At 41.7% G+C, this 71,846-nt stretch overlaps 3 protein-coding genes across 6 annotated transcripts in view; 2 read left to right on the plus strand and 1 right to left on the minus strand.

The window, feature by feature from the left end:
• The window catches only part of ncor1 (nuclear receptor corepressor 1), a 117,644-nt gene extending 107,500 nt beyond the window's left edge, over positions 1-10,144 (plus strand). Inside the window, exons 40-47 of the mRNA XM_029691136.1 lie at positions 2,615-2,763; positions 3,224-3,468; positions 3,683-3,838; positions 4,379-4,521; positions 4,807-4,860; positions 5,075-5,263; positions 7,295-7,480; positions 7,626-10,144. Coding sequence (XP_029546996.1) covers positions 2,615-2,763; positions 3,224-3,468; positions 3,683-3,838; positions 4,379-4,521; positions 4,807-4,860; positions 5,075-5,263; positions 7,295-7,480; positions 7,626-7,822 — 1,319 coding nt within the window. The 3' untranslated portion in view covers positions 7,823-10,144. The remainder of the gene's footprint in view (positions 1-2,614; positions 2,764-3,223; positions 3,469-3,682; positions 3,839-4,378; positions 4,522-4,806; positions 4,861-5,074; positions 5,264-7,294; positions 7,481-7,625) is intronic.
• A 9,628-nt stretch (positions 10,145-19,772) lies between these two features.
• LOC115148854 (zinc finger, SWIM-type containing 7) lies at positions 19,773-44,530 on the plus strand. Of its 3 annotated transcripts, XM_029691137.1 has the most exons (6): positions 21,306-21,532; positions 30,260-30,342; positions 30,522-30,543; positions 31,042-31,144; positions 41,625-41,729; positions 43,186-44,530. In XM_029691137.1, exons 1-6 carry the CDS (start codon positions 21,459-21,461, stop codon positions 43,303-43,305), a joined length of 507 nt encoding a protein of 168 aa, XP_029546997.1. In that variant the 5' UTR covers positions 21,306-21,458; the 3' UTR covers positions 43,306-44,530. The 3 variants fall into 3 exon arrangements, with proteins under 3 accessions (XP_029546998.1, XP_029546997.1, XP_029546999.1); XM_029691138.1 differs by lacking the exons at positions 21,306-21,532; positions 30,260-30,342 and adding an exon at positions 19,773-20,183; XM_029691139.1 differs by lacking the exons at positions 21,306-21,532; positions 30,260-30,342 and adding an exon at positions 22,178-22,369.
• Positions 44,531-49,676: 5,146 nt separating this feature from the next.
• Positions 49,677-64,415, minus strand: LOC115148855 (adenosine receptor A2b-like). Of its 2 annotated transcripts, XM_029691140.1 has the most exons (3): positions 63,766-64,415; positions 63,070-63,533; positions 49,677-51,025 (listed from the first exon to the last, which is right to left on the minus strand). In XM_029691140.1, the coding sequence occupies exons 2-3, from the start codon at positions 63,387-63,389 to the stop codon at positions 50,278-50,280; spliced, it is 1,068 nt and encodes a 355-aa protein (XP_029547000.1). In that variant the 5' UTR covers positions 63,390-63,533; positions 63,766-64,415; the 3' UTR covers positions 49,677-50,277. The 2 variants fall into 2 exon arrangements, with proteins under 2 accessions (XP_029547000.1, XP_029547001.1); XM_029691141.1 differs by lacking the exon at positions 63,766-64,415 and having other exon boundaries at positions 63,070-63,570.
• Between the last annotated feature and the right edge of the window lie 7,431 nt (positions 64,416-71,846).

Here is a 71,846-nt window from a genome sequence, read left to right on the forward strand (position 1 = left end):
TACGAAAGAGGTTGAACAGACTGGTAATGGGGGTTGCAACAATGGCAGCGGATAATTTTAGAAAGAGAGGGTCCAGATTGTCTAGCCCAGCTGATTTGTACGGGTCCAGGTTTTGCAGCTCTTTCAGAACATCTGCTATCTGGATTTGGGTGAATGAGAAGCTGGGGAGGTTTGGGCAAGTAGCTGCGGGGGGTGCGGAGCTGTTGGCCGGGGTTTGGGTAGCCAGGAGGAAAGCATGGCCATCTGTAGAGAAATACTTATTGAAATTCTCGATTATCGTGGATTTATCAGTGGTGACAGTGTTTCCTAGCCTCAGTGCAGTGGGCAGCTGGGAGGAGATGCTCTTATTCTCCATGGACTTTAGTGTCCCAAAACTTTTTGGAGTTAGAGCTACAGGATGCAAATTTCTGTTTTGAAAAAGCTAGCCTTTGCTTTCCTGACTGACTGCGTGTATTGGTTCCTGACTTCCCTGAAAAGTTGCATATCGCCGGGACTATTCGATGCTAGTGCAGTCCGCCACAGGATGGTTTTGTGCTGGTCGAGGGCAGTCAGGTCTGGAGTGAACCAAGGTTTATCTGTTCTTAGTTCTACATTTTTTGAAAGGGGCATGCTTATTTAAGATGATGAGGAAATTACTAAAAGGCTTAGTCAATGGCGCATCTCCATGGAAAGTGCATTTTAGTCAGACTTAATGTGTCTGGGAAACTAGCCCTTACTGACTGATAAAGCTCTATAGATTAGAGGTCGACCGATTAATCGGAATGGCCGATTAATTATGGCCGATTTAAGTTTTCATAACAATCGGCATTTTTGGACACCGATTATGGCCGATTACATTGCGCTCCACGAGGAGACTGCGTGGCAGGCTGACTACCTGTTATGCGAGTGCAGCAAGGAGCCAAGGTAAGGTGCTAGCTAGCATTAAACTTATCTTATAAAAAACAATCAATCTTAACATAATCACTAGTTAACTACACATGGTTGATGATATTACTAGTTTATCTAGCTTGTCCTGCGTTGCATATAATCGATGCGGTGCCTGTTAATTTGTCATTGAATCTCAGCCTACTTCGCCAAACGGGTGATTTAACAAGAGCATTCGTGAAAAAAGCACTGTCGTTGCACCAATGTGTACCTAACCATAAACATCAATGCCTTTCTTAAAATCAATACACAAGTATATATTTTTAAACCTGCATATTTAGTTAATATTGCCTGCTAATTTCTTTTAACTAGGGAAATTCTGTCACTTTTATTGCGTTCTGTGCAAGCAGAGTCAGGGTATATGCAGCAATTTGGGCCGCCTGGCTTGTTGCGAACTGTGTGAAGAACATTTCTTCCTAACAAAGACCGTAATTAATTTTCCTGAATTTTACATAATTATGACATAACGTTGAAGGTTGTGCAATGTAACAGCAATATTTATACTTATGGATGCCACCCGTTCGATAAAATATGGAACGGTTCTGTATTTCACTGAAAGAATAAACATTTTGTTTTCTAAATTATAGTTTCCGGATTTGACCATATTAATGACCTAAGGCTCGTATTTCTGTGTTATTATAATTAAGTCTATGATTTAATAGAGCAGTCTGACTGAGCGGTGGTAGGCAGCAGCAGGCTCGTAAGCATTCATTCAAACAGCACTTTCGTGCATTTGCCAGCAGCTCTTCACTGTGCTTCAAGCATTGCGCTGTTTATGACTTCAAGCCTATCAACTCCCGAGATTAGGCTGGCAATACTAAAGTACCTATTAGAACATACAATAGTCAAAGGTATATGAAATACAAATGGTATAGAGAGAAATAGTCCTATAATAACTACAACCTAAAACTTCTTACCTGGGAATATTGAAGACTCGTGTTAAAAGGAACCACCAGCTTTCATATGTTCTCATGTTCTGAGCAAGGACTTAAACGTTAGCTTTTTTACATGGCACATATTGCACTTTTACTTTCTTCTCCAACACTTTGTTTTTGCATTATTTAAACCGAATTAAACATGTTTCATTATTTATTTGAGACTAAATAGATTTTATTAATGTATTAAGTTAAAATAAGTGTTCATTCAATATTGTTGTAATTTTCATTGTTACAAATATGTATATAAAAACCGTCCGATTAATCGGTATCGGCTTTTTTGGTCCTCCAATAATTGGTATCGGCGTTGAAAAAATCATAATCGGCTGACCTCTACTATAGATGTCATATGGGGACTTGAAGGTCTCAAGCTCTCTTTCTCAAGTATTGGTTTCCTTATGCAATGTTTAAGTTACCCAACATTTACATTTACGATCATTTAGCAGACGCTCTTATCCAGAGCGACATGTCCCGAATGACTCCTCAGCCCAATAACCTTGTCAGCTAAGTACGACAGATAGAGCAGACGACACCATTCCATTCCCCACAAGCTCCCATCTGGTCACCATACCGCTCCACAAGCTATTTCCGCTGGAGGCAAATGTGTATCAGCTGCCTGTTGACATACAGGGAGGGTGGAAGGCTTCCACCCTCCCCGATATATCACCCTCTCCTCCATTCCCATATATCACTTCTCTCCCCCATTTCTCTACCCTCCCCAATCAGTCTGGTAACTGTGTGTTATCCTCACTCAGCAGCTGGCATGCGTTCCTTTGACATGATCCGCTACCGCCAGTCAGCGGAGTCCCAGCAGCCCCCCTCCTCCCAGGCTGACGGAGGGTACTCCCAGTCCCAGCAGGTCCCCAAGACCCACCGGGTCATGACCCTGGCTGACCACATCTCGGTAAGACACACTGGTAGCTTTCCACGGTTGCATGCCATGTCATTGCCTGCGCAGTCGGGCATCAGATTGCTATATCATATTTTGTGGTTAGTTGATATTAAACACCTATCCAGGCATGAGTTCTGTCAGGCAACTGCTATGTAGTCAGCCTGAAGCCTGTAGTCAGCCCTTTTTAACTGGGTTCCTAAGGCCAACAATCCATGTACTGTGTAACCAATACAAATGACTTTACCAACAATTAATGTACAGTATGCCTCCTATACCACTTTTTGTTGAGTGATGATATCTTGAGTGATCCATCGACTGAACTGCAAATGATGATCTCAACAACTCTGACAACAGCCTCTACTAGACAACTTTGGATACAAACATTTAAGGGTAGAAACTGAAAATGGAGGTGTGCCTCCAAGTAATAACATCTCCCTGATCAGTCTGTCCTCTCCTTTTTCTCCTTTTATAGCATATTATCACCCAGGACTTTGCCAGGAACCAGGATCCTCCTCAGTCCTCCACCACCATCTCCTCCTCTGCCACCACCACATTCCAGAGCGCCCAGCTGCCAGTATCTAGCTCGGGCCCCGGGGGCCGTGCCAAGGGCCACAGCCGCTACAGCCCAGAGAACCAGACCCAGGCCCCATCACACCACCAGAGACCCACGCCCAGCAGAGTGTCTCCTGAGAACGCCCCTGACAAGCCCAGAGCCAGGTACAGTAACAACATCCACCAGTAGCCCAACACAACCTCTTGACCAAGCCAGCCTGTTTAGTAGGGTAAACCGTAGCTAAACGGTTTGCAATAAGTTCAGGTTGTACCTCCCATGCAAAACATTTTCTCCCTAATGAACATAACCCTGGTGGTGCACCTCTGTCCATTCCATCAAATTCTCACTTTTCCCTCTCTTCCTCTGTCCCTTCCCCAGACCTGGTAAATCCCCTGATCGGGGTGGCAGGGGGGCCGTGGAGACTTATGAGCCCATCTCCCCTCCCCAGAGCTACCAGGATAAACAACAGGAGGCCAGAGAGCAGCAGCAGCAGCAACAACCCCAGAGACGAGAGGCTGACCAGCCTGAGATGAGGTGTGTAGGACTGGCATATCTTCTTAAGTAGTGGGCGCTCTCGCATTTCTTTATGTTCACCTAACGCACACTTGTCAAACTCATTCTACAGAGGGCCGAGTGTCTGTGGGTTTTCACTCCTTTCTTGTACTTGATTGATGAATTAAGGCCACTAATTAGTAAGGAACTCCCCTCACCTGGTTGTCTAGGGCTTAATTGAAAAGAAAAAAGAAAAACCGGCAGACACTAGGCCCTCCATGGAATGACACCCCAGACATAATGGAACTTCCAATGATCTCACTAGACATATGTATGTTTCGGCCATTAAGCTGACAAACCAAAAAGCATGACAGCGATTTATTTTGTATGTCTACGTGCATTTGTGCGTGTGGATACTGGATACCTTCAGTGCCCATGGACAGAATGTGCCTTGTGGGCAGCTGTGACCTGTTTGGCATGCTAACAGAGTGGAAACTGGGGGGAGGTGCCAGTGGCACGCTAGCCTAATCATCCCTCTGCTGCCTGACTCTTAACCCCATGGTGGCCTTTCTCTGGTTACAGGGGCGACTCTCGCTCCCCTGGCAGTGTCAGCTACCTGCCCTCCTTCTTCACCAAGCTGGAGAACACCTCCCCTATGGTGAAATCCAAGAAGCAGGAGATATTTCGTAAGTTAAACTCCTCTGGTGTCGGGGATTCTGATGTAGGTAAGTTGCCTCTCTTCTTATCTTCCTTGTACTAACATCATTTAAGAAAGCATTCCAAGATAGAAAAAATATAACATTTGATGGAACAGAATTCGCACAGTATTTTATCAATTTAAAGGTTATTTTCTGTGCATTGCACTCATTTCTCATTTAACAACGGGTAACATTGTAATAGGAAGACATACTGTAAAACGACTAACGATTAACTCTGTCTTTTAGCGTCATTTTAGTTTGCAGTCAGACATTTTGTTTGCTAACTGAACTTTGCATTGTTTCTCCTTTCAGGAAATGCACAACCAGGCACAGAGATCTTCAACTTGCCCGCTGTGACCAGCTCAAGTGAGTATAAACATTTCTAACAGCATAGGATCATATTCTATCACCATATACTCATATTCAAACATACTAGAATCATTTAAACCAACCAAAAATGTTATGAAATAAATTGAAACACATTTTTTTAAATGTTTCTGTTTGAATACCCTAATGAACACAACCGTGGTGGCTGTTCCATGTCTTCCCCCTCGTCCTGTGTGTGTGTTTGGCCCGCCAGGCAGCGTGAACCCCAGGAACCACTCCTTCAGCGATCCGGCCAGTAACCTTGGCCTGGAGGACATCATCCGGAAGGCCCTGATGGGCAACCTGGAAGAAAGGCCAGAGGAGCACCAGGGAGGGCCTCAGCCCAGCTGTAACACCCCCAGCAACGAGGCCCGCCAGGAGGCCAACCCCTCACCGAGCATGGGTCAGTGGCAAACAACCACACGCAGCAGACTGAAACCACTATACAGGAGTAAACATTTACGTATTTACATACACACACACACACACACACACACTCCTTTTTAACCCTGTCTGTCTCTAAAGATCCATTGGAATAGAGTACTTTGTAGGGTGTCCAATCAAAAATATTTTGACCAATGGGTAAAATTATGTTAATTGTGTAGATACTCAGAAAACCATTGGTCTCTATCATAATCTGTTCAAAGGTTGAGTTTTTCTTACCCTTTGTAGGATGGCCAATATTAGGGTGACTAAAGCACTATTCGCACGTGACTAGTATTACTATAGAACGGCAGTTATGTAATTATTACCCCAACGTGTCCGTTTTAACAGTGGACGATTCAGACGGGATTCGTTTTTACCAAACTGCCCCTGTAATTATAATTTTTTCCTCATTCACAATTGACCATTATGACGGAAGCCTGGAGGCTCTCCTAGGCTTGAAGATATTTCAAATGTCTTGGAATAGCCTAATATTAGCCTAATGGCTTTCAGTTCAGAGAAAGTCTGAATAATAATGCATATCAATAAGAACCATGAACTGTAACCTATGCAGATATTTAATTACCTGACGTATTTTTCAATTTATTAATTCATTGGTACAATTGTGTCCACTTCATCTTTTAAAAGACAAGTAAGACACTAGGAAAGTTGATATATGACAAAACAGATAATTCATCTGTATGCTACGTGCATAGCACTTTGTTTTAAGCATCAATTTGTTCCCATGTTCTAACCCGAACTGGGTGCAGCACCTGTTAAACTCAGTAATATCCCTGAAAACACAGGGATGACGATTAGCACGGGATATGCATTATCAGAGGACCTTGGAGTTTGCCGAAAAAAAATAGTTTTTTAGGGCTGGGATAATAACCTTCCTGCCAAGTGAAAATGACTGACATGGCAGATTTGGACGGGACTAAAATTACAGATGTGGTGATTTGTGCTCGTGCACATAATACCATTCATTACCTGGGGGATGTATCCTGTCCCAATAGGGCTTAAATCAATGGAGGCCAGAGGAAAAAAGTTGTAAAAAATCTGGAAAATAGTATTTGCGTCAGCTAGCCTGGATGCTGTGTGAGAATTAAGGCAAACTGACAGGCTCACTGTCTTTCTTCTCAAATCCAGAGGACATAAAACAATAGTTAAGATCGATTGAGACATGACATATATATATACATATACAATTTAAATATTTTAGTATACGCTTTTCATTAATACAAAAATCGTATTTCTTAAAGATCTCTCAGAAAAACAAGCGTATCTCTGAAATGTCAACAGAGCACAGAGCATACCGTAAGCTTTTTATTTTCAAATCATTTGACATATAATTTAGCTCGTTATGTTCATTTAGCTTTTTGTGACCTGGGGTAACAACTTTTGCAGAAGACCATCGCAACGTAAAATCCTCAAAAGTCGCTACAAGAAGCGGCACTGCTTTATCAACAGAGCTCGGTGCCTATAGTCGGATGTGTTAGGTTACTGTTCATAATATGTTCGAGAAAGACACCACTGAACAATTCAGAACATGAATAATCATATCTGTCTTGGTAAAAATGTATTTTATAGCATAAGGAGGTGAATTTATCACGAAAGCACGTTTTCACCCACTCTGGGCAGTGGGTGGACACCCTATACTTTGACATTTTGAGATTTGGAACAAGCTCTCCAGAATAGTCCCAACTCACACTAACACCCACAAACTTACACACACCCACCATCTATGCTGGTGCCATACTGTTATTGTACTATTATTATTATTTATCCTGCTACCAGTCACTTTCTTCTAATCTCTGCCTACATGTACATATCTACCTCAAATACGCCAGTATCCCTACACATTGTAAATGTGGTACTGGCACTGAGCCTGTAAATAGCTTCCTCTTTTAGTTATACTATTTTGATATTGAATACTGCACTGTTGAGTAGGACTTGCAAGTTAAGCATTTCACTGTACCTGTGCAAATAAAACTTATTGCTAACACAACAGGCAAGCAGAAACTGCAGAGCAAAGCCAACAGCCGGAAGTCCAAGTCGCCCAACCCAGGTCAGGCATACGCAGCAGCCCAGGCAGCAGGAGGGGAGCGGCCCTCATCAGTCTCCTCCGTCCACTCAGAGGGAGACTACCACCAGCAGGCCCCGGGCTGGGCCTGGGAGGACCGGCCCTCGTCCACAGGTAAGACCCAAGACCCATTTAAACTGTCTATTTGTCTGTGTACACAATATCACATTATTAACAGCCACTCAGGAATTCAGAAATCAGGATTTTCTAAATAAGAAAAATCCCTCTAAAGACTATCCTGTCTCACATCTCTCTCCAGGCTCTATGCAGTTCCCCTATAACCCCCTGACCATGCGCATGCTGAGCAGCACGCCCCCCACCTCCATGGCCTCCCCCTCCATGCAGGCCCAGCAGCCCCCACCAGGAGGCCCTCTGGGGTCCCAGCAGCAGCGTGTGTGGGAGCGGGAGCCCCTACTGTCGGAGCAGTATGAGACCTTGTCAGACAGTGATGACTGAGCCCTGCCACTAGAGCCCTACCTGCCCCTCATCCCACCCCAGAGGAAGGGCAGGCCTCTCAGTACAGGCCTGCCTGCCCACCCCCTCCCCCCAAAACAAGCCTCACTCACTGGTGCTGAATGAGTGTGGGGAGAACAGAGGGTGTGGGGGTGTCCTTTTTGGTGCAACAGCGCCCTCTGACTGCCAGCAGTAAGAAAGGCAGCGAGTGACTTCTGACAGGCTTTAATCTTCAGGATAGACTGACTCCCTTTATGTTCAGAAGCTTTGGCAGACAGCCTGTCAGGACAGAGGAAGCCTGGGTGGAGGATATGATGAAAGATAAAGAACTTGTAATGTATAAATATGAAAAAACAACACAAAATACACATTTCTTTGGGGGGAAATTGTTTGATTTTTGGTAAGATGATTTTGTCTATAAGAAATCATTGTATGTAAATAGTGTAACTTTCTGCCGTTTTTTTTCTTCACTTGATTATTCTTATTTTAATGTTGCTTTTAAATGGATCCACTTTGTTTTTGAATGAATGGGGGAGGAGCGGGGTTTAATCTTGAATATCAGTCTGTCCCTCCCTGTCCATCTCTTACCCCCCATCACAGTGAAGCTGAGAGACAGAGGCCCCCTATCCACCTGACCACCAAGCACCACCAAAGCCTGAACATTGTTGACATAAGTGAATGAAACAAACACACACGTTAACATTTTAATTGTGTGTTTGTAATTTGATGCCTGTCTTTGCAACACTGTGGAGAAAGATGATGCATGGATGTAACAATATTTCTGCTGATCTAGAACTTAAAGAAAGCTTTTGTCAGTCACCGCACCATTGAGAAAAACAAAACCAATATCTTTGGAAGAAGTTGAGAACACTGAGCAAGCAGAAAGGTGAAAGAAGACTAATAAGCTTGATGTTGTTCTTTCTCCTCGTGACTACTTTACTTCTGGGCCCCCATGTTGATCTGAACTCTGTCAATGAGCCAATTGTGTTTGGATTAAGCTGACCACCACCAAGGTGGGTGTACTGTATGGCACACAGTCTGACCCGTAGCTGTCTCTTTAGGGTTTCCAACCAGTGCAGAATGTTCTACTTATAGTACTCTGCAACCCACGTTGTCATGGTAACTAAAGTACGTCAGGAACCTTCGCCCAAGATTCACCCATGCCTTGTGGCTGGAGAAAAAGAAGGCAGCTTTAAAATTTTCTCAGAGAAATATGTTGGTGTTTTTTGTTTATTTGTTTTGTTTCCGTAGTCCCTATCTTTTTTTTTATACTGTCCTGACAGTAAACTGATCTGTGTGATTTGTCTTTTATGTTTTTAGACAAAAAAAATACAAAACTAACCAAACATAAAGAATGGTCTGCACCATTGTTGCACTTTTTGCTTTGTAACCTTTGACAACAAAAGCATACTACCTGTTGTATAACTTATTCAAGCTCCTGCAGAGGATTGTACTGAGATGTGCTTTGACTTTGCCCATAATTAATGGAAACCTGGATGTTTATGACCGAGTTCCTGTCTTTTGTAGCTGGTACATGGCTTTGTAGTGTGACACATGCAATTGTTTTACTTTTGTGTATGGTACAGTCAAGTTGTTAAGGAAGAGTTGCTTTTTTGCAGTCATGGTGACTATTCAAGTCCATTGCCTCTTAATCTATTCTCTATTAATATCCAAGATAAATATCAACTGTTTTGTCAAAAGACTAGGTCAACATTGATAATGACAGTAATGTTCCATTGCAAGACCCTTTTTCAGATATGTGAAAGCATACCATGTTTTTTGGTTCTCTCAGCTTTTGCTTCGCTTAAATAATCCCAATCTGCTCTAAACCTGATATTTCCTTGTTTTTTTCCGTTTCATTTTGCTTTTGAATTGTCCTAAAGCTGATGTTCAGATTTTTATTTTCTATCTTTTCAACATCAATTTTATTCATCCTATTTTTGATGGGATGTCAAGTGTTTACAACGGCAATGAGAAAAAGGTTACGAAACTTGAATCTTAAAAAATACATCGAAATGAAGCCGGAAAAGACTAAGTGCAACTTTTCAGCTGTGTCTTTGTCCAAAATTGCACCTTATTCCCTATATAGTGCACTTCTTTTGACCAGATCCAGTGCACTATATATGGAATAGGTTGCCATTTCGGAGGCACCAAATCTGTCAAACATCGTGGTAACTTTTTTTATCTGTTTAAAAATTTGAGACTTGAAAACCCGTGTATCCCATGATGTTGAAATGCAATGTTTGTATCGCACAATGTCTCTTAGTAGTATATTACAAGAGTTCAGACCAATCAATAAAGTGGATCAGTTCTCCACCTCTGAAACGGGGATCTTTTTGTTTCTTTCTCAGATTGCTCATTGGCTTACAGGTTCTGAGACCTCTATCATGAAGTCTAGGTCAAGAGGCTAATAGCTTCATCAATACAATGCAATGCTCATCTATAATGACTCATAGTATAGTGAAATGACCACAACCAAAAACAATCAACTTTCAGTGCTAAAATGTTTTATTTGGTATGCCGAAAGAACGCTCAACGGAACAGCCTTTTCACATTCCGGCTGAAGACCGACAGACTGTAAATCAGGCCAAATGTGTAGCATTCTTTTGGCTGGAACGTGGGATCTCTGGAATGAGGTACACCTGAAAGGCAAGACAACCTTTTTTTAGAGGGTCTGACACATGGGTGTGTCTTGGTGGTGGAAAGGACACACCCATATCAAACCACACTCCAAGACCACTTGTGTTTGTTTCAATCATGGCTTCTAGCAGATCTTTGAGGAGCCGGACAAACAAGGCTAAATCAGTAAGTTAAGCCCCCATTTCAACCAGATGTCTGGCCCCTCTTTTGTCCTCAACATTCTACATCAGGCAAAATGTAGAATGGTAGGACTTCCGTACTGAATTGGTGAGAATTAAGGTATTCTTCTGTTGTCATGACTTCAAGGCTAACAGTTAAAGATGACATGTAGCAAGCCCTTTCATAGTTGTATAGGCCTGCTCATCCCAAGAACAGAGATGTCATCAATTTAAGAAATTGTTGTGTCTTTGGTGGTGGTGAGGTAGCGCTGGTCACTGTACACCATCGTTGAGAAATTGGGGTATGTTTATGCAGAGATGGATATTAGTCTGTCCCGTATTTGTAGTTTGGTTTGGCCAGTTGAGACTGCAATGTATAGGCTGTTTACTTCACTGTGTCTACAGTCGTGGCCAAAAGTTTTGAGAAAGACACAAATATTAATTTCCACAAAGTTTGCTGCTTCAGTGTCTTTAGATATTTTTGTCAGATGTTACTATGGAATACTGAAGTATAATTACAAGCATTTCATAAGTCTCAAAGGCTTTTGACAATTACATGAAGTTGATGCATAGAGTCAATATTTGCAGTGCTGACCCTTCTTTTTCAAGACCTCTGCAATTCGCCCTGGCATGCTGTCAACTAACTTCTGGGCCACATCCTGACTCATGGCAGCCAATTCTTGCATAATCAATGCTTGGAGTTTGTCAGAATTTGTTCATTTTTGTTTGTCCACCTGCCTCTTGAGGATTGACCACAAGTTCTCAATGGGATTAAGGTCTGGGGAGTTTCCTGGCCATGGACCCAAAATATCAATGTTTTGTTCACTGAGCCACTTAGTTATCACTTTTGCCTTATGGCAAGGTGCTCCATCATGCTGGAAAAGGCATTGTTCGTCACCAAACTGTTCCTGGATGGTTGGGAGAAGTTGCTCTCGAAGGATGTGTTGGTACCATTCTTTATTCATGGCTGTGTTCTTAGGCAATATTGTGAGTGAGCACACTCCCTTGGCTGAGAAGCAACCCCGCACATGAATGGTCTCAGGATGCTTTACTATTGGCATGACACAGGACTGATGGTAGCGCTTATCTTGTCTTCTCCGGACAAGCTTTTTTCCGGATGCCCCAAACAATCGGAAAGGGGATTCATCAGAGAAAATGACATTACCCCAGTCCTCAGCAGTCCAATCCCTGTACCTTTTGCAGAATATCAGTCTGTCCCTGATGTTTTTCCTGGAGAGAAGTGGCTTCTTTGCTGCCCTTCTTGACACCAGGCCATCCTCCAAAAGTCTTCCCCTCACTGTGCGTGCAGATGCACTCACACCTGCCTGCTGCCATTCCTGAGCAAGCTCTGTACTGTTGATGCCCCGATCTCGCAGCTGAATCAACTTTAGGATACGGTCCTGGTGCTTGCTGGACTTTCTTGGGCGCCCTGAAGCCTTCTTCACAACAATTGAACCGCTCTCCTTGAAGTTCTTGATGACCTGACAAATGGTTGATTTAGGTGCAATCTTACTGGCAGCAATATCCTTGCCTGTGAAGCCCTTTTTGTGCAAAGCAATGATGGCACGTGTTTCCTTTCAGGTAACCATGGTTGACAGAGGAAGAACAATGATTCCAAGCACCACCCTCCTTTTTAAGCTTCCAGTCTGTTATTCAAACTCAATCAGCATGACAGAGTGATCTACAGCCTTGTCCTCGTCAACACTCACACCTGTGTTAACGAGAGAATCACTGACATGATGTCAGCTGGTCCTTTTGTGGCAGGGCTGAAATGCAGTGGAAATGTTTTTGGGGATTAGGTTAACTTGCATGGCAAAGAAGGACTTTGGAATTAATCTGATCACTCGTCATAACATTCTGGAGTATATGCAAATTGCCATCATACAAACTGAGGCAGCAGACTTTGTGAAAATTAATATTTGTGTCATCTCAACTTTTGGCCACGACTGTACATATGACTTGACATGGAACAAGAGCACACACATCTTGGCCTGCACCTCTCCAACTTCGAAAAGAGGAAATATATCACTTAAAGCAGTCCTGTGAATGTTCTCTGCAGATAACACCAGGTTTACAGTAATTATTTTCAATAACATGCCCTGCATTTTCTCCACACGGTCTAGCTTTTTGGGTTGAAAGGGGGCCTGTAGGGTTTGAAATCAGATCCAGGACCATGCAGATCTTTGTAACCTATGAGAAGAGAATAAATTTGACTTTTGTCAATTAGTATTTTCCATGACTTTTATCTATCCACAAACAGTTGTGGACAAATATATTGCCATTTTTCTTAGTAATTAAATAATTCCCTATTTCTTCTAAAATAAGTTGAAATTGAAAACGGTGGTCTCCAAACCTTGTTATTGGATTTTTCAACATTGCAGAACCAATTTTATCATTTTAATTTAGAAAATAAAGACATGGCACTGACAAAATTAACACCCTGGAGCTAAACTCAGCAAAAAAAGAAACGTCCCTTTTTCAGGACGCTATCTTTCAAAGATAATTTGTAATTTTTTTTATAACTTCACAGATCTTCATTGTAAAGGGTTTAAACACTGTTTTCCATGCTTGTTTAATGAACCATAAACAATTAATGAACATGCACCTGTGGAACGGTCGTTAAGATACTAACAGCTTACAGACGGTAGGCAATTAAGGTCACAGTTCTGAAAACTTAGGACACTAAAGAGGCCTTTCTACTGACTGAAAAACACCAAAAGAAAGATGCCCAGGGTCCCTGCTCATCTAGGTGAACGTGCCTTAGGCAAGCTGCAAGGAGGCATGAGAACTGCAGATGTGGCCAGGGCAATAAATTGCAACGTCTGTACTGTGAGACGCCTAAGACAGCGCTACAGGGAGACAGGATGGATAGCTGATCGTCCTCGCAGTGGCAGACCATGTGTAACAACACCTGCACAGGATCGGTACGTCCGAACATCACACCTGCGGAACAGGTACAGGATGGCAACAACAACTGCCCGAGTTACACCAGGAACGCACAATTCCTCCATTAGTGCTCAGACTGTCCGCAATAAGCTGAGAGAGGCTGGACTGAGGGCTTGTAGGCCTGTTGTAAGGCAGGTTCTCACCAGACATCACTGGCAACAAACCCATCGTCGCTGGACCAGACAGGACTGGCAAAAAGTGCTCTTCACTGACGAGTCGCGTGAATGCTGTGCGTTACAGGGAAGACATCCTCCTCCCTCATGTGGTACCCTTCCTGCAGGCTCATCCTGACATGACCCTCCAGCATGACAATGCCACCAGCCATACTGCTCGTCCTGTGCTCGATTTCCTGCAAGACAGGAATGTCAGTGTTCTGCCATGGCCAGCGAAGAGCCCGGATCTCAATCCCATTGAGCACGTCTGGGACCTGTTGGATCGGAGGGTGAGGGCTAGGGCCATTCCCCCCAGAAATGTCCGGGAACTTGCAGGTGCCTTGGTGGAAGAGTGGGGTAACATCTCACAGCAAGAACTGGCAAATCTGGTGCAGTCCATGAGGAGGAGATGCACTGCAGTACTTAATGCAGCTGGTGGCCACACCAGATACTGACTGTTACTTTTGATTTAACCCCCCCTTTGTTCAGGGACACATTATTTCATTTCTGTTAGTCACATGTCTGTGGAACTTGTTCATTTTATGTCTGTTGTTGAATCTTATGTTCATACAAATATTTACACACGTTAAGTTTGCTGAAAATAAACGCAGTTGACAGTGAGAGGACTTTTCTTTTTTGCTGAGTTTAGTACTTGTTTGTACAGCAAGAACATTTCCAATAACCTTTTTGAGGAATAGCAACTTTGCTTACATTTCTTCTTAAATCTATAGTTAAAGAAAAAATGGCAGTTAAGAAGAAATGTAATCTTAAGAAGGTTTTGTGAATCTGGGCCCTGGACTCTTCTCTGGCCACTCCAGAACAGTGTTTCTTCTTGAACCATTCTAGGGTGCTTAGATCTGTTTGGGGTTGAATGTCCTGATTGAACACTCACAACCTTCAACAGAGAGACAGTTTTTGGACACTGGGTTGAACATTGCACGCCATAACAGTTTGATAATCGGCTGATTGGTCTCTGCTGGGCCTTCCAGCAGGACAATGATGCCAAAAAGCACCCAGGAATGGTTCAATAAGAGATGCTGGACTGTTCTGGAGTGGCCAGCTAAGAGTCCAGATCTGAATCAAAACCTATAGCGAAATCTGAAAACAGTAATCGGTGGAGGGCACAGATGGAAGAATTAGAACATTTTGCTGCTGAAAAGTGTGCCAAATTGCCAGTAGAAAGGTGTAGCAAGCTCATTGATGGCTACAAGAAGCATTTGTCTGCAGTTATCTTGGCCAAAGGGTTTGCAACCAAGTACTAGCTCTGGGATGCCAATAATTGTATCTTTATTTTCTCAATTTAAAGTGTTAACTTAAGTTTACAAAACTAAAATTGGTTTTGCAATGTTGTAGTGCTCCAGTTCTCCCTGTCAAAATAAGCAACAGAAGACTTAGAAAGCATATCAACTCCTGTAGAAATGGCACTATGATTATTGTGAGTAACATAATTTATGTTCCTTTAGCTCTGCCTTCAAGGGAGTTTATACAAACTGTCATATCCTACCATTCTGATAGATTGGAAAATGTTAGAAAACATGGTTGTAACATTAATAATTTGGTTGTTATTCCATTGGTTTCCTTGAGGCAGATGCTCCAGGGGCAGAGTGGCCCACACTCATTGAATATGGCACTTTTAAATGTTAGAGCAATCTCAAGTAAAACCTTTCTTGTGAATGATCTCATTACTGAGCGCAAAGTTGATTGCATGTTTCTCACTAAAACATGGCTGTCATCAGACTGTAGTGCCGCTCTTTTTGAAGCCTCCCCTGGCCTACAGCTTTTCCTACTCTATTCAGAAAAGGGAAAAAGTGTGAAAAGCGTGGGGGGACAGTCTCTCTTTTTACTAATGCTCTCAGCTGTAAGGACATTTCATATGGCAACTTTGGGTCTTTTGAGCAACATGCTATACTGTTTAAATGTCATCCACCAGTGCTGGCCATAACCCTGTAAAAGCCACCAAAGCACTGACCCAGTTTCTTTACTGATTTATCTGAACTATTGTCTATTGTCCTTGATAACTATGATAAAATCATTGTGTTGGGCGATTTTAATATTCATGTTGACAAAGAGACTGACTCCAAGGCCATTGAATTTATGAATATTTTGAGCTCTATGGACTTTTTCCAACATGTTACTATGCCCACCCATAACCACATCCATAGTCTGGACCTAGTTATTAAAGGGTCTTTCTATAGACATATTGTCTATTGTTGATGTTGCTTTCTCTGATCACCACTGTGTATTCTTTACTACCTTGTTGCCCATAGCACAGGGTAATACTGAATGCATTATTAAGAAATGCTATCTCACCTCTTAAGTTGATACAGGTTTTATTGAGTGTATGAACAATATTCCGCCACATATTCTACCTTCCTGTGATGATTTAGTTGATAACTTTAATAGCAAATTAAGGGCAACCATTGTTGCCATAGCTCCAGTAAAGTTGAAAAAGACCACATCCAAATGGAGAGCCTGTTGTATGAGTGAGGAAACTAATCATTTAAAGAGAAATAGCAGAAAGGCAGACCTGATGATAAGTTTGATGATATGTGCCCTAGCCTAACACGTGAAGGCACTATGGATTTATGTTCCCTGGTTGACACAGACATGCTCAGGAAAGTGATATCACAACGTATGCCTTCTACCTGCCTTCTCGATCCTATCCCCACCACCTTCTTCAAAACAGTTTTAATTGCATATCTGAAGAAGTGCCAGCTATTGTTAATCACTCCCTGTTCACAGGCACTTTTCCCACTGCACTAAAAACTGCTATGGTGAAACCCCTTCTGAAGTAATCTAGATTCTTCAGCACTTAGCAATTTTCACGGCAATCTCCAACCTTCCATTCTTAAGCAAAATTATGGAGAAATTGGTTTTCAAACAGCTAAATAATTTTTTTAAGTGCCAACAGCACAGAGACAGCCTTAGTTAAAGTGTAAATGATCTTAAAGCCAACACAGATGCCAAACAGCTCTCTGTCCTTGTACTCTTAGATTTAAATGCTGCATTCGACACTGTTGACCATGATGTCCTCCTGGACAGACTGGAGAGGCGGGTTTAGGATGTATTTAACCGGTCAAGAGTTTTTTTTGTCATCATTGGTGAACATACATACCACATGTGGCATTCCACAAGGCTCGATTTTGGGTCCGGGACTGTTCAGTTTATATATGTTACCCTTTGGCAGCGTTATCATAAACCACAGCATTGATTTTCACTGCTACGCAGACAATACACAACTTTGCATTTCTGTGTCACCAGAGGATTTTAGCTCCACGGATCAATTATTAGACTGTATTAGTGATTTAAATACTTGGATGGCTCACAACTTCTTTCAGTTAAATCAAGACAAGACAGAGGTACTTATTATTGGAGCCAAAGCACAGAGAGAATCTAGTCACACATTTGAATTCATGGGCAATAAAGACATAACACCAGGTTAAAAACCTAGGTGTTATTTTAGATTCTAAACTAAACTTTGAATCACACATTAGGAATGTGACCAAAATAGCTTTAGACCACCTGAGTAACATTGGCATGGTGCGGCCGTTTCTCACTCAGGCTGATACAGAGAGACTCATCCATGCTTTTATTACCAGCAGGCTTGACTACAGTAATGCCCTCCTGTCTGGTCTACCCAAGAAAGCCATTGGTCAACTGCAAAACTTACAGAATGCTGCAGCACGGCTACTGACCAAGACCAGACGGAGAGCACACATTACACCAGTTTTAATGTCTCTGCACTGGCTGCCTTTAAGTTTTTAAGAATACATTATAAGATTATTTTATTGGTTTTTAAATCAATCCACGATTGTGCACCCCAATACATATCAGACATGCGTTAAAGTTATGTACCCAGTAGGTCTCTCAGGTCCTCTGGCACTGGCCTTTTAACTATCCCAAAGCCTAGGACCACGAGGCAGGGAAAGGCAGTCTTTAGTTATTATGCCCCCAGCCTCTGGAATAGCCTGCCAGAGAACCTGAGGGGGGCTTGAATCAGTGGACATATTTAAAAGAGATCTTAAAACACATTTTGAGCTTTGCATTTCCTCAGGGTGCATTTTAGTTGTTCAGTTTGTGTCATTCTTTTGTTTTTTTACATTATGTTTGTTGTGTTGTAAATCTTTTATTTTGATTGTTTATACATTTTTTTCCTGTACAGCACATTGCGTTGCATTCCATGTCTGAAATGTGCTGTATAAATAACGCTTAATTTGATAAATCCAATAACATGGTGTGGTGACCATGTTTTTATGTATTTATTTAAGAAGAAATGAGAAATTATTTAAGAAAAGTGCAAGGGTGCAAATATATTTGGCCCAACTGTGGATGATTAGACTACCTTGTAATACTCACTGATTGACTTTGACACCTTCAGTAACTTCACTGGTGTGGAGTTATCAGCATCAGCAGTATGACGTCTATGAAGGTCCTTGACAATTACTATGCCATTGTATCAGTCTGCTTGTTTGCATAATGAAATATCTGGTGTTCAATGGCGAGGGTACATACTTACCACAAATTACTTGTTTGCTAAGTTCACCATATTGTACATTGCTCTCCTTTACTGTTTTTTTTGTATCGGCATCAGCACAGTATACATGATCCAAATTCTAGCTCCAAGACGGCGGCAATTTGAAAAAACAAAAAAGTAGATTGTGATGATTTTCTAGCGCATTGAACCATTCTTCTTCTTCTTCTGTGGATTTTATATGGTGGTTGGCAACCAACTTTAAAGTGCATTACCGCCACGGCCTATATCCTACCCAATAATCTCATCTCCCTAAGGAAACTAAATACATAATTAAATACTACATCCCCTGAAGATTTCCCCAGTAGTTCACTTAATCCTGGCTATGAAGGATTATTCACTTCATTCAACCCCATTACTCCTCAAATCGAATAACAATCGCTCCCTTTCCCTCACATATTTCTGGCACTGTAATAGAACATGTTCCACTGTCTCCATCTCCTCCTGACAATGATCACACCTCCCAGTCGGATGTTTCCTCACCAATTTCAATGTACTATTGAGCCTTGTGTGTCCCAGTCTCTTCGCTATTCATAAAATGTAATTGGAGGAACTGAATGCAGGTACCCAGCTAGGATTGCTAAACTGAAATCGACACACATATTTCATCTCACATTAAACATCATACCATTTTTGCATAGGACTCAAATTCAACCCAGTAATTTTATGGGATAAATACAACCTAAACATGCAACAAGAAATATGAATAAAGCAGCTAGAGAAAAACCTTTGCCTGATAAACCATCAGGTGATAGATTTCGCCATTAGCCATCTGAAATATAGCAGTTCAGATATTTAATCATATGAACTTGGTCTTTTACCAAATAGGGCTATCTTCTGTATACCCCCCTACCTTGTCACAACTCAACTGACTGGCTCAAATGCAGTAAGAATGATAGAATTCAACAAATTAACCTTTAACAAGGAACACCTGTTAATTGAAATGCATTCCAGGTGAGTACCTCATGAAGCTGGTTGAGAGAATGCCAAGAGGGTGCAAAGCTGTCATCAAGGCAAATGGTGGCTACTTTGAAGAATCACAAATATATTTTGATTTGCTTAACACTTTTTGTGTTATTTCATAGTTTTAATGTCTTCACTTTTATTCTACAATGCAGAAAATAGTACAAATAAAGAAAACCCTTGAATGAGAAGGCATGTCCAAACCTTTGACTGGTACTGTACATGGCACTGTACATTTGAACTGACTGTAATGGTTGTCTGGTGGTTGGTCCCATTTATGCTGGGAATTTCTGAATATCCACAGGAAAGTATTATTAAACAGACTTCAAAACGCTGGTAGTGCATTCAGATTTTATATCACCCATTTCTTAAACGGAACGAACCTGGGAGGGACCTACAGTGTAGCTGAATTTGTCGAATACAAACTCTCGTTTTAGTTGCAGAACGTTTTGTACCTGTTGTATTCGGCGCATGTGACAAATACAATTTGATTTGAGTAGGACATTCCAGTCACTTTTTTTACGAATATCAAATGTTTTCTATTGAAATTTGGCGCCATCTACAAGGTTAAAAATAGACGTTGCAGTCAAACACTTGAATACAGTAGTTGCAAGTTAAAATAACTTACCCTCCCATCCTGATGGTGGCGCCAATACATAGCTTACTTCCCCCCCGAAGAACAACACAGCAAAACCAGTTGGAAAAATACCCGGGAGTTTTAGCTAACTAGCTATGTTATTATTTTATATTTTCCCTCTAGTAGATCAATTACTAATGAGGTAAACAACTCAGTACTTTGACCAACCTATATCGACTGGTTGACCTCTGATCAGTCTTTTATCTCGTGCGCTTTTCCCATAAACTTTTTCTGGTATATTTGCTGTAGCTAATTTTTGAGATGCCTTCATTTTTACCTACGGTGGCCAAACAACTCTTCAAAGACATACAGAAGACATACCAAGAGAAAACTAAAAGTGAGTTACATTTTTCCTTGTACAGAATCACATATGTTAAGTCTCTAGTCGGGCATGCCAGGCAGAAGATGGCACTGTTGTTATGGCTTTGTTTTATGGTCATTGTCAGATAGACCATTGAGATTCCTATGATTTAAAGTCAAATAAAATTGTATTGGTCGCTCACACATATTTTGCAGATGTTGTCGCAGGTGCAGCGAAATGCGTATGTTTCTAGCTCCAACAGTACAGTAATACTAAACAATACACACACGTCCCCCCCAAACAAACAAAAAATATCAGAAACGTTCTGAGCAAATAATGTAAGAAATAACACACACAAATACTGCAAAGTTGTCTTGGAGCTCGAAACATTGCGACCATAGCTGTATTCGAATACTCATGCTAACCATAATATTTGTGACGTACATTGAGTATGTAGTATGCTTATTAGTCATAGTATGGATTTGAATCAACTTTTATTGGTCACGTACTGTACACATGGTTAGCAGATGTTATTGCGAGTGTAGCGAAATGCTTGTGCTTCTAGTTCCGAAAGTGCAGCAATATCTAACAAGTAATCTAACAATTCCACAACAACCTCCCAATATACAGAAATCTAAGTAAAGGGATGGAATAAGAATATGTACATATGAATATATGGATGAGCAATGACCCGAGCAGCATAGGCAAGATGCAATAGATGGTATTAAATATAGTATATACATATGGGATGAGTAATGCAATGTATGTAAACATAATTTATTAAAGTGACAAGAGATCCATTTGTTAGAGTGGCCAATGATTTCAAGTCTGTATGTAGGCAGCAGCCTCTCTGTGTTAGTGATGGCTGTTTAACAGTCTGATGGCCTTGAGATAGAAGCTGTTTTCCAGTCTCTAGGTCCCAGCTTTGATGCACCTGTACTGACCCCGCCTTCTGGATGGTAGCGGGGTGAACAGGCAGTGGCTCAAGTGGTTCTTGTCCTTGATAATCTTTTTGGCCTTCCTGTGAAATCGGGTGCTGTAGGTGAGCGCGCCTCCAAAGTCTGACCAGAAGGCCGCTCCGTACTACATTCGCCAAAATACGAAGTATACAAGCAATGGACACTATTTCTGTGCTTCTATGGCCCATAATGCAATTCTTCAGAAAATGAGCGTGGCTTCACAACATTTTCAGATTTGAAAAAAATTGCAGCAAAAGTTCGACAAGAACGGATTCAAATTTGTTGCTTTAACTAATTATGACAATAATGAGCACTGTAATGAAGTAATGACTTTTCTAATAAGTTACATGTTATGTTGCCTGACAATTTGTTAGCTACGCTATCCTTACGAACCGCATACCATATCATTACAGCAGTATGTACCAGGTATGTTAGCTAACTACTGTAGCGTTAGTTGGCTACTAATACATCGACCTTGCCAGTATTTACTTGATGCTATCTAACTAACTACCCAACGTTTATTGACTTGATTATTCACTTCATTCATAGCTTAGCAAAGTGGTATAGTCGTTCAGGTGCATTTGTAAATTCGCTCTGGCTATCTACTCTGATTTCAGAGCCCTCTCGTCTGACTGCCAGGCAGAGCACACCAATGCATTTACGAACGCTCAACACCCGTTGAATGTGGCCTTTGTCATCAAAAAAGCATAATAAAATTGTTGCCAGCAGCACAGGTAGTCACCAACGATCTGGATAACATGAAAACTGCCTAACCAGCTCTGCTAGGGCGAGTAAAATAGTCAAAGTAAGGTGTTCTCTCATTTGTGTCTAGAAGTAGCTAGCAAGTTAGCTTGGTGATTTGAATGCCGTTGTGAGGTCAGAACGCTCGGATTATCACTACTCCTCGACCAGAGCGTCTAGTGTGCGCTCTGAAAGCCCCGAATTTACAAACGGACAATCTGACAACGCCCTGAATTTACGAACGCCCAGAGCACACACTAGCACTCCAGATTGAATTTACAAACACACCCGAAGTCTAGCTAGTAATTTGTTATGCTAACAAGCTAGCAAAGAGGTTGCATACAACAGCATCAACTTCCGGTAGAAAGGCGCAAGTACGCTCAACTGAAAGGATACCATTTGTTTAGCTAGTGACTGCAGCTAGTTAGTTTAGCCTACTGAAACACCAAGCTCAAACAGAGAGGAATGCTATGTTAGCTAGCTGGCTATGGCTATCCAACCCTGGAACACATTCAAGTCAAGGTACGTTTTTATTTTATTTATTTATTGCCACCGGAGCCCGCCGGTGTAACTGCTAAACTGCTTGCTGCTGACTGTACACTGTACTGCATGATTGTAGTGGGTTTAGTAACACATTAGTTGTATTAGCTATGTTGACTATGTTGTTAATAGAGTGACAATGATGTAGGCTGTGTGTTACAGTTAGCGGTTATGATATTAAGGTTTGGCTTGCAATGTTTTTTTCACATGGTCACAGACAGCAGATGTGTTGTGCACTTAAGTCCACAAGCAAAGGGAAAAGGTGAGAGGAGGAGAGTGCATAGATGTGAGAAGGAATTATGCAACGATCAAAGGGATCATGCTGTTTGTATGTGGCTGCTATGAAAGTAAATTGTGTTTGCGTGTGATCAGGCATGTATTCTGTTGGAAAACATTTCTTAAACGGAAGCAAATGGAACGAAATGGGGATAAACATACCTGAATTTTGTCCAATAGACAATTTGTCCAACTGTTGGACTAATGATTACACCCTGGATCAGCTAGATACAGACAAGAGTGTGCAAGAGTTTGTCTTGATGGGTGATCTGAGGCAGGATTGGTTATCATCTAGCTCTGATAAACTCAAAATTCTATGCAATACCTATAATCTCACTCAGATTGTCAACAGTGTAACTAAATTGAAAATATAGTATCCTCTGAAATCCTCTTTGATTGATTTGGTCTTAACCAATACTCCTCATCGATTTAATGCTTCTGGTATTTTTGCAAATTACATAAGTGATCACTTTGCTATTGCCTGTGTGAGAGATGGTAAAATATCTAAGCGATCTCCACGTGTCATTACGAAAATATGTATTTAGCATTGAATGGAATAGAATATAATTAATCCCAGATGTTGAATTAGCATTTTCTTACTTCCACTACGCATTCCAGGATGTATGCAATAGGCATGCCCCTTTCAAGAAATTCAGGATTAAGGGCAGAGAGAACCCTTGGTTTACTGAGGAACTTACTAAAATCATAAGGGAACAGAATACTATGTGGGCTAAAGCAAGATGGTCTTGTTTGGCGGATGATTGGATGGCTTTTAAACGTCTTCGAAATATGGGTTCGGCTATGACCCGAAAACTGAAAGCAGACCACTACCTTAAATCTACTTCAGATAATTTAAATAATCCTTCCGAATTTTGGCAAGTAGTGAATGGTTTGGAGTGCAAAAAAAGATACACAGCTTCCCAAAAATGATTGGTAGACACACAGATTGTAACTGAGAGAACCTCTATTCTGAAAGCTTTGCATCAGCCTTTTCTTGGTGCAGGCAGTTTATTTGAAAAGGTTAAAGGTATAAATGTGAATTTACCTGACACCCCTGTGCACTCCTTCGTCAGGTTCTCCTTCGTATCCTTCTCTGTTTCAGAAGTGCTTAAAGCCCTGAACGATATTGACAGAAAGAAATCCCCTGGCCCTGATGATCTAGACCCCCACCTACCAACAATTAGAACAGGTCATGGTAGAAATTTGTTTTAGTTACTCAGCTCTGTGGTCCTGGAATTCTCTCCTGAACATTAAAAGATGTGATGATCTAGTCACATTGGTGGAGTTTAAACACTCGGTCAATGTAAATATCATAGATGTGTAATTGTCTTTAGGACAGCTGTTTTTCAGTTATGCCATTTGTTTCTTTACGTAATATGTAATTGTTGTACTGTATGTGTGTTTATAGTTTTGTTCAATGTTGTGTTAGTGTTTGTAAGTTGTGTTGTCTGAAACTTTGTTCCCCCTGCTGCTGTTGGACCAGGTCTCTCTTGAAAAATAGATTTTATCTCAATGAGGAAAAACCTGTATAAATACAGGTAAAAACATTTTTAATGTGTCAATGTCTGTCACCTTGATTATTCAAAATTCTCTAGACCTGTGCACCTACATTGTAAACTTTTATTCATAGGCTAGGTTGTAGCAACCACATGATGGATATAGGGAAAATTTGAGTATCCAAAATCTGTTGATGTTACATTGAGCTGGGTGAATGGAATATGAATGACAGGCATCCAATACGCTGTAATAGAAAAGGCCATGCTCATAAAATTTTTTTTAAACAGCACCGACCGCCACTGCTTCTTATCCATAGGGTTTTCAGTGGTTAGCTACGCCCACGATTGGCTGCTTGTGAACTACAATTCCGACGCTGTGTTTTTTGTAACAGTATTTTTATTGGAGTTTCACAAATTTTCACCCATATTAAGAGATACAAAGACAAGGCAAAAAAAAAAACAGAACTCGCTTACACATATCCGTATGTATACACGCACGTACACACACACCCACCATTTCCCTCTCCCCGCTCAGCGCTTCTCTCACCCCATCCCCCTCATTGCGTCTCTCAATACATACATTTTAAACAAACATAAACAGAAAAAAATAACAATAAAGACATAATAAATAAATAAAATAAAATAAAATAAAAAGCTCAGTTTAAACCAAGAAGTTGAGTTCCCCACACGGACCGTACAGTGTAATTCTGGAATACATAGATCACCATTCTAAGCGAATCCTTGCAGCATAATAGCTGATACTTCAGGTTCTAGGTAATTTAGGTAAGGTTCCCATACTTTGTAGAACTGATCTGTCTTAGAGTGCAATGTACATGTCAGATATTCCAGCGGCACCCAATCAAATAGTATCTTATGCCAATCTTTAATAGAGGGAACCTTATCACTAATCCACTGTAAAAGTATGTTTTTCCTCGCTGCGAAGGTGAGGATGTTGTAAAGCCTCCTCTTACCCACAGAAGTTACATGCCTACTAGGGAGACCTAGCAGTTGAGAAACTGGGTCCAATTCTAGATCGACCCCTAGGATCTTTTCAATCTCTTGCAGAACACCAGACCAATATCTTTGTATTTTGGGACATGACCATAAACAATGTGTTAGGGTGCCTGTATCAGTTTTACATTTGAGACACTGAGGAGAGGAGGAAGAGGGGCTAAATGCATGTCTGCGATTTGGGGATATATGCGATTTGGGGATATATGCAATCTGTGTATTATTCTTAATTGAATTGCTCTAGTACGATTACATATAGATATTGTTTTTGCATATTTCCAAATGTCTTCCCACATCTCTTCGTCAATGGTAACAGACAGTTCTTTCTCCCACACTTGTTTCACCCTCTGTGTGTTGACAGCGGAAAAGGACCTTAAAGCATCATAAAACAGACTTAGACATTTTCCTTTGTGGGGAAAAAAGCATTCTTTCAATGACAGACATATCAGGGTTACCAATTAAGGTGGTGCTCTTCAGAATATAGTGTCTTACTTGTAGGAAATCGTTTGTGATCCAGTCTGAAATATAACATAGGTGGGCACACCACTGATAGAGCCTGATATTGTGTAGATCCAAGCCACCCATAGAATTTGGCAGCTGCAATATTGCCATCTTAAGTCTTGGCTTGCGTTTACTCCATATAAAGGAACTTAGCCATCCATTTACATCCTTTATTACCTTATTGGGGAGTAATACTGGGATCATTTGGATTGGGTAAAGTAGCTAGGTAAAATGTTCATTTTCAAGAGGGATATTCTACCCAACCATGAAATCGGAAGAGAGTTCCAGCGCTCCAGATCCTGTCTTATTGTGTCAAACAAGGGAACAAAATTGGCTTTGTACATTTGTTGGAATTTAGGAGTTACAAATATACCCATATACGTAAAACCTGAGGGAGACCATTTAAAAGGGAAGGGGGGAGAAGTGTTAGGTACAGAGTGAAGGTTACCAAGTGGCATAGCCTCTGATTTAGTTAGGTTAATCTTGTAGCCTGAGAATTCGCTGAATAACTCAATAGTGTTAATCAGAGATGTGATTGAAGTCTCGGGATTAGAAATAAATATCAGGACATCATCAGCATACAAGCTTATTTTAAGGTGAACATCACCAATGAGCAGCCCCTGTATAGCAGGCGTTACCCTGATGGCCTCGGCCAGTGGTTCCATAACAAGTGCAAATAGGAGGGGGGACAGAGGACAGCCCTGTTTGGTACCTCTGTGTATAGAGAAGCCGTAGTCCATTAGTAAGGACAGCAGCCTGAGGATCATCATATAAAACTTTCACCCATTTTATAAAGTTGTCCCCCAGACCAAATGTATTTAGAGCAAAGAATAGGTAAGACCACTCCACACGATCAAATGCTTTCTCAGCATCTAGGGAGAGCACAAGACCATCCATAGCACTTTGTTGGTAGACTTCAATTACATTAAGGAGCCGTCTGACATTGTTACATGACCTACGTCCCTTAATGAAGCCAGTTTGGTCTCCTTTCACAATTAGTGGCAGTGAGTCCTCTCATCTTGTGGCTAGAATTTTAGAAAGCAATTTTCTATCCACATTCAGAAGGGAAATTGGTCTGTACGAGGAACAAGACTCCGGACATTTTCCCTTTTTGAGAATAAGTGATATGTTGGCTTCTCGCAGCGTTTGGGGGAGCTGGTCATTTGAAAATGAGTGGTTAAACATATCATGCAATGGCTCAAGGATCAGGCCATGGAACTCTTTATAGAACTCACTACAAAACCCGTCCGGTCCTGAGGCCTTACCATTTTGCAGATTCTTAATTGCGGACATTATCTCTTCCTCAGTAAAAGGGGCATTAAGGAGAGACTTCTGTTCTTCGGAGATAGTAGGGAGCTCAATCTTAGAAAATAAGTTCTCCATTAACTTGGGTGCGTCATTTGGCAGTTCTGAGGCGTAAAGATTTGCATAAAATGTCTTAAATGAGTCATTTATCAATTTATTTTCATATAGATGCTTGCCATCAGAATCAGTAATAGCCGCAATTGACTGTGAGTCAGCTCTTTTTAGCTAGGTACGCCAAGTACTTTCCTGGCTTATCGCCATGTTCATATAGCTTTTGCTTGACAAATCTCATTTTCTTTTCAGCGTCCTGTGTTAGGAGGGAGTCCAGCGTTGATCTAATGACTGATATTTCCTTTAATAGGGCAGGAGTGGGAGTTTTAATGTAGTCCTTCTCTTTAGTTCCCAATTCACCCTCTAGTGTTTTTTGCTTTTCATGCTTTTTCCGCCTCTTAGTGGCTGCGTAAGACAATCAGACCCCTGGCGTACGCCTTACAGGTTTCCCAAAGGAGTGAGGGGTTATCTGTTGATTGAGAGTTAATAGAGAAAAATGCTTTAAACTCTGTAATAAAATATGATGTGAATGTATGGTCTTTAAGAATGGTTGTATTCAACCTCCAATGTCTTGACTGATTGAATGCCCCGTTGAGTTTTATGTCCAGGATCACCTCCGCATGATCAGATATGACTATGCTTCCTATCCTAGCGGATAAAACAGACTGCAGCGACGTCCTGGGCATAAAAAAGTAATCTATTCTAGTCTGACATCCATGAGGTGCAGAGAAAAAAGTGAACTCTCTGTTGGAGGGATGAAAAGCTCTCCAAACATCAGCATACCCCAGATCATCACAAATGGCTGTAAGTGACTTAGCTTGAGGAGAGAGTGAGGCTATACCACTGGGAAGCTTATCAATAAGGGGGTTCAACAAACAATTAAAATCCCCTCCGACCACTGCAGTGTCTGAGTTTAATTCTGAAAAGTCTAGAAATACCTTAGTGAGGAAGTCAGGGGGGTGGGCAGGGGGGAAGTAAATATTCATTATGGAAATGCTCTGCCCTTGTAAAGTACCATTAATTATAACAAAGCGACCCAATTTATCTTTCACACACTTCAAGACCTTAAGTGGTAGGTTCTTTTTCACAAGAATTGCTACACCTCTACTTCTGGATGTAAATGATGAGAAAAACACTTGACCAAACCCCCCTTGTTGTAATTTCAGATGCTCCTTATCATTCAAATGGGTTTCTTGTAACAGGGCAATATCAATATTTTCTTTTTTCAAAAAGGATAGTATCTTCTTCCTTTTAATGGGGTTATGGCTCCCTCTAATGTTCCATGTACATACACGTAGTCTGTTACCTGCCATTGCGCTTTGACCATTCAATATCCAGACTGAATCCTACTGTAAAAATGGGGTGGTACCTTTTTCCATGTGTTGAACTCTCCTCTATCTCACTGAGCGTAAACAAACGATATGAACCCTGAACTCGAACTATACAAAACCCAAAAAATAAACATGTAAAAATCCAAAAGGGGGTTTTCCCACTAGCTAACATGCAGGGGATTTCAACTTTCCAATGTAGACTCTTAAGTCCGCATTGCCACTCAATAGCCTCATCCTTTATATATGTGGAAATGTAAATCAATAGAAGAAGATTGAGGCTCTTCCACCTAAAACCAAGCCTGGGCACCAATATAGGTTCACACATATCTCAGTCTGAGCTACGGCGGCAGTTACTTTAGCAAGAAAAATAATACCGATACGAATATTACTGAACAGGAGCACATGAGAACTTACATAACTGTTTCATGATCAGATTCAAAATAAAATAAGACGTTATCCAATGTTGCGGAGGTGCAGCTTAAGGTTATTTACCCGAGAGAGTCAATAAACGCAGCAGCCTCTTCAGATGTGTAGAGTTTTTTTAGGCGATCCGTTGACCATAATCTTCAATGTGGCCGGGTACAGCAGTGCGTAGTCGATCTTCATTCTCTTGAGTCGAGCCTTCACCTCATCAAACGCTTTGTGCCTTCGTACAACCGCTGTGGAATAATCATTGAAGAATGAGACCTTTGGACCTTTACGTTGACTACCGTCAGAACCGATGTTTCTAGCCGCATCCATGACGCGCTGCTTGTCGGTAAAGTTGTGGAACTTTAACCACTGGTCGTGGGCGCTGATTGGGACCGGGTATCGGTGCTTGAGAGCGATGTGCTCTGTCTAGCTTCACACGACCAGCCTTAGTGTCCATTTGTAGGTAGCCAGGGATCCATTCCTCAAAAAATTTTACTGAACATGTCCCTTCAGAATTTTCTGGGAGTCCCACAACACGGATATTGCATCTGCGTCCTCGATTATCCAAGTCGTCAATGTGCTCCGCCATTTCGCGCACCTGCTTCTCAAGTGCTTTTATCTTAGTGTCCATGGATGTAGTTGAAGTTTCCACAGTAGCAATTCTTCCTTCCGCCTCATCAACACGTTTGACAACCCTCTGTAGTTCAGCTGAATGGCCTGCTATTGCTTCCAGGACCGTTCTTATCTTAACATCGATCACTTTAGTAATGTTATCTGTCATCCTTTGAATCACCAGGTCCATTGTGCCTGGATCCGCAATGTTGTTAGATTCGCTAACGTTAGTTAGCTCCTCCTGCACCTCTACAGGGATGGCGGTTTTGGTCGACTTCTTAGTAGCTCTGTTGGGCATGTTGTCGGAGATTTTTGAGAAATAGTCGCCAAGACTCATTGTAGGGTAACTTATTTAGCCAATTCTACCACTTTTTCAAGCTAGGAGATTAATGTAAGAATATAAATTTACGAATACCGCGTGAGCTCGCTGAAACACCGTGTTCTCTCTACGGCGCCATTTTGTTCCCCCGACGCTGTGTTTTAACGTTTAGAAACTTAAATAATCATCGCTTGCGAAACGGTTTTCGAAACGTATGCTGATATGCCCCTTATCGTTCATATCAGCGAGAAAGAATATTTCAAATAAAAAAGAGAAACTGTAGTAGTTTTGCACAGAGCCATACTCTGTGAGCCTCCAGTTGACGAACTACACTTCTTCCCCAGTTACACAAACACACAGGTTCGGGGCACGCTACATAGCTATTTAGCACAGGTGGCCACCTGTCTTCTGTAAAAAAAATGCTGTAACATGGAGATATGGCCGTGTGGAAACACTAACCCTGACCCTATAAAGGTGTGTAGTAATGTAACCTTTTAGTTTTCTGAAAATTATTTCTTATTATTTCTTATTCCTTATGTTTCCAAAACCGTACTGCAAGCTGCAGTAGCTACACGCTTCTTCAACGAGGTCAAGCCCTTATTTCCTCCAGAAGCCCAGCCAGCCAACTCCTCCCTTACTACAGTACTCATCCATTACTGTTTTCATGAGAACTAAGGAAAGGAAATTGCAAATTCATTTTTCATTAAGCTATGTCTCTGAGGAATTATTTACCAATAAATCCTAGATTAAAGCCTATTTAAAACCAAATGAGGAAATGATTCTAACCCCATCACTGTTTTTTTAATGTGTTTTCTTTGCAGTTCCTGATGACCTGCTTATTGCGTGAGTATTACCTTTTACCTTTATTTTTACCTGGGGATTATTTGCTTTATTGGGGAAACCAGTGAGGTGGGATAGGGGGTGGCCTTTTATGGCATGTGCTTTCCACAGTGGGATGGAGATGCCGTCACTCAGACAGCAGGGCCCTCCCCTCTTGGTTGGTTGGTGAGAATTTCCAGATGTAGTGGGTGCTGTGGCTGTGTCACAACCACATCCTGTCCTGTATGATGTTATTCTTGAAGGGTGATTTTCCTGGTATAGCACCTCTTCATTCCTTCGTTACCTGCTTTTCACTGGCTAATTGGCTGAGTGTGTTAGGACTGATGCTATCAGGCTTAATGTCTCAGTCGCTCTGTCTCTCATGTGTTTGTTTATATGCATTGCTGCATTGTTGTTTATATGCATTATATCTCCATTAAAATTACTTTTACATTAAGATGAGGGTTATCCTTAAAATTGGTTTCTCTCCATGCCCGTCCCCTATCCCTGTCTCTCTCCCAGGCTGAGGTTTGTGTTTGGCTCCTGTGCCCTCCAGGCCTTGGACCTGGTGGACCAGCGCTCTGTCACCTGTGTCTCATCCCCCAGTGGACGGAGAGCATATCAGGTGAACATCTGCTACCCACTTTGCACTAGAGTACTCACTTTCTCAATAAACCACCTAGTGAAACATTTGATAATCAATTGACCATGATTCACACAAAAGAGCGATGAAAGGAAAATGTACAGCTAAGTCTTAAGCATTTTGACCCTCTTTGTATACAATAGAGACCCTAATGAGAAGCTATTATCTTCCCAACACTTGACATCAATGCCAGAACCTCAAATAAGGACTGAATAATTACTGCTGTACTCATGGAAAACCACCTAATCCATAGCCATTCCCTACCAGTCCCAGAGTCCCTGTAGGCCATGTTCTCTTGCGTCATAGCAGGGCCTTCTCCTCAAGTTTTTGGTGACTTCTGTGGTGAATTAGGTGGTGTTTATTGGAAATGTTTAGGCTATAATATGATGTGGTTCCGGGCACAAATTCTGTTCTATATTTCCATAGAAGGTTATTACGGTTTCTCCTAAAACATCTGTGAGTGAAAAAACAGTGTTGGAAAGTCTATGCAGAAACAAGTAGATAAGTCTTCCAATATCGCACTCTTCCCATATTCATGTAGTGTGGTTGCGCCATTTGCAATACTATTTACTCTTTAAATATATAAGTGTCGAATGGGGCCCTTTGACACTGTGACAGTTTTATTTGCTGTGGGTGGGTGTTCTGAGGAGATGTCTGAGTAGATTTAGTGGGCAGCTGCCTTCAGTGAGCTGTGCTATCTTCACATATTTTTGGAGTAACTCATTTCCGTGGCTTTATTGTTATGTAAAAACATAAACCTCCAAAATCAAGATGCTAGCTAGCTATGTCGTTTCTCTAAGATTACTTTCTCTCCTCTTGTCTTTTACTTTTTGACCACTAATCTTTAAGGACGTCGGGATTTGAGTGCAATTGTCACCTAGCTATTGTTTTCTATCCATCCCTGGAACTGTCTGTCTGCAGAGAAAAATAGTTAATTCAGAAGTATTGGGACATATCCGTACAGTAAGTGTGATTGGGATAACTTGAACCAGACCAGGTTAAGTTGCCTTGTTTTGGGTTAGGGAGGGAGGGTAGACCATATTTGGGGAGTTGAGAGTAAAGATTTACTTTGATTCAGTAGTCGAAGACCTTTTGTTTCTCTCCTCCCCTGAGTTCTTAGCCAGGAGGAAATATTGTGTTCTTCTTTGAATTGAATTTAACTTTATTGATCTCCAGGGGATTTCAGTCAGCATGTCAATTATAATGGGCAATCCAACAATGGAACCTGAGGCAACTGCCCAAGTGTCACAATGCTGGTGTTGGAGGATTGCCATGGCACCTGCATCCTATTTTTCTTCCATTTGACAACACTCCAAATTAAACCAGGGCTAAGTGTATATTGTTTTATAAAGAAAGTGTGTGTTTTTGGGCTTCTTGCGGTCAATTTGCTAATTATTTGTAATTATGTTCCAGCCCCCCGACCGTCCGCTCAAGAAAAGTTGATGATCCTTGATTTGGGGTAACTCACTCTGCAATATCGTGTAGGCGTCTGGCCACTGATCCCACCAACCCATGCCTCTATTTTTATCCAGCAGCTCAAAGCTTTTATGATGTCAGAGGAGAAACTTCAAACGTCAGGTTTTTACTGACCAGAATCATAACACAGCCAGTTTGACGTCACTTCTGAGAAGAGGCTTGACTTGCAATAACACCTAGATAAATAAACTCAGTCTGAAGAGCTTAGTTTATACCCCCTTTTTCTGGAAGTAGGTCTACTTTGTAGCTCTGGGCTGGGGAAAGGAGCCGGTCTGGGACCTGTTGCATGTCATTGTTTTGTTATTGTGTCTGGTGTGAAACTAATGAATAGACTGGCCTTTCCCTGCACTCTTATCTATAATCTAAAAAGGGTTATTTGGCTGTCGCCATTCTGAGTTCTATGTAGAACCCTTTACACAGAGGGTTTTACATGGAAACCAAAAGGGTTCTACCTGGAACCGAAAAGGGTTCTACCTAGAACCAAAAAGAGTTCTCCTGTGGGGACAGCCAAAGAACCGTTTTGGAACCCTTTTTTCTAAGAGTGTGCTCATAGGTTGATACTGTCTGTTTGCCACATTGACTCAATCATAAATTCAGGTGACCTTTTCCATGAGAATATGGGGTTCGCTCAGTCTGTTGTGACAGGGCACAGAGAATCAGACCAGGCTCAAGTTTAAGGCAGAATAGCAATATACAGTGCATTCGGAAAGTATTCAGCCCCTTTACTTTTTCCACATTTTGTTACGCTTTAGCGTTATTCAAAAATTTATGAAATACTTTTTTACCCTTCTCAATCTACAGACAATACCCCATTAGTGACAAAGCAAAAACAGGTTTTTAGAAAATGTTGCAAATTTATCAAAAATAAAAACAGAAATAACTTATTTACATTAGTATTCAGACCCTTTGCTATGAGACTCGAAATTCAAATCAAACCAAATGTATTTATATAGCCCTTCTTACATCAGCTGATATCTCAAAGCGCTGTACAGAAACCCAGCCTAAAACCCCAAACAGCAAACAATGCAGGTGTAGAAGCACAGTGGCTAGGAAAAACTCCCTAGAAAGGAAGAAACCTAGAGAGGAACCAGGCTATGAGGCGTGGGCAATCCTCTTCTGGCTGTGCCGGGTGGAGATTATAACAGAACATGGCCAAGATGTTCAAATGTTCATAAATGACCAGCATGGTCAAATAATAATAATCACAGTAGTTGTCGAGGGTGCAACAAGTCAGCACCTCAAGAGTAAATTGAGCTTAAGTGCATCCTGTTTCCATTGATCATCCTTGAGATGTTTCTACAACTTGATTGAAGTCCACCTGTGGTAAATTCAATTGATTGGACATGATTTGGAAAGGCACACACCTGACTATATAAGGTCCCACAGTTGACAGTGCATGTCAGAGCAAAAACATTACATTACATTTAAGTCATTTAGCAGACGCTCTTATCCAGAGCGACTTACAAACGGGTGCATTCACCTTATGATATCCAGTGGAACAACCACTTTACAATAGTGCATCTAAATCTTTTAGGAGGGGGGGGGGGTTAGAAGGAATACTTTATCCTATCCCAGGTATTCCTTAAAGAGGTGGGGTTTCAGGTGTCTCCGGAAGGTGGTGATTGACTCCGCTGTCCTGGCGTCGTGAGGGAGCTTGTTCCACCATAGGGGTGCCAGAGCAGCGAACAGTTTTGACTGGGCTGAGCGGGAACTGTGCTTCCTCAGAGGTAGGGGGGCCAGCAGGCCAGAGGTGGATGAGCGCAGTGCCCTCGTTTGGGTGTAGGGACTGATCAGAGCCTGAAGGTACGGAGGTGCCGTTCCCCTCACGGCTCCGTAGGCAAGCACCATGGTCTTGTAGCGGATGCGAGCTTCAACTGGAAGCCAGTGGAGAGAGCGGAGGAGCGGGGTGACGTGAGAGAACTTGGGAAGGTTGAACACCAGACGGGCTGCGGCGTTCTGGATGAGTTGTAGGGGTTTAATGGCACAGGCAGGGAGCCCAGCCAACTGCGAGTTGCAGTAATCCAGACGGGAGATGACAAGTGCCTGGATTAGGACCTGCGCCGCTTCCTGTGTGAGGCAGGGTAGTACTCTGCGAATGTTGTAGAGCATGAACCTACAGGATCGGGTCACCGCCTTGATGTTAGTGGAGAACGACAGGGTGTTGTCCAGGGTCACGCCAAGGTTCTTAGCACTCTGGGAGGAGGACACAATGGAGTTGTCAACCGTGATGGCGAGATCATGGAACGGGCAGTCCTTCCCCGGGAGGAAAAGCAGCTCCGTCTTGCCGAGGTTCAGCTTGAGGTGGTGATCCGTCATCCACACTGATATGTCTGCCAGACATGCAGAGATGCGATTCGCCACCTGGTTATCAGAAGGAGAAAAGGGGAAGATTAATTGAGTGTCGTCTGCATAGCAATGATAGGAGAGACCATGTGAGGATATGACAGAGCCAAGTGACTTGGTGTATAGCGAGAATAGGAGAGGGCCTAGAACAGAGCCCTGGGGGACACCAGTGGTGAGAGCACGTGGTGCGGAGACAGATTCTCGCCACACCACCTGGTAGGAGCGACCTGTCAGGTAGGACGCAATCCAAGCATGGGCCGCGCCGGAGATGCCCAACTCGGAGAGGGTGGAGAGGAGGATCTGGTGGTTCACAGTATCAAAGGCAGCAGATAGGTCTAGAAGGATGAGAGCAGAGGAGAGAGAGTTAGCTTTAGCAGTGCGGAGAGCCTCCGTGACACAGAGAAGAGCAGTCTCAGTTGAATGACCAGTCTTGAAACCTGACTGATTTGGATCAAGAAGGTCATTCTGAGAGAGATAGCAAGAGAGCTGGCCAAGGACGGCACGTTCAAGAGTTTTGGAGAGAAAAGAAAGAAGGGATACTGGTCTGTAGTGGTTGACATCGGAGGGATCGAGTGTAGGTTTTTTCAGAAGGGGTGCAACTCTCGCTCTCTTGAAGACGGAAGGGACGTAGCCAGCGGTCAAGCCATGAGGTCGAAGGAATTGTCCGTAGAGCTCTGAGACACGATTGTGTCGAGGAACAGATCTGGGAAAGGGTACCAAAACATTTCTGCAGCATTGAAAGTCCCCAAGAACACAGTGGCCACCATCATTCTTAAATGGAAGAAGTTTGGAACCACCAAGACTCTTCCTAGAGCTGGCCACCCGTCCAAACTGAGCAATCGTGGGTGAAGGGTGTTGGTCAGGGAGGTGACCAAGAACCGAATGGTTACTCAGACAGAGCTCTAGAGTTCCTCTGTGGAGATGGGAGAACCATCTCTGCAGCACTCCACCAATCAGGCCTTTATGGTTAGAGTGGCCAGATGGAAGCCACTCCTCAGTAAAAGGCACATGACAGCCCACTTGGAGTTTGCCAAAAGGCACCTAAAGGACTCTCAGACCATGAGAAACAAGATTCTCTGGTCCGATGAAACCAAAATTGAACTCTTTGGCCTGAATGCCAAGCGTCACGTCTGGAGGAAACCTGGCACCATCCCTACGGTGAAGCATGGTGGTGGCAGCATCATGCTGTGGAGATGTTTTTTTAGCGGCAGGGTCTGGGAGACTAGTCAGGATCGAGGGAAAGATGAACAGAGCAAGTACAGAGAGATCTTTGATGAAAACCTGCTCCAGAGCGCTCAGGACCTCAGACTAGGGCGATGGTTCACCTTCCAACAGGACAACGACCCTAAGCACACAGCTAAGTCAACGCAGGAGTGGCTTCAGGACAAGTCTCTGAATGTCTTTGAGTTGTCCAGCCAGAGCACGGACTTGAGTCCGATTGAACATCTCTGGAGAGACCTGAAAATAGTTGTGCAGCGTCAATCCCCATCCAACCTGACAGAGCTTGAGAGGATCTTCAGAGAAGAATGGGAGAAAGTGCCAAGCTTGTAGAGTCATACCCAAAAAGACTCAAGGCTGTGATAACTGCCAAATGTGCTTAACAAAGTACTGAGTAAAGGGTCTGAATACTCATGTAAATGTGATGTTTTATTTGTAATACATTTTCAGACATGAGGAAAGTGTGTGAAGCATTTATCTGTGCTCTGTGAAGCATTAATTTGGGCTGCAATTTCTGAGGCTGTTAACTCTAATGAACGTATCCTCTGCAGCAGAGGTAACTCTGGGTCTTCCTTTCCTGTGGCGGTCCTCATGAGAGCCAGTTTCATCATTACGCTTGATGGTTTTTGCGACTGCACTTGAAGAAACTTTCAAAGTTCTTAATTTTCCGCATTGAACGACCTTCATGTCTTAAAGTAAGGATGGACTGTGGTTTCTCTTTGCTTATTTGAGCTGTTCTTACCATAATATGGACTTGGGCTTTTACCAAATAGGGCTATCTTCTGTATACCACCCCTACCTTGTCACAAATAACTGATTGGCTCAAACACATTAAGAAGGAAAGAAATTCCACAAATTAACTTTTAACAAGGCACACCTGTTAATTGAAATGCATTCCAGGGGACTACCTCATGAAGCTGGTTGAGAGAATGCCAAGAGTGTGCAAAGCTGCAGTCTTGGCAAAGGGTGGCTACTTTGAAGAATCTCAAATATATTTAGATAATTTTTTAACACTTTTTTTGGTTACTACATGATTCCATGTGTTATTTCATAGTTTTGATGTCTTCACTAATATTCTACAATGTAGAAAATAGTAAAAATAAAGAAAAACCCTTGAATGAGTAGGTGTGTCCAAATTTTTTGATTGGTACTGTATTTTATACATACTTTGTATCTGGTTTGAGTCTTTTAAGTTTACACTGAAAATGTTTTACCATCCAGAAAATGTTTTATTTTTTTATATACAATATATATTTTTTTGAGTGGCGGTCCACCACTACTAAATAAATATAAGGGAAATACTGTTTCACCCCTTTATGACAAATCTAGACAAATAATCCAGAGTTATGATTAGTGTTGCAAAGGTGTCGGAAACTTTCCTCAACTAACCGGTGCCCTTGCACATTGACGTTGTACCGGTACCCCCCTGTATATAGTCTCGCTATTGTTATTTTACCGCTGCTCTTTAATTACTTGTTACTTTTATTTCTTATTCTTATCCGTATTTTTTTAAACTACATTGTTGGTTAGGGGCTCGTAAGTAAGCATTTCACTGTAAGGTCTGTTGTATTCGGCGCAGGTGACTAATAACATTTTATATGATTTCCTGTAAATTTCCAGAAATGTTAATTGGGAAGTTAAGCCTGGGAATTTGGGGAATTTTGCTTAAATTCATCAAAAAAGTTAGCTTCTAACAGTGAACCTTTTTTGTGGGATACACAAGGCAATTCTAGGTCTTGTGGCATATTTTGGTTAAACTATCCCCAATTCAATACAATTGCAACCCTCTGCATGCACAGTGCATTCTTCCATCACATGTGCAGTGCACTCCATCACATGTACAGCTGATTCTCAAGATCTTGCACACTAATGAGATGCTATTGAGCCCACACTACTACACTGTCTGAGCCAAGGACTACATGCTTTCTGGTAAGTTTTGAATACAATACTGGGTAGGGTGAATATATTTTATATGCCACATTTTTTTTCTTAACTAGTAAATATTAGCCTACAGCCAAGTGTTTAAATAATTTCTAACTTGTTAACAATTTCTGCTTGTTAGTTTTTGCTACCATGTGGGTTTTAGCTTGCTTGAGCCTGCTAAATGAGGAGTGTTAATTCACCTGTTTCCATACATGTTTCATTTTAAAACATTTATCTTACAAAGGAGTTGTTTAATCTAACTCCTTAACTATTTATCTGTACATGGAATTGTATTTCTTTTTTAAATTATTTTCTAATCTTTACAGGAAAATGCCACAGGCACTATCTGATGTGTGGAGACATTTCACTGCAACTAATGTAGAAGGAAAAGCTGTGCACATTTGCAAATACTGTGCCAAATCATATGTTGGACCACAGAAGGTATTTGCACTGGTGACAGACAATGCTGCAAACATGAAGGCTGCTTGGTCTAAAGTGGAGGAGTCCTACCCTTACATCACACCCATTGGCTGTGCTGCTCATGCATTGAATCTGCTCCTCAAGGACATCATGGCACTGAAAACAATGGATACACTCTAGAAGAGAGTCAAGGAAATGGTTAGGTATGTGAAGGGTCATCAAGTTATAGCAGCAATCTACCTCACCAAGCAAAGTGAGAAGAATAAGAGCACCACATTGAAGCTGCCCAGCAACACCCGTTGGGGTGGTGTTGTCATCATGTTTGACAGTTTCCTGGAGGGAAAGGAGTCTCCAAGAAATGGCCATATCACAGTCTGCCAATATGGACAGCCCCATCAAGAGGATCCTCCTGGATGATGTATTTTGGGAGAGAGTGGTAAGCAGCCTGAAACTCCTGAAACTTATAGCAGTAGCCATTGCACGGATTGAGGGAGACAATGCCATCCTGTCTGATGTTCAGACTCTGCTTGCAGATGTAAGAGAAGAAATCCATACTGTCCTGCCCACTGCACTGTTGCTCCAAGCAGAGGAAACTGCAGTTCTGAAATACATCAAAAAGCGTGAAGACTTCTGCCTGAAGCCCATACACGCTGCAGCGTACATGTTGGACTCCAAGTATGCTGGCAAGAGCATCCTGTCTGGTGCAGAGATCAACGAGGCCTATGGTATCATCACTACCGTGTCTCGCCACCTTGGCCTGGATGAGGGCAAGGTTCTTGGCAGTCTGGCGAAAAATACACTTCCAAGCAAGGGCTTTGGGATGGAGATGCAATATGGCAGTCGTGCCAACATATCTCATCAGCCACCTGGTGGAAGGGACTTTGTGGATCTGAGGCTCTTTCCCCTGTTGCCTCCATTATCCTCCAAATCCCACCAACATCAGCCGCCTCAGAGCGCAACTGGTTCTTGTTTGGGAACACACACCAAAGCACGCAAATTGGTGGCCTGACAACGAGCCATCCTCGACAAGGTTGGAAAGTGATGAGTCTGATGTTCAAGAGGTGGACATTGAGGAGGTCCAGGGAGAAGACATGGAAGCCTGAGAGGAAGACAACCAAAGCTTTAGTGTCTAGACAATCATTTTGCAGATGTATGTTAAACATTTTTGGGAGATGCGAAGGATCATTGGGGATCATTCAATATTCCCTTTCTTTTGTTCAGTGAAACTCATTTAATTAAAGTTACATTTTTATTTATATTGGAAGGATTTAATAATTTGCTATTATGTCTACTTATGATAAGGTAAAAGGTTTATGTTTCTGTCTCCATATGATATGGTAAATATATCCAATGCAAACATATACATTTAAATGGTATTAATATGAATTTGCATATATTTCTGTTAATTCCCATATATTCCTGTTAATTCCCACGGAAAGTTTCCACCTCTGAATAATCCCCAAAATGTGCAACCCTAGTTATGATGCAGTCTGAAGCCTTGAGTAAGATGCATCATCAGCCCTGTGCCTGTCGTGACTTCCCACAAACCATGGCAGTCCTCTATTGTCCTCCCTGACGGGCTGCAACTGAAACTGGGTCTGGCAGTGACGAACTGATGACAGAGCCGTCCCTCCAAACTTCGGAGCTCTCTGGCACATGACGGCTTCCCTCTAAGTAGTCCCGCGTGAACCTGGCATTCCTACCATAAAAATGGAGAAGCCAACTCTAGTCCACGCTGGAGCTGAATCTCATGTTTCATTTACTGGGATTGAAGAGTATGTAACGCTTCTTGATTTACAGTCTAGCTGACTGTGGAATCCCCTGCTAGGATAGCTTAGACAGCTGCCAAACAGTGGAAGGAGAATACCAGGGAGCGTTTAAGTGTGGTTTTGTGTTGGGCCTACCCAAGTTTGCTCTGTGGCCAGAGCTCAGAAGTGGAGACACATTCTGAAATGCAAGCAGAGGACAAAAAAGACCCAAATGTGAGCTGGTTTTCAATGACTAATGCTTTAGAGGCTTCAGCATCACTGATTGGCTTAGGCCGGTCCCATAGAAATACAATAGATTATATTTCTATGGCCAATCCGCCATATATTGAGCCAATTTTCCGCTCTTCCCCTCTCCCTGAAGTGTGCGCTTGTTCACTCCCCTCAAATAGTGTATTTAAAAAGTCATTGAGTTGTTGTGCAGATAGTGTCTACCATTTTGGTATTCTTATGCCAATTTAATGTTCTTAAATCCTTGAGGGGGAGTGAACGAGTACACACCCTAGGTTACAGTCTCCCTCCAGTACCCTCAGCCGGGTGGCTCACAGTCTCACGACTCTGCTTTTGTCACTTTTTTAAATCGACTCAATATAATATTCCCTGAACAGTTACTCATTTATTCTACAAATGATGTGTTTTATTTTGTAGATCACTGAGAAGGTAATTTAGGGGGACTACATAGCTGTGAATTTGTCTCGGCTGGGGAATAATGGAGCCTGTTTCTGTCATGTTGAGAGCCATTAGTTGTGGTGACGAGGCTGAGTAATCCTCTGAATCAATGCCCTTATGCGTCATCTTCAGAATGGGGCTGACGCTTAGAGTCTGGCACAAAGTATGTCTACCCCTATCTTGAGTGCCAGACTTTACAGCGTAGCCTATATGCAATATTTGGAGCCACTTGTCTAGCTCCATGGAATTATTGTCTTCCACTTTCAAACCCAATGCATGTTTAACATTTGGATTCATTAAAAATGCATACTTCCTTTCCTTCCTTCCTTAAGTTGGAATGCTGATCTGAAATGATTTGATAGGTGAAGACAACCTTTCTTTCTCCAAGGCCATAGGCGACACAATCCCTTTTCCAGATGCCAGGGGTTTATTCAGTGATATTGTGAACGTTGAGGATAGAAATAGAATAGAATGAAATAGACAAGACATTCTCGCTCTTCTCCTACAACACTGTGATATGTTTTAGAGAGTCTTTCCGTGACCAATTTATTTCCATTAATCCACTCTCCAGAACAACTGTGGTTTTGGCCAGCTCTTTGACTTTCTACCTGTTGTTTTTGACTGTGTCCATGTTTGTTTTGTTGAAGGTGATTGGAGGGTCAGGGCTGCTGTACACCTGCTACACCTCCTGTCACTACTGCTCCTGCCCAGCCTTCGCCTACACTGTGCTCAGGAGGAACGAGAGCCTGCTGGTGAACACATAGACATAATCCATTTTTTAATAATTAATAGAGCACACAGCCATAAACTACAAAGACATCAGACAAAACCTACACACACACAAACCACAGACACACACACCACCTGTTCTAGTCATGTGTAACTGAGCAAGACAAGATGTGGAATTCCACCATTCAGGGTTTCCCCCCCAGAACACAGTCAGATGTTGATCTGTATAACAATTCATTATTAGCAAGACCCTGGCACTAGTGTTTGTTTTTTGCGTCTCATTTAAACATGTTCATCCCGTATGACACTCAGGAGCACAAAGCCAAAAAGTACCCGAAGTCCCATAAAACCTCAGCTGCCTCTGAATATTTCCCTGAATACAGAATCTCTCCATACTTCACAGTGAGGTTGACAACGCTACTCCCCCTCTCTCCCACATACAGCCAGAGCTGTCTGTGTTGTTTTAAGGGCACTGCAGACCCTGTCATCGTCATTGCGACCCCGTCATGGGTCAGTTAGGGCAGACCAGGGGCAGGGCCACAGTCTCCACTGGGGGTTTCGCATGGAGCCTATTGCCTGGACAGTCTACAAACCATGACAGCCCTGCCTCCCTGCTCTAGGTCCACGGCCCAGCAGGAGAGACACCACTGTTCTGTACTGTTACTCTGAGAAGTCTCCCTGAGCTTATTTCTGCCCAATGTTTTTTGGGAATATAATACATTCTGCCTACCTTTATTACATTGGTATGACAAATACTGACATTGTAGAAGTGTTATTCATTTTTTATAAATGTAATAAGCATAAGTTTAAAAAAAAAAGTAATACATACAGGTAACTGCTAAAATAAAGGAATCGCCAACATAGTTACTTAACAGGGCATTGGCTCATCATGAGCTGCCAGAACAGCTTCAATGCGCCTTGGCACAGATTCTACAAGTGTCTGGAACTCTATTGGAGGAATGGGACACCATTCTGTTTTGTTGGTGGTGGAAAACACTGTCTCAGGCCCGCTCCAGAATCTCCCACAAGTGTTCAATTGGGTTGATCTCTGGTGACTGAGACTGACACACATACCTTTTAAACCCCCTATGCTCCTTTGAGACCCCGCTTTCAAAGTCTCTGAGATCTTTTCTTCTAGCCATGGTTAGCCAAAATAATGGGCAACTGGGCATTTTATACATGAACCAAAGCATGATGGGATGTTATTGCTTAATTAACTCAGGAACCACACCTGTGTGGAAGAACCTACTTTCAATGTACTTTCTATCCCATTTACTCAAGTGAATGGGATAGAAAGTATTTTGGCAGTTACCTGTATATTAATCATAATTTTTAAGCATCTCTGCAAACTTGCCTGAACTTCAATTCTGTCTGAGTGACACACAGAAAAGAAAAGGTGTATGTGTCTCTCTCGCACTCACACACACAAAAAACATGTATTGTACTGTCACTTCCCTAACATTCCTCCTCCTGTGTCAGTGCAAGCACATCCTGGCTGCCTACCTCAGTCAGGCCATGGGTCTGTCCCAGCAGGAGGCCCTGTCTGACCAGCAGATGTCCAGCATCCTTTCTGGGAGAGCAGCAAGAACTGACACGTAGAGCACCAGACCCCCAGGTCACTCATCCAGACCTACATGTAGAAGACCAGACCGCAGCTACAGACCCAAAGCACAGACACGTAGAGCACAACCCAACAGGTCACTGATCCAGACTCAAAGCCACACAGCACCATCTGAGACCAAGCTGCTACAGCACATCCTGAGGAAATACGTTTAAAAGCCTACTGCTGCTGTATGGTCTCTTCCAGTCTGTCTGCATGTGTGAAGATTACTTTTATGGCTTTTAGGTCATTGTGCTGTTCTTCTAGAACTCTGGTGTGGTTCTCCGCTTTCTGAAAATCAAAAGACAACAGATGCTGCTGTTTTTTGTGAGTGTGTTCATGTTCTCTGTTGCCAGAGAATATGCATCTGTTCATTGACTGTATTTTAAGACTCTCCTTTTATATGAAAATGGTTGTTATATGTAGGTTTGTAAACTCTTCTTGTAAGAATATGAGTCTGACTTGTAACAATATGAACATTTTATTTTTATTATTTTTATTTAACCTTTAACTTTATTTAACCAGGCAAGTCATACATAGCTTGTATTGACACAATAATTCACCATACAGATATTTCTCATGTTAAATAGCAGTATTGGTTTAGTTGTCAGTTGAGTGAAATAATAATTGAACATCATTAACGTTCAGACATTCTACTGCACTGTTGGAGCTAGTATCATAAGCATTTCGCTGCACATACTATAACACCTGCAAATCTGTGTACACAACCAATACACTTTGATTTGAACCACAGTTCACTGTTTAGGCTACTGGTTAGTGACATCAATACTGTAACACATTTGCAAACACACAGGTTGGACAACTACATCAGCTTGTTCTTGTATGGTTTTCTTAAATCGTTGGAAGGCTTCATTCACAAGTCAGGCTTGTTGAAGGCTTTACAACCCACAGTATCTTGCAGGGTTGGGGCAATTCCATTTCAATTCAATCAACTCCGGAAGTAAACAAACGCCAATTCCACATTTTTCTCAGTAAGAAGCATTTAGGGAAATTGGAATTTTAGTTTACTGAATTGTAATGGAATTGAGCCCTTATCTTGATGCTAAGGTCACATTTGAATGAACAAATAATAGTAATACCAGTACAGTGCAGTCTCCAATGGAATGTACTTGAAGTTTGGCACACTACTATAGTTTAGCCCTTGAAGTTGTAGAGGTGAAGGTTGATGTGTATGGTGAAGAAATTAAAAACTAAGAAATTAAACAATGGAAATACTGTATTTGTTAGACCCCTGTGCTAAGACAACACTTGTCTTATATTCCTTTTAGAAGTTAAAGTGATACTACAGAGGTTTGTATAATTTCAGAAAGTAGTTTTGAAAGTAGTGCTCACTATGGAAAACTGGTCCCCCAAAATTTTCACAATGATATGTCACATCCTGCAATTTGTTTTCCTCTCCTGCCGTTAATATGATATTGTACGAATTCCAATTCGTACAATATGTTTGTACAAATTTGTAGGTGCTTAAGATCCCGTTCAATCTAACTTTGTGAACACAAAAACAGTACACAACACAGCTTAATATCACAGCAATGAGGCCCTTCTCATAGCAGAGGAAAACCACCTTAATTTTAGCACAGATTGTGTGCCGTCACATCCAAACTGGGTCTCGTTAAACTGGATTTATTTTGTGGAGGTCTGGTTTCCTGTTTTTGATAGAAAACCACATCTAATTTCAGCCAGTTGAAAGGAAAATAGACTGTCACAGCTTCTTAGAAAAGAGGCCATTGTCCACAATGCCAACCAACACAACAAAGGCAAACGCATCAGTTGGTGGTCAAGTGCAGGGAGAGACATCTTCAAACCGAGAACGATGCACCATCTATTTAACAACACTGTCAGACTCACTGGTACAAAAATACAATTACACCAATGAAGCATATTTTTGTCTTTCACAGAACACAGACTTCTCAACCCTACAATCTCGTCAGGCCTAGCGTTCCCTGCAGGGTTTGTGTCAATTCAACATTTCTGAATTTAATTTGAATAGGCCACACCCCAAAATAACCAGGATTTTAATTGAAGGAAGCAGAATATAATTCAAAGCAATTCAAAATAAATACCATTTTCATAGAATTGAATTCTACTTTCTTTAATGCAAATTAAATTCAAATGCTGCTTCCTGTCAGGTGTGGCCAATTCAAATTCAAGAATTGAATTGGAATTAAAGAGCAACCCCAACCCTGGAAACTTGTTTCGTTCAACAAAGAGGGACCTCCTCAGCATTGCATTGACTGATTTGGCTTGGTGTAGTGAAGTGGTGTATTTAGGAGTTCTTACTGAGTGAGGGGGATGGAGCCACGTGGCTCTTAGCTGCTATGCTAGGACTAGGACAGACCGTACGCCGTGGAAGTGGTTGATCCTACAGTTTGACAATATTGAGTATTAAAAGCCGCCTGGTTTGTTCCAGGACACTTAAATCCCAGTGTCCTTGTGGAGATGCCATGTTCTCTCTCTTTTTTATTACAGAGACACAGTTAGTCAGAATTGACACTACGACAATAGTGGCCTGTGGTGGAATGGAATTTGCCAGGTGGGCAAACGATCACAGCTGTGTCCATGTGAGGGTTGTATTATGGGCCTTCTAGGGATGCCAAGGGAAGAGGGTGACATTCAGATGTGTAATATACAGTTGAAGTCGGAAGTTTACATACACGTATGTTGGAGTCATTAAAACTCGTTTTTCAACCACTCCACAAATTTCTTGTTAACAAACTATAGTTTTGGCAAGTCGGTTAGGACATTTACTTTGTACATGACACAAGTCATTTTTCCAACAATTGTTTACAGACAGATTATTTCACTTATAATTCACTGTATCACAATACCAGTGGGTAAGAAGTTTACATACACTACGTTGACTGTGCCTTTTAAACAGCTTGGAAAATTCCAGAAAATTGTGTCATGGCTTTAGAAGCTTCTGATAGGCTAGTTGACATGATTTGAGTCAATTGGAGGTGTACTTGTGGGTGTATTTCATGGCCTACCTTCAAACTCAGTGCCTCTTTGCTTGACATGGGAAAATCAAAAAGAAATCAACAAGACCTCAGATTTTTGGGGTGGGACCTCCACAAGTCTGGTTCATCCTTGGGAGCAATTTCCAAATGCCTGAATGTACCACATTCATCTGTACAAACAATAGTACGCAAGTATAAACAGCATGGGACCACGCAGCTGTCATACTGCTCAGGAAGGACACGCGTTCTGTCTCCTAGAGATGAACGTACTTTGGTGCGAAAAGTGCGAATCAATCCCAGAACAACAGAAAAGGACCTTGTGAAGATGCTGGAGGAAACAGGTACAAAAGTATCTATATCCACAGTAAAACGAGTCCAATATCGACATAACCTGAAAGGTTGCTCAGCAAGGAAGAAGCCACTGCTCCAAAAACTGCCATAAAAAGCCTGACTACGGGGGTGGCAGCATCATATTATGGAGGTGCTTTGCTGCAGGAGGGACTGGTGCACTTCACAAAATAGATGGCATCATGAGGCAGGAAAATTATGTGGATATATTGAAGCAACATCTCAAGACATCAGTCAGGAAGTTAAAGCTTGGTCGCAAATGGGTCTTCCAAATGGACAATGACCCCAAGCATACTTCCAAAGTTGTGGCAAAATGGCTTAAGGACAACAAAATCAAGGTATTGGAGTGGCCATCACAAAGCCCGGACCTCAATCCTATAGAAAATTTGTGGGCAGAACTGAAAAAGGGTGTGTGAGCAAGGAGGCCTACAAACCTGACTCAGTTACACCAGGTAAATGGGCCAAAATTCACCCAATTTATTGTGAAGCTTGTGGAAGGCTACCCGAAACATTTGACCCAAGTTACACTCAAATTTGGTAGCATTGCCTTTAAATTGTTTATGTAAATTTCTGACCCACTGGGAATGTGATGAAAGAAATAAAAGCAGAAATAAATCATTCTGACATTTCACATTCTTAAAATAAAGTGGTGATCCTAACTGACCTAAGACAGGTTATTTTTACTAGAATTAAATGTCAGGAATTGTGAAAAACTGAGTTAAAATGTATTTGGCTAAGTTGTATGTAAACTTCCGACTTCAACTGTATAACAATATGTAACACAGATTTGTTTTAGGCTGTTGAACAAGACCCCAAAAAATGTCAGCATTTTGTTGGGAATAATAATGTAAATTGATAATTTTAAAGGGAGATTACATAACTAAGTAATCAAGAATTTCAAATAATGAGGCATGTATTTGTAAGTAAAAGGTTGACATGATTTTCTTGCGAACCTCTAAATATCCTGTTCTGAATTTTAGATGTATTTTTTTCACATTACTCAGTCTGCCCACCACATACTGTATATTCCTGAGCTTTCTCCATGAAACTAAAGAAGCCATTACATTTGCAAAATTCAAGCAGAGCACAATAACACTCCACAAGTTTATATTATGTGTAAAAATACTTTCCCATCCGAGCTGTGTTGTGTGTGTCTTCTCACTTGAGATGTTGCTGTTTAGTCGAAAATGGTTCCACTGGGCAGAGTTTCCTATGTATGTTTTTATGCAACACCAGTACTGAAGAAGTCCGATATAGCCCATGACGAACAATACAATACATACCTTAGCCAGGTTTCTCAAATTTTAGCTACATGACTAATCAAATACCAAACCGTAAACATTGAACACTTGATCCTTCAACAGTTAAAGCTGGAATCCGCATTAGGTATAACAGTGCCACTGTTGGCCCCAGAGCATGTGTCATTGTTTTTGTTTTGTTGATGAAATGGAGGAGAGGAGCATCCAGCATCATAGTAAAAACAATTGTAGTAGGCATACATACTCTGTTCTATCGTGCATGCAATGATGTCGGGGGGGGGGGGGGGGAGATGTATTCGTTATTTGAAGTAACTTCTTTGTTATTGTAATATTGCAAACGGACTTGGCAGTATTACCAAGTACAGATTCCAACTTTAAAGTAAATAAGACCCAGATTTTCACTAGCCTAGTCCCAGATGTTTGTGTGGTCTTGCTAACTCCTATGGCCATGACAACGACCATAGGAGGTAGTAAGACGGCACAAACAGATCTGGGACCAGGCTAGCTTTTCCTCACCTGGCCTGATACTCTTAACTCATAAATAACGCTCCACATTCAAGGCATATTTGACAGATTAATCTATTCAGCTTCATACAGTGGCTTGCTAAAGTATTCACCCCCCATGGCATTTTTCCTATTTTGTTGCCTTACAACCTGGAATTAAAATGGATTTTGGGGGGGGGTTGTATCATTTGATTTACACAACATGCCTACCACTTTGAAGATGCAAAATATGTTTTGTGAAACAAACAAGAAAAAACTGAAAACTTGAGCGTGCATAACTGTTCACCCCCCCCAAAGTCAATACTTTGTAGAGCCACCTTTTGCAGCAATTACAGCTGCAAGTCTCTTGGGGTATGTCTCTTTAAGCTTGGCATATCTAGCCACTGAGATTTTTGCCCATTCTTCAAGGCAAAACTGCTCCAGCTAGTTCAAGTTGGATGGGTTCCGCTGGTGTACAGCAATCTTTAAGTCATACCACAGTTTCTCAATTGGATTGAGGTCTGGGCTTTGACTAGGCCATTCCAAGACATCTAAATGTTTCCCCTTAAACCACTCAAGTGTTGCTTTAGCAGTATGCTTAGGGTCATTGTCCTGCTGGAAGGTGAACCTCCGTCCCAGTCTCAAATCTCTGGAAGACTGAAACAGGTTTCCCTCAAGAATTTCCCTGTATTTAGCGCCATCCATCATTCCTTCAATTCTGATCAGTTTCCCAGTCCCTGTCGATGAAAAACATCCCCACAGCATGATGCTGCCACCACCATGCTTCACTGTGGGGATAGGGTTCTCGGGGTGATGAGAGGTGTTGGGTTTGCACCAGACATAGCGTTTTCCTTGATGGCCAAAAAGCTACATTTTTGTGTCATCTGACCAGAGTACCTTCTTCCATATGTTTAGAGTCTCCCACATACCTTTTCGTGAACACCAAACGTGTTTGCTTATTTTTTTCTTTAAGCAATGGCTTTTTCCTGGCCACTCTTCCGTAAAGCCCAGCTCTGTGGAGTGTACGGCTTAAAGTGGTCCTATGGACAGATACTCCAATCTCCGCTGTGGAGCTTCGCAGCTCCTTCAAGGTTCTCTCTTTGTTGCCTCTCTGATTAATGCCCTCCTTGCCTGGTCCATGAGTTTTGGTGGGCGGCCCTCTCTTGGCAGGTTTGTTGTGGTGCCATATTCTTTAAATTTTTTAATAATGGATTTAATGGTGCTCCGTGGGATGTTCAAAGTTTCTGATATTTTTTTATAACCCAACCCTGATCTGTACTTCTCCACAACTTTGTCCCTGACCTGTTTGGAGAGCTCCTTGGTCTTCATGGGGGCGCTTGCTTGGTGGTGCCCCTTGCTTAGTGGTATTGCAGACAATGGGGCCTTTCAAAACAGGTGTATATATACTGAGATCATGTGGCACTTAGTTAAATAAAGTCCACCTGTGTGCAATCTAATTATGTGACTTCTGACAGTAATTGATTACACCAGATCTTATTTCCGGGGGGGGGTTATAATTTTTTGAAACAAGTTATTTTTTGGACTAATTTGTGTATGTCCATTACATGAAATCCAAATAAAAATCTATTTAAATGACAGGTTGTAATGCAACAAAATAGGAAAAACACCAAGGGGGATGAATACTTTTGCAAGGCACTGTATATCATTATACCCCCACGCTTTGTTCTGTAAACATTTCTAATCTCACTTAAAATGGCATTAAAAAATAAAATACAACAAAAACATGAACACAGGTAGTGTTTTGAGCTACACGGCTGGCCTGTAGCCCCACCTATGAAGTAAAGGGTCAATGGTCGGCAGGACATGTAGGCAGGACTAGTAGCCTCATGCCCCCGTTGCCTGCCCTTACAGTAAAGGCTCATGCCCCCTGCAACCCCACCCCTCAGAGTAATGGGTCAACGGTCATGTGGATCTGGTCTCTGTTCCGCCTGCTTCCATTGGAGGAGTGGAGGTAGAGCTCCTCCCTCTGACACATGACTTGACGCGTCAGGATCTTGCGGAAGGTGTTCCTGAAGTCCTGTATGCGGTAGGCGTAGATAATGGGATTGACAGCGGAGTTGGCGTGCGACAGCATGATGGCTATGTACATGACTGGGGCCGGCTTGTACAGGTCCTTGTAGAACAGAGTCAGGCAGTTGAGGATGTGCACGGGCAGCCAGCATAGGGCAAACAGCCCCACGATGATGGACAGAGACTTGGCGGCACGGATCTCACGCTGAAGCAGCCCGTGATGGTGGCTGCCCCTATTGCTGCTCACCGAGCACTTGAGCTCAATTTGGTGCATCTGCTTGCGGGCCACAGTGAAGATCTTCACATAGATGCCCAGCATGATAAGCAGAGGAGGCAGGACGCAGCCAAAGAAGTTGAAGTAGACCATGTAGTGCATGTCCACCACATTCTCAAACTGGCAGGCGAGCTTGATGCTGCTCAGATCGTCCACCAGAGGGGCGATAGTGGTACTGGTTTCCCCCACAGAGCTGCCATTTGTCAGGCTGCTGGAGACATTCTGACGGCAGGAAGTAACCTTCAGGTTCCAACCCAGGAACGGGATGAGGCCGATGACAAAGGACAGGATCCATAAAATAGCAATGATTCTTCTGGCCCTCGTGCCTGTCACCAGCTCCTTGTACCTGGATAGGGGGACGTGCAGAGACCAAAAAGACAGTGTTAACATCTGTGGGGGTTATACATGGGTCTTATTTTCTGTTCCCTAATAGTTGTGACCGAGTGCCCTTAAAGGCCACAGTGGCCTTCTATCAAGCATTCTGGCACTAATGCTGCACATTCATTCATGAATAAAATAACATAAGGAGTAACAGAAAGACAATAGAGAACAAAAACATGCGGTCCTAAAAGTTCTTCCAACTGAACATTATATTAGGTAGGGCCTGTGACAGGAATAATCTATCATTTCCATGATATTTCCTAAAGCAGGATACCAACAGATAACGAGATGTCATTCCAGCAGACTTCTATCGATCGAGGTCTGGGTGAGAATGCCATTGGGCTCCATGTGTTGGAAGACATATGGAAAACATATTGATATCAGCAACACATTGCTGTATGTGTCTCACAGTGTAGACTATCTACATCCTGTCTGCTTTACACAGACACCAGGTATCCTGCTGTACATGTAGCCTCTCTTTGCCTTGTCATGTGCTCTGTTCCAGTATCTATAGCATACCACTTATGAAGCAATGTGTTGTATTGGGAATGCATTCAAAGTGGTATGCTAGTATGGATATTGGAATGTTATGTAACCCATGGTTGAATCAATGTAAGGGTCTGGATAATTTGTTTGTGACACTCTCAGAGCAAACAAGCTGTCTCTGCTGCATTGAACTGGATATTGCAGAGAGAATAAGAATTTGGCAATTTGAGCAAGTAAGATGTTGCATTTCACTGAGCACATTTGCACATTAACTTAAGAGACAGGGATGTGATAGGAAAAATCCAACTCGTCTCCTCTCTAAGCATGATGTCTGCAGGACCTAGCCCAGTCACACTGAGGTTAGCCTTAATAGCTAGCATATGAAGAAGGATGAGATACAAATAGAACAACAGTCCATCTATACAGTGTTGAACACATAGACAAATAAGGGGTGCTTATATTTGTCCTGTTTCACATGTGTGTAACCTGTGTGGTATGACTGAATGACTGTCAAATGGAAACGGCTACTGCCACCAGCTAGGTATATTTAGAACCACTGTTTTGCATTGAGCCACAGATTTCTCAGGCTAAATCATGACAATACAGCAGATATACAGTAGATAAAAGGATAATCATGAGACAATACAGCAGATATACAGTAGATAAAAGGATAATCATGAGACAATACAGCAGATATACAGCAGCTAAAAGGATAATCATGAGACAATACAGCAGATATACAGTAGATAAAAGGATAATCATGAGACAATACAGCAGATATACAGCAGCTAAAAGGATAATCATGAGACAATACAGCAGATATACAGTAGATAAAAGGATAATCATGAACTTATTGTCAGTGCTCATGTGATTTCACTTGCTTTGATTATAGCATGTAATAATGGCATGTACTGTATAAGCATGTAAATTATATTTCCACATGATATTTCCTATAGTACAACAAATATCAACTACTATTAAAAAGAGACAGACTAAGAATTTAGTACAATGGGGAAAATAACTTTTTGGTTTTATTCAAGAAGAGGAAGTGGTCATTGTCTGCTGGAAATGTTTTTTCCCCCCTCGTCATGAAACAGATGCTTTTTCACGTGGTCAATTTGCCAGTAAAATTACTGTCAGCCATGTGCCATTTCACGGAAGTTTAGTTTCACAGGTAGCAGCAGCTCATTTGACTGATAACCCTGTAGCCCCTCAGACGTCAAAGCCTCAAAACAGACTGGGACTTTTGGGATGCAGCAGTAAATGATTAATCATGGGTCCTACCTCTGTCCCTATTTCTCAATTTCCCATCCCTCTGTCCCTCACTGAAGGATGATGTGGCTGTGGCCCCAGTGACATTAATAATCTACAGACAGCCATGGCCATGCTTAGGGACCTGAAGTGATGGGCCCTAAGGCTATAGGGTGGACCCACACATCACACTTCTTCTCTTTTCTTACCATCCATCCATCTCCGTCTCTCTCCTCTTATGTCCCTCAGTCCGCAGCCATGCTTAAGTTCTTGGAGGGATGGGCCCTAAGGCTATTCATGTGTTGCATGTTTCGTCACAATATTGTTTTGAACATTTGTTTTAGACTGATGCCCAACTGAGCATTCTACTCAATGATTCATCAATGAGCACTGATGAACATTTCATCAAAAGGGAATTACAGTGGCTTGGAAATACAATTCCATTCAAATGGAGGCAAATAATTAGTAGTAAAACCTTTTGATGTCACCAGATTGCCTTTAGATGCAGTATAACAATAGCTAGTTAACTAAAATTGAGGGGAGGACACCGGATTTTAGCTGCTAACATTAGCATTCCTAGCTATTTTTTATGAATTTTGCTAGCTAATGACAACATTGCCATCTGTCTAAAGTACATTTGACGACATGATAATGAAGGCAAAGTTGTTTCCTACTAAACATTTGACTACTTTAGCAATGTAATCGTATTTCCTGCCACTATAATGTAATTTAGACTAAACAGTCATTAGCCTTCGTCCAGAATGATTGGGCTTATCACGATTTTAGGGCACCACTGTTGGAGAGAGGCTTGAGAACGTACATAACAATGACATGACGCGACCCGAGTGATGGAGGTGGGTGGGTCCACAGCACGCATCTCTCCATCTTTCTTCTTCTCTAACCATCCATCTCTCTGTCTCTCTCCTCCTCTTAGTCCTATAACCTTTCAGCTAAGAGAGGTATGAGTTCGAGGCAGGGACTATTATCTGGGGGGTAGACAGCCCTCTCTCAGTCTCTCTCACACACTCTCTCTCGTGCACCCTCTCACACACACACACACACACACAGTCTCTCTCTCTGCTTCTCTCCCCTACTCTCTCTGTCCCTCTCTCTTTCTCCCACTCTCCCTCTGTCCCCCTCTCTCTGTCTCTGATGGGTTTGGTGGCATTCCTCTGCAAGGGCCAGTGAATTGTCGGCTGAGCGGATTAGTTCTGGCATGACGACAGCATGCTGGCATCGTCTCTCGGTCTCCCTTTCTTCTGTTCCTTTCTCCCCACACCTCTCTTTTCTAACCCCGCTGTTCATGTGGTTCCGCCTGGGGCACATTGCAGCCCACAAACTTCTGCCAGACTAGTACAGTGTCAACAATCACTTCACAGCACATCCGCTTTTAAAAAAAAAAGTATAACCTCAAAGGGAAGAGGTGTTTCTCTTTGCTCCACTGGCAACCCCATCAAATTTTGCCTACACTTAAGATTTGCATGCAAAATACGCAAATATCCTGCCCTCACATGGCATATGGCACCAGCACTAATTAGAGATCCACCCAAGAGATGTGCGATATCTCTACGTGAGATAGGCCTATTATCTGTCGTTACAGGCCAAACTAATACAGATTCATAACAGGAGTTAGAGGCTTGGATTCATGGCGATGAAGTGCCACATATTGTGAGCACAGCCCATCTCACTCTAGGCTGTATCACAACCAGCCGTGATTGGGAGTCCCACAGGGCGGCACACAATTGGCCCAGCGTCTCCGGGTTTGGCCGGGGTAGGCCGTCATTGTAAATAAGAATTTGTTCTTAACTGACTTGCCTAGTTAAATAAAGGTTAAATAATATTTTTTTTTTTTTTAAATAGATGAGAGTAGGCCTGACAGCAATACTCTCACATAACCCTGGATCTATGCTAATATGAGTGAGGTCACTCAGTATGGGTACGCCTTCGTTGAGCGTAGTCACAAGGATCTCCTATCACACAACGTCTGTGGTAGACAGACAGGAGCGACAGCCAATAGGGGGGACCCCCACTCCTTTATAAAGCGCTGTTGCTCCATCTCGCCTCACTTTCCATTCTTCCTTATGAGGTTGTAATACTCCTAAATATTCTCCTCAGCATCAACTTGGACTAATGCTTTCTTGCTAAACTGTTCACAGGCAAAAGGTAAGGATTCGCTACAGAGCTTAGGAATTAGGTTTCTCGTCAAGATGATTGAGCACTTTTGCCGAAAGGAACATTTACTTCTCAGTCTCTGGCCAGTTAGCTGCACACAGCTAGCTCTGACCCAACAGCCGACCTAACTACAATTTTGTGCTGCTTATTCCCATCGAGGAGGAAGAAAGGATAGAGATGAGAGTCGAAGCTAGCTCACGAAGAACGCACATTCTCTTCAGCTAGCAGTGTGCTAGTGTGAGCCAGACTACTAAACCTCCGGCGAACGCTAGCTTGCTATGCCAGGACTAGCTAGCTACACAGATAAGCATTGGCGAACACACGACTAGATGTAGCTCCATCTCTAGCTCTCTCTACCTACACGGTAGCATCCCTACTTTTTTTAATGTATTTTTTTATTTCACCTTTATTTAACCAGGTAGGCCAGTTGAGAACAAGTTCTCATTTACAACTGCGACCTGGCCAAGATAAAGCAAAGCAGTGCGACACAAACAACAACACAGAGTTACACATGGGATAAACAAACATACAGTCAACACAATAGAAAATAATCTATATACAGTGTGTGCAAATGAGGTAAGATTAGAGAGGTAAGGCAATAAATAGTAATTACAATTTAGCAATTAAACACTGGAGTGATAGATGTGCAAAATATGAATGTGCAAGTAGAGATACTGGGGTGCAAAGAAGCAACAAACAAAAAAATAACAATATGGGGATGAGGTAGTTGGATGGGCTATTTACAGATGCAATGATCTGTAAGCTGCTCTGACAGCTGATGCTTAAAGTTAGTGAGGGAGATCTGAGTCTCCAGCTTCAGTGATTTTGCAATTCGTTCCAGTCATTGGCAGCAGAGAACTGGAAGGAAAGGCGGCCAAAGGAGGAATTGGCTTTGGGGGTGACCAGTGAAATATACCTGCTGGAGCGCGTGCTACGGGTGGGTGCTGCTATGGTGACTAGTGAGCTGAGATAAGGCGGGGCTTTACCTAGCAAAGATTTATAGATGAACTGGAGCCAGTGGGTTTTGCGACGAATATGAAGCAAGGGCCAGCCAACAGATCGCAGTGGTGGGTAGTATATGGGGCTTTGGTGACAAAACGGATGGCAATGTGATAGACTGCACCCAATTTGCTGAGTAGAGTGTTGGAGGCTATTTTGTAAATGACATCGCCTAAGTCAAAGATCTGTAGGATAGTCAGTTTTACGAGGGTATGTTTGGCAGCATGAGTGAAGGATGCTTTGTTGCGAAATAGGAAGCCGATTCTAGATTTCATTTACAGAGCTTAATAGCACCTTCGCTGGCCGGTCTTGCCTATAGGTACTGCGGTTGTGGGAGATGATCTAGCCTGTAGAGCAATGCACCGCGTGGTTCTCTACAGTTACTGTGTGCCACCTACAACCAGACTTTTAGCCCCAGGCTTGTAGCTCACTCCAACAGAGTTATGGCTACCTCTTCCCAGTGTGCTTGCAATAGCTAGACTGCTAACCTACGAGGTGAAAGCTAGCTAGCTACCGACAGGACTACTAGCAACACAGCTACGCGTCGGCAGCACATGCATGGGCCAGGTTTTTCCATACCAGGGCTATGGTTAAGCAATGAGGCCATTAACCTATGGGGTGAACGCTAGCTACCAAACGCCAGGACTAGCTCCACGGCAGTGAATCCTCATGGGTTCACCTGTGAACAGTTTAGCTGGAAAGCATTAGACCAGGTCGGTGCTGAGGAGAGTAATTACGAATATAATGAATGACCTTCTAAGGAAGAACGAAAAGTGAGGCAAGCGGGAGCGACGGCGCCTTATAAAGGAGTGAGGGTCCCCCCTATTGGCTGTTGCTTCTGTCTGTCTACCACAGACATTGTGTGATAGGAGTTCCTTGTGACCACGCCCAACGAAGGTGTACCCATACTGAGTGACTGAACGATTATTTGAAATGGAACTGGTCTGGGGAATGGAATTATCATCGACCCTTTAATGCAACCTAGAGCCATAGAGTCAATGTATTGCTTGGATGCAAACTTTGAATAATGCTGGTGTGGGAGGCTACACTTTTGGGTTTTGTACAAACAGAATGAATTTGAATTTCCTTCAGTAGTGTTGCAGAAGTGTGATAGTAAACCACTCCTCACCATCTTTATCCTATTCACGCTCATTGTTGCTGTATTTACATCACATCTGTTGTGTGTGTAGTAAGGAAGACCTGTTGCCACATCTACTTCCTCTCATGCCATTAAATAACTGGAAAAGCCAAATGACAAACTTTATTGAAACAGCCTCACAGTGTTTGGGGCTCAATAGTGGCAAGTCATTATGATGTAAGTCCACACACTTAGTTGCAATGCCATCCTTAAAAAATAAAAAGCCTCTGAAAACATTTTAGTCTCAGTAGCAGCATAGAGGAACCCAGCTTTTCAAGGACGCAACACTGGTTCTTTCGAAGCATAGAGAAAGACGTGGGGCCTGAGAACAGAACTGAAGAGAGACAGCTAGGTGAAGAGGCCTGGCAGGTTTGTTAGCTGGGAACATAGTAGCCAGAGGTTATGCCATTGGATCTTTTCCTCTAGACAGTCTGGTGTGTGTGACAAATACAGAAATAGCTTGAGAAACATGAAAAGAAAATAAAGGCCCTAAAATGTTTGAGTATGTGCGCATGTGTGTAGTCAGTGGGTGCCGAACAGAGCGCCATCTCGCAGGGTTTGAAGTATCTCGTCTGCCCTTTCACATCCACCAGAGTCAGCTGTGAAAACAGTCTGATCTAAGGAAACTACAGTCCCACAAGACTAAGTCCCTGCTGACCGAACACACACAAACACTAAAGAAATGGCTAGAGAACAGTAAATTGAGCTGACCGCACACTCTTCTCATTACCACGCCACGTGTGTGTGATGTGGGTCTGAGTCTTGGTTAAAGGGGCAAACCGTAAAATAGAAAATCATGTTTCAATCTGGCTTACTTTCTGAAAGGAATGTTCTTGTTGACTATAATGCATTTGCTGGCATAGACGGGTTAGCTGACAACGTCACGAAAACGATGTGCGCTTCAAAGGGGCAGAAGGTTGTGTGTTATGGTATGTAGTGAATCGTAAGTGGCTCGTTTGATATTTTTATTGATACCAGGTCCTGTTTTGAGATGTTTTCTGATGTTACGTCTATGCTAATATGGCTAACATTCGCTAGCTAGCTAACCAACAAATGTAACGGTGTATTTGAGAGACAAGTGCTCATTCAATAGACATCGGAGACGAAAATATAGTTGACATATTATCAACAATCTAAGCCAACCCCGTCTGTTTTGCCCCATAGTTGTGCATGCATCAGTTTTGTTGCTAAACAACTAACCCGTCTATTGAGCAGCAACATTTATGTATGTGATATATTATTTTAATAACATCCCCCTGAAGAATAGTCCATCTGATTTTTCACCCATCCTGGGAATAACATATTGGGAAGGGGATGGTAAAGAATGCTGTTGCTTTACTGATTAAGTTAATTCTTGGAAAACCACTGTACATGGAAAAGCAACCGTTTGCCTTGTCATTTCACACACACACCAGCACTGAAATCTGATGTGGTAGCAAGTAAGAGGGCTTCTTACAAAATGTGATAAGAAGTCCTGTGAGCAGGAAAAACTCCTGGCCTTAGTTACAGTGGGGTCAGAAATGATTGCCACCCTTGTTAAAGATGATCAAAAATGAATGTCTAAAATAAATAATTCAAATACTGAGCTATATTGTATGCAAAAAAATGGGAAATTACATTATTTTATACTAAATCAATTGCTCAGAGAAAGAGATTGTTAAAAACAATTCTCAAAAAAGGTAGGAGTCCAAATTATTGACACCCTTGTTTTCAATACCTCAATTTGCGAGGATAACAGGCACTGAGCTTTCCCCAAAAATGTTTGGGAGGGAACTTGGACCATTCCTCCATGCAGAATCCTTCCAGATCCTTGATATGCTTTGTCTATCAATTCAAACCACAGGTTTTCAATGGGTTTCAAGTCCAGAAACTGAGATGGCCATTGCAAAATGTTGATTTTTGTGGACAATTAACTATTTCTTTGTGAATGTGTGCGCGCTTGTGATTATTGTCTTACTGGAAGATCCACTTGCGGCTGAGTTTCAGCCTCCTGAATCCTGGCAGAGGCAACCAGGTTTTTGACTAAAATATCCTTGTACTGGGTAAAGTTCATGATTCCGTTTGACCTCAACAAGAACCCCAGGACCAGTGGAAGAAAAATAGCCCCGTAACATCAAAGATCCACCACCATATTTTGCAGTAGGTATGGGATTATTTTCTGCTCATTCATTCTCATTTTCATGCCAAACCCACTACTGGTGTGCGTGGCCAAAGAGCACTATTTTCATGTCATCTGACCAAAGCACCAGTTCCAATCCAAGTGCCAATGCTTTTTAGCAAACTCCAGGAGTTTACATTTGTTGGGTGACATGAAAATAAAGCTCTTAGGCCATGCTGAGACTTGTCTGTAAGTGGATCTTCCAGCAAGACAATAACCCCAAGCACACATCAAATCCACAAAGAAATGGTTTAGCCACAAAAATCCACATTTTGCAATGGCCATCTCTGTCTCCGGACTTGAAACCCATTGAAAACCTGTGCTTTGAACTGAAGAATGTAGTCCATAAGCACAGACGAAGGATTTCAAGGATCTGGAAATATTCTGTATGGAGGAATGGTCTAAGATCCCTCTCAATGTGTTCTCCAACTCATAAAACATTTTAGAAAAATGCTCAGTGCTGTTATCTTTGCAAGGTGAGGTATTGAAAGGCAATGAAAACAGGGGTGGCAATAATTTTACCCCTACTTTTTGAGAAAAAAATATTTCTTGTTAAACAAAATACTTCTGTGCAATTGTATTAGTATAAAATAATATAATTTCAAAATGTTTTTAGCATACAATATAGCTTAGTAATTTAATTATTTATTTTATACAGTAGTTTTTGCTCATCTTAATCAAGGGTGTCAATAATTTCAGACCGCAATGTCTACTGAAAGGCTGTGTAACCTTTTATACTGCAATAAAACATGTAAAAAAAAACAGCTCTGCTACCACCACTGTGCTCCTCTGCCATCACCAGCTCTATATCAATGATGACACGAAGGCCAGCAGGCTAGGTATCGATCAAGTGGGCCCATTGTCTCAGAGTCTGAGGGAGAGAGGTGTGATGATCTATTATAGCGCCTTTTAAAGTGTACCAAGGGTGGTGCCTCACAATCTACATCAATATACCATGGGAAAATGATCTACCTTGCAAAATGTATCTACTCTAAAGCTGCTTTTCCAATGATCTACTGCTGCTTCTCCAATCTCTTCAGACATCCAATCTCTTCAGACACCCACTGGCCAGAGGCCAGTGCCCCCCAAACCATAACATAGGTTTCATAGGGTTATCTACACAATCAAGATTTACAGTCATGAGTGAGACCTCAAGAATGCTTTGGTTCAGCTGTGTGCTGTAGCCTGTATGCGTAAATGACTAGTCTCAAGCTACTTCGACTGCAGGTTTTTGAAGTTGACTTGTCTTTGGAATTCTCAGGGTAGAGCAAGGAGGTGCATTCTGGGCTCCATTTTCGGCTGGCGCCAAGGAGGATAGTTTGCAATTTTGTCATGTAAAAACTGCCGCACTGGCATTTTCCAGCCCTAACGCCAGGTTTGGCAGTTTGCCTGTCTTACATCAGCTCACTTGCGCAGAGGTGGGGCAATATTTGAGGTGTTTCCTTAAAAACGAGCAAATGTGACAATTTTATGCAGCGCTAATGGGAAGTTAAGATACCTTTAAGACCTTTTTGTGTAACACAGTTGATGATGGCATGGATTTTGAGAGCTGAAGCGCAGCCTATCCAGCCATGACGCACAGTGCCCATGGAAGGAAGATGTGCCTTTTGTGCTGGTTTATCTCGTATTTAGAAACAAAACAAAGTGATTGGTTTCCCCCCCAATTCGTTTAATTTGATTAAAACCAATCATTGTCCACCCTCCCCTTAATCAAGGCTGGTTTAGCAGCATTGCATATGTGTCTTTTTATTCTGGCCATTTGCTAAAAGTACACAGAACAGCGCAAACTAGCTCTAACCAGAATAGAAAGGAGTGGGAGGCCCCTGGTGCACAACTGAGTAAGAGGACAAGTACATTAGAGTGTCTAGTTTGAGAAACAAACGCCTCACAAGTCCTCAACTGACAGATTCATTAAATAGTACCCGCAAAACACCAGTCTCAACGTCAACAGTGAAGAGGCGACTCCGGGATGCTGGCCTTCTCGGCAGAGTTTCTCTGTCCAGTGTCTGTGTTCTTTTGCCCATCTTAATCTTTTGTTTTTATTGGCCACTCTGAGATATGGCTTTTTCTTTGCAACTGCCGAGAAAGCCAGCATCCCGGAGTCACCTCTTCACTGTTGACGTTGAGACTGGTGTTTTGCGGGTACTATTTAATGAAGCTGCCAGTTGAGGACTTGTGAGGTGTCTGTTTCTCAAACTAGACACTTTAATGTACTTGTCCTCTTGCTCAGTTGTGCACCGGGGCCTCCCACTCCTCTTTCTATTCTGGTTAGAGACAGTTCGCGCTGTTCTGTGAAGGGAGTAGTACACAGCGTTGTAGAAGATCTTCAGTTTCTTGGCAATTTCCCGCATGGAGTAGCCTTCATTTCTCAGAACAAGAATAGACTGACAAGTTTCAGAAGAAAGTCTTTGTTTCTGGACATTTTGAGCCTGTAATCGAACAAATGCTGATGCTCCAGATACTCAACTAGTCTAAAGGACAGTTTTATTGCTTCTTTAATCAGAACAACAGTTTTCAGCTGAGCTAACGTAATTGCAAAAGGGTTTTCTAATGATCAATTAGCCTTTTAAAATTATAAACTTGATTAGCTAACACAATGTGCCATTGGAACACAGGAGTGACGGTTGCTGATAATGGGCTGTAAGCCTATGTATATATTCCATTCAAAAAAAAGTTTTTTAAATCAGCTGTTTCCAGCTGCGCCTGGCACCTACTACCACACCCAGTTCAAAGGCACTTAAATATTGTGTCTTGCACATTGACCCTCTGAATGTTACACATACACAATCCATGTCTCAATTATCTCAAGGCTTAAAAATCCTTCTTTAACCTGTCTCCTCCCCTTCAGCTACACTGATTGAAGTGGATTTAACAGGTGACATCAATAAGGGATCATCAAATCTAGATGAAAGCTATCTCATGGAAAGAGCAGGTGTTCCTAATGTTTTGTTCTTTTTTAAGATATGTTATGTGTACAAGAAAAATACAGTAGACAACAAATTCTCAATAAAATGCACAAGATATCAGTGGTGTAAAGTACTTAAGTAAAAATACTTTAAAGTACTGATTAAGTATTTTTTGTGTATCTGTACTTTTTTTTTACTTCACCACATTCCTAAATAAAATAATAAAGTACTTTTTACTCCATACATTTTCAATGACACTTAAAAGTACTTGTTACATTTTGAATGCTTAGCATGACAGGAAAATGGTGCAATTGACACACAAGAATACATCCCTGGTCATCCCTACTGCCTCTGATCTGGCGGACTCACTAAACACAAATGCTTCATTTGTGTGTTGTAGTGTGCCCCAGGCTATCCTTATAAGCTATTTTAAATGATTTATACTTTTACTTTTGATACTTATTTCAAACCAAATACTCTTAGACTTTTACTCAAGTAGTATTTTACTGGGTGACTTTTACTTGAGTCATTTTCTATTAAATTATGTTTACTTTTACTCAAGTATGACAATTGGGTACTTTTTCCACCACTTTAAGATACATATATATATCCCATAACATAAATATATATCCCAAAACACAAAGGTTTTTGTAAATTTGTTGTCTACTGTATTATTCTTGTTCTTTTTTAACGCCATTTTAATCGTGTACATGATAGGCTACTGCAACACATTTTCCCCGTAAGTAAAGTATTCCTAGTTGACCTGTCTTGAAAAACATGTCTATTTTTCTGGGCTTTTCCTTAATTACTTGTAAGTATATGCTATTCATTTTAAATCACAAAACACAGACGCTCGATGTCTGTCTAGCAATGAAAATCCAAAATAAAAAGGTACTCACCTGAGGGGTATAGTGATGGCCAAATATCTATCAATTGCAACTGCAAGGAGGCTGAAAATTGAGCTTTGAGTCAGTACCAAAACAAAACAGGCAAGAAAAAGACATCCATAGAAGTCCAAAAGGATACCGATGCTTATGGTTATGGCAAAGGGGATGGCAAGGCAACCCACCAAAATATCTGCCACAGCCAAAGACACCAAAAAGTAGTTAGTTGCTGTTTTCAGAGTGGTGTTGATGGCGACAGACCAGCAAACCAATACATTGCCAGATATGGACAAAATTGCTATTAATATCTCAAATACTATGTAGTACGAATTCATCTCCGCAAATATTTCAGAACATTAGGTCGGTCTTCGAAAATAAGTGTCATGAGGGACACTGTTCTAGTGGGTCCAAAAGAGAAATAAAGTATTTTTGCAATAATCCAAGAACATTCCAAAAGTATGGTTTGCGTAAACAGCCATCTGTAAAAAGGAAAAAGAACATTGGATACTTTACTTTTCTCCAAAGCAAACCCTGTAATTACAATTGTTTGAAATGTGAATTATTTGCGACTTCGTATCTGTTATCATGAATCTAACAAAAATGCGATAGTATGCTACTACAATCACTCTAACCAAGCCACATGTTATCAAATATACATTCAAAACATAACTTATATCTGCAAATAATTTCTTAAATAGCTTTGTTGCTTACCCCTCTTGAAACAGTGCATTATTTGCTAGTCCTTTACTTGTGCGCCCGGTCCCTTCAAGCCAAGCATCTGTTGCGCGGCGGTTGTGAACAGTAGTATTGTGGAGATTCTCTACGTCACATGGTTTTTCAAGTAACGAAGAAATGTCATTACACAAAGTAGGCTAGCCACGCCTCAAATTCAGCGATTTCTACAGATGCTGTAAACAACAGCTCCACTTTAATGAAGCTCAGACAAGAGTTATCACTTTTTAAAGCGTATACGCACCTATTAAAGTTGGTGTAAACAATGAACCAGCATGCTTTCAGCTTGATGTAGTCGTTTTTTCGTTTTTTATTGTGCTGGCAATAACCCACTCAAGACATCTACATCTTTTCATTTCAAGGCCATGCCTCCACCGATGTCTAAAATGTGTGAATTGATTCATACACGAACTCCCACCCAGTTGTTCTCCCTCAGCAGCCTGGTCTCATAGACTAGACGTAAAATAGTAAACGTAGGTCCAGGACACTGATATTAGAATGATTATGTTACATTTGAAAAAAGGTTATTAAGGCAACGAAAGGAGGGTGGTTGGTCGGGGTGGATTGTTAGGCGTGTAACGCAAACGTCTAGTGACCCAAAGGTTGAGTGTTCAAATCTCATCACAGACAACTTTAGCATTTTAGCTAATTAGCAACTTTTCAACTCTAACCCTTCCCCTAACCTTAACCCTAACCCCTAGCCTAGTTCATGTTAGCCAGTTAGCAATGAAGATATGTTCAGTCTAGGATCATTTCCTTCTTTTACACTGAACAAAAATATAAATGTAAAATGCAACAATTTCAAAGATTTTACAATTCATATAAGGAAATAAAATAATTAGGCCTTAATCTATGGATTTCACATGACTGGGAATACAGATATGCATCTGATGGTCACAGATACCTTAAAAAAAAGGTAGGGGCATGGATCTGAAAACCAGTCAGTATCTGTTGTGACCACCATTTGCATCATGCAGAACTTCACAACTCCTTCACATTGTGTTGATCAGGCTGTTGATTGTGGCCTGTGGATTGTTGTCCCACTCTTCTTCAATGGTTGTGTGAAATTGATGGATATTGGCGGGAATTGGAACACGCTGTTGTACACGCACAGAGCATCCCAAACATGCTCAATGGGTGACATGTCTGGTGAGTATGAAGGCCATGGAAGAACTGGGACATTTTCAACTTCCAGGAATTGTGTACAGATCCTTGTGACATAGGGCCGTGCATTATCATGCTGAAATATGAGGTGATGGCGGCGGATGAACAGCACGACAATGGGCCTCAAGATCTCGTCACGGTATCGCAGTGCATTCAAATTGCCATCAATAAAATGCAATTGTGTTTATTGTCCTTAACTTATGCCTGCCCATACCATAACCCCACCGCCACCATGGGGTACTCTGTTCACAACGTTGACATCAGCAAACCACTCACCCACACGACGCCATACACTCTGTCTGCTATTTGCCCGTTACAGTTAAAACCGTGATTCATCTGTGAAGAGCACACTTCTCCAGCGTGCCAATGGCCATCAAAGGTGAGCACTGAAGTCGTTTACGACGCCGAACTGCAGTAAGGTCAAGACCCTGGTGAGGACGACGAGCACGCAGATGAGCTTCCCTGAGACAGTTTCTGACAGTTTGTGCAGCAATTCTTCAGTTGTGCAAAACCACAGGTTCATCAGCTGTCTGGGTGGCTGTTCTTAGATAATCCCACAGGTGAAGAAGCCGGATGTGGAGGTCCTGGGCTGGCGTGGTTACACTTGGTCTGTGGTTGTGAGGCCGGTTGGACATTTTGACAAATCCTCTAAAACGATGTTGGAGGCGGCTTATGGCAGAGAAATGAACATTCAATTCTCTGGCAACAGCTCTGGTGAACATTTCTGCAGTCAGCATGCCAATTGCACAATCCCTCAAAACTTGAGGCATCTGTGGCATTATATTGTGTGACAAAACTGACCTTATTGTCCTCAGCACAAGGTGCACCTGTGTAATGATCATGCCGTTTAATCAGCTTCTTGATATGCCACACCTGTCAGGTGGATGTATTATCTAGGCAAAGGAGAAATTATTACTAACAGGGATGTAAATACATTTGTGCACAATATTTTTGTGCATATGGATAATTTCTGGGATCTTTTATTTCAGCTCATGAAACATGGGACGAACACTTTACATGTTGCGTTTATATTTTTGTTCAGTGTAAGTGTTATTCATAAAGGATTGTATGCAGGATATGGAGAATGCACTCACCTGTTTGTAAGGCACGCACCAGCCTGTCTGCACTATGAAGTAACTTTAGAAATCTATTAGGATATAACAATGGCCCTGACGGCATTGTGTTTGACCAAATACAATGCTATTTGTCTGTAAACAAGTTAACAAAATACTTTCATCATGCTTATAGAGAAGGGCACTCACCATGTACTGCACTGACTCAAATAACTGATGATTGGTTTCAAAGAAATTGATAATAAGAAGATTGTGGGAGTTATACTGTTAGATTTCAGTGCAGCCGTATTATTGACCATAAACTGTTGTTGAAAAAAACGTATGTGTTATGGCTTTTCAACCTCTGCCATATCGTGGATTCAGACCTATCTCATAGAACTATAAGGGTTTTCTTTAATGGAAGCGTCTCTAATGTCAAACATGTAAAGTGTGGTGTACCGCAGGGCATCTCTCTCATAGCTAATGAAGTCTCTGAAACCCTTAACAAAGAGTTGCAGTCTGTTTTGGAATGGGTGGCCAGTAATAAACTGTTCCTGAACATCTATAACACTAAGAGCATTGTATTTGGTACAAATCATTCCTTAAGTTCTAGACCTCAGCTGAATCTGGTAATGAATGGTGTGGCTGACAAGTTGAGGGGACTAAATTACTTGGCGTTACCTTAGATTGTAAACTGTCATGGTCAAAACATATAGATTCAATGGTTGTAAAGATGTTGGCCCAGAACAGATAATCACGTCTTGCTCTTCATTGTAATCAGAGGGTTGATATAAATACTATGCGTGCCATTCTCTCTTGGATAAGAGTTGAGGAGAGACTGACTGCATCACTTCTTCTTTTTATAAGAAACATTCATGTGTTGAAAATCCCAAATGGTTTGTATAGTCAACTTACACACAGCTCTGACACACACAGTTACCCCACCAAACATGCCGCCAGGGGTCTTTTCACAGTCCCCAAATCCAGAACAAATTCAAGAAAGCTTACATTATTATATAGAGCAATTATTGCATGGAACTCCGTTCCATCTCATATTGCTCAAATAAACAGCAAACCTGGTTTAAAAAAACAGGTGAAGCAACACCTCATGGCATAACGCCTCTCCCCTATTTGACTTAGATAGTTTGTGTGTATGCATTGATATGTAAGCTACGTGTGCCTTTTTAAAAAATGTATGTAGTTCTGTCCTTGAGCTGTTCTTGTCTATTGATGTTCTGTATTATGTCATTCTGTATTATGTTTCATGTTTTGTGTGGACCCCAGGAAGAGTAGCTGCTGATTTTGCAACAGCTAATGGGGATCCTAATAAAATACCAAAATACCAATACCAAACCATTTAAATCATCATTATACTGCTCTCTAAATCAGTGGTAATTAAACTTTTCCAGTGGGAACACCATTTTTTTTCTACAGAATTCATTGGAGCCCATCCCCAAGTCTAATGACACCCTTAAAATTGGTAAATTAAAATGTGTACATCAACAAATTTCCTTCAATTCATTACATTTTCATCTCAAAACTAACAGAACCAATACATACATTTACTCAACAACAAAAAAATTCTCTCCAAATTTCTCAAAAAAGTTCATATATTTATATATAGTGTCCCATACAATAATCTGTACCCCCATACAATAATCTGTAGGCTAAGTCACTCTCTGGTCTGAATTTTCTTGTAGGGGAGACAGAATCAGGAGTGCACTGAACTCTAAACAGAAGGTAGTTAGTCGATCCAAGCAATCCACAGATGGTGTTTAGCTAAAAGGAAGCCTTTACAACATCTATTTCACCAGTCACTTGTATTTCAAATACTTTGGTTTGTTGCTGAAAGTTGGATGTCAAGAGGAAACCTTGGGGTTCTATTCAATCATCGCGGAAGTTCAGCTTTACAGCGTGATTGTAATTTAAAGGCAATGTTCCCGCTTTAGCGGAGCCTGCATTCATGGTAAACGCTGCATATGTCGGCTCAATTGGAAATTACGCTTACATTTCTAGCGCATAATCTGTAAAACTTCAGCGTTACAGATTGAATACAGCCCTAGTTAGCTGTTGACTGATGTAGGTAGCAGCTAGGTAGCTAGCTAACAAGAAAACAAATCAGGAATAGGGACAAAGCAATGGACAGAAACAACTCACGTTTGTGAAATAATCAATCTGCATTTATTGCTGTTATAATAAAGAGCCATAGTAGTTCCATAATGCTTTTCCAAATCCTGAATCCATCCAAACTATTTGTCTTGGTTAAGTTGCCGCCTGGGTAAAATAAAGCAAGTCTGCTAGCCTCTTATGGCTAGGGGGCAGTATTTTCACGGCTGGATAAAAAACGTACCCGATTTAATCTGATTATTAGTCCTGCCCAGAAACTAGAATATGCATATAATTATTAGCTTTGGAGAGAAAACACTCCACAGTTTCTGAAACTGTTTGAATGGTGTCTGTGAGTATAACAGAACTCCTATGGCAGGCAAAAACCTGAGATGCTTCTGTTCAGGAAGTACCCTGTCAGACCTTTTATTTTCTTTCTTTAACATCTCTTCCAAAAACTAAGGATCTCTGCTGTTACGTGACACTTCCCACGTCTCCAATGGAGTCTCAGAGCCCGGGAAAAACAGGAATGACGTAATTCAAAGCCCTGGCTGAAACAAAGGAGAGCAAAAGCTAAGTGGTCACTCAGTGGACTAAGCCTTACGCTCGCGACCCGCCCCGCCCCCGGCTTTCGGTTTTTCCCTCAGTATACAGACAGGCAGATTCCCGGTCGGAATATTATCGCTTTTCTACGAGATAAATTGCATAAAAATTGGTTTTAAACAGCGGTTGACATGCTTCGAAGTACGGTAATGGAATATTTAGATTTTTTTTGTCACATTCTGCGTCATACTCGTGGCCGAGATTTAGCGTTGGGATAGTGTCTAGAACGCACGAACAAAACGTCTTGATGGAACATAACGATGGATTATTTGGGACCAAACCTACATTTGTTATTGAAGTAGAAGTCCTGGGACTGCATTCTGACGAAGAACAAGCAAGGTAAGAACATTTTTCTTATAGGAAATGTGATTTTGGTGAAGGCTAAACTGGTTGGGTGTCTAAATAGCTAGCCCGTGATGGCTGGGCTATGTACTTAGATTATTGCAAAATGTGCTTCATCCGAAAAGCTATTTTAAAATCGGACATATCGAGTGCATAGAGGAGTTCTGTATCTATAATTCTTAAATAATTGTTATGCTTTTTGTGAATGTTTATCGTGAGTAATTTAGTAAAATCACCGGAAGTGTTCGGTGGGAATGCTAGTTCTGAACGTCACATGCTAATGTAAAAAGCTGGTTTTTGATATAAATATGAACTTGATTGAACAGACATGCATGTATTGTATAACATAATGTCCTAGGTGTGTCATCTGATGAAGATCAAAGGTTAGTGCTGCATTTAGCTGTGGTTTGGGTTTATGTGACATGATATGCTAGCTTGAAAAATGGGTGTCTGATTATTTCTGGCTGCGTACTCTGCTGACATAATCTAATGTTTTGCTTTCGCTGTAAAGCCTTTTTGAAATCGGACAGTGTGGTTAGATAAAGGAGAGTCTTGTCTTTAAATAGCTGTAAAATAGTCAAATGTTTGAAAAGTGGACGTTTTCGGATTTTAGAGGAGTTTGTATTTCGCGCCCCGCCCATCATTGGATATTGGAGCAGACGTTCCGCTAGCGGAACGTGTAGATGTAAGAGGCTAGCCAGTAGGTGGGATGTAGAGTTGGTAGCTCATTTGAATATCCAAGTGCAGCTTGTATATAACAGCTTTTTAACATCCTTAATTATACTTTTTGGGAACGAAATCTATTTAATTCACATTGGAATTAATTCTAGGTTATACTTCATAGAAACCTGCAACACTGGACAGCTACTTTAATGATTGAAAATGTGAATGTGGAGAAGATCAAGACACAGGACACCTGTTACATGTTATAAACAAGGCTTTAGATGACAAGCGATCTCATCTAACACACATGCAGGCACATACACACACACACACACACGATAGAGAGTGTGAGAATGACCAGTGATGATTGACAAAATACTTTATTTAACAATATCCATCTGTCACTTCCACCTCTGAGCAAATCTCAGAAATCTCTCTCTGTAATAGAAAACGCTCACATACAGTTGAAGTCGGAAGTTTACATACACCTTAGCCAAATACATTTAAACTCAGTTTTTCACAATTCCTGACATTTAATCCTAGTAAACATTCCCTGTCTTAGGTCAGTTAGGATCACCACTTTATTTTAAGAATGTGAAATGTCAGAATAATAGTAAAGAGAATGATTAATTTCAGCTTTTATTTATTTGATCACATTCCCAGTGGGTCGTAAGTTTACATACACTAAATTTCTATTTGGTAGCATTGCCTTTAAATTGTTTAACTAGGGTCAAATGTTTCGGGTAGCCTTCCACAAGCTTCCCACAATAAGTTGGGTGAATTTTGGCCCATTCCTCCTGACAGAGCTGGTGTAACTGAGTCAGGTTTTTAGGACTCCTTGCTCGCACACGCTTTTCAGTTCTGCCCACAAATTGTCTATAGGATCGAGATCAGGGCTTTGTGATGGCCACTCCAATACCTTGACTTTGTTGTCCTTAAGCCATTTTGCCACAACTTTGGATGTATGCTTGGGGTCATTGTCCATTTGGAAGACCCATTTGCAACCAAGCTTTAACTTCCTGACTGGTGTCTTGAGTTGTTGCTTCAATATATCCACATCATTTTCCTGCCTCATGATGCCATCTATTTTGTGAAGTGCACCAGTCCCTCCTGCAGCAAAGCACCCCCACAACATGATGCTGCCACCCCTGTGCTTCACGGTTGGGATGGTGTTCTTCGGCTTGCAAGCCTCACCCTTTTTCCTCCAAACATAACGATGGTCATTATGGCCAAACAGTTCTACTTTTGTTTCATCAGACCAGAGGACATTTCTCCAAAAAGTACGATCTTTGGGCCCCATGTGCAGTTGCAAACTGTAGTCTGGCTTTTTTATAGTGGTTTTGGAGCAGTGGCTTCTTTCTTGCTGAGCAGCCTTTCAGGTTATGTCAATATAGGACTCGTTTTACTGTGGATATAGATACTTTTGTACCTGTTTCCTCCAGCATCTTCACAAGGTCCTTTGCTGTTGTTCTGGGATTGATTTGCACTTTTCGCACCAAAGTACGTTCGTCTCTAGGAGACAGAATGTGTCTCCTTCCTGAGCGGTATGACGGCTGCGTGGTCCAATGGTGTTTATACATGCATACTATTGTTTGTACAGATGAACGTGGTACCTTCAGGCGTTTGGAAATTGCTCCCAAGGATGAACCAGACTTGTGGTAGTCTACAATTTTTTTCTGAGGTCTTGGCTGATTTCTTTTGATTTTCTCATGATGTCAAGCAAAGAGGCACTAAGTTTGAAGGTAGGCCAATTGACTCAAATTATGTCAATTAGCCTATAAGAAGCTTCTAAAGCCATGACATCATTTTCTGGAATTTTCCAAGCTGTTCAAAGGCACAGTCAACTTAGTGTATGTAAAATTCTGACCCACTGGAATTGTGATACAGTGAATTATAAGTTAAATAATCTGTCTGTAAACAATTGTTGGAAAAATTACTTGTGTCATGCACAAAGTAGATGTCCTAACCGACTTGCCAAAACTATAGTTTGTTAACAAGAAATTTGTGGAGTGGTTGAAAAACAAGTTTACATGACTCCAACATAAGTGTATGTGAACATCCGACTTCAACTGTACATTTCCTGCATCATTCTCACATTTCTGAGCACATATATAAATAAATACTGTACTT

This window comes from Salmo trutta, chromosome 15, assembly GCF_901001165.1.
Source record: "Salmo trutta chromosome 15, fSalTru1.1, whole genome shotgun sequence".
NCBI lineage: Eukaryota > Metazoa > Chordata > Actinopteri > Salmoniformes > Salmonidae > Salmo > Salmo trutta.

What these genes read in the sequence shown, in the direction of transcription:
- LOC115148854 (XM_029691137.1), top strand. Translation starts at nt 21,459, where the DNA reads ATGTTGCCTGACAATTTGTTAGCTACGCTATCCTTACGAACCGCATAC. An exon ending in CCAACTCCTCCCTTACTACA is followed by an intron (nt 30,343 to 30,521) that starts GTACTCATCCAT and finishes TTTTCTTTGCAG; the next exon opens with TTCCTGATGACCTGCTTATT. An exon ending in GTGGACGGAGAGCATATCAG is followed by an intron (nt 31,145 to 41,624) that starts GTGAACATCTGC and finishes GTTTTGTTGAAG; the next exon opens with GTGATTGGAGGGTCAGGGCT.
- LOC115148855 (XM_029691140.1), bottom strand. Translation starts at nt 63,389, where the DNA reads ATGAATTCGTACTACATAGTATTTGAGATATTAATAGCAATTTTGTCC. An exon ending in GCCATCACTATACCCCTCAG is followed by an intron (nt 51,026 to 63,069) that starts GTGAGTACCTTT and finishes CCCCCTATCCAG; the next exon opens with GTACAAGGAGCTGGTGACAG.